At 46.7% G+C, this 72,089-nt stretch overlaps 2 protein-coding genes and 1 long non-coding RNA gene across 4 annotated transcripts; 1 reads left to right on the forward strand and 2 right to left on the reverse strand.

The window, feature by feature from the left end:
- The first annotated feature begins 8,211 nt into the window (after nt 1-8,211).
- LOC123424613 lies at nt 8,212-9,947 on the forward strand. Its single transcript, XR_006621712.1, has 2 exons — nt 8,212-9,613; nt 9,726-9,947. It is a non-coding gene; the product is annotated as an uncharacterized LOC123424613 (long non-coding RNA).
- A 12,672-nt stretch (nt 9,948-22,619) lies between these two features.
- On the reverse strand, nt 22,620-23,840 carry LOC123424614 (abscisic acid receptor PYL4-like). The gene has a single exon (XM_045108254.1). The coding sequence runs from the start codon at nt 23,635-23,637 to the stop codon at nt 22,969-22,971; it is 669 nt and encodes a 222-aa protein (XP_044964189.1). The 5' UTR covers nt 23,638-23,840; the 3' UTR covers nt 22,620-22,968.
- A 14,322-nt stretch (nt 23,841-38,162) lies between these two features.
- On the reverse strand, nt 38,163-44,732 carry LOC123424616 (SNF2 domain-containing protein CLASSY 2-like). Of its 2 annotated transcripts, XM_045108256.1 has the most exons (6): nt 44,330-44,732; nt 43,289-43,387; nt 42,926-43,176; nt 41,158-42,546; nt 40,329-40,487; nt 38,163-40,235 (listed from the first exon to the last, which is right to left on the reverse strand). In XM_045108256.1, the coding sequence occupies exons 2-6, from the start codon at nt 43,377-43,379 to the stop codon at nt 38,331-38,333; spliced, it is 3,795 nt and encodes a 1,264-aa protein (XP_044964191.1). In that variant the 5' UTR covers nt 43,380-43,387; nt 44,330-44,732; the 3' UTR covers nt 38,163-38,330. The 2 variants fall into 2 exon arrangements, with proteins under 2 accessions (XP_044964191.1, XP_044964190.1); XM_045108255.1 differs by having other exon boundaries at nt 43,289-44,732.
- Between the last annotated feature and the right edge of the window lie 27,357 nt (nt 44,733-72,089).

The following is a 72,089-nucleotide window of genomic DNA, read 5'->3' on the forward strand; positions in this document are numbered from 1 at the left end:
ATCGCTAAGCGGAAGCGTATATAATGCGGTTGATGTAGTCGAACGTCTTCCCAATCCAAATCGCAATCCGTCCAGCGATCCCATCATCATCCGTCCCGATCTAGTGCTGAACGGACGACACCTCCTCGTTCAGCACACGTACAGCTCGAAGACGTTCTCCGCCTCCTTGATCCAACAAGCGAGAACGGAGAGGTTGATGAGTTCTCCGACGGCGCGACGGCGTGACGATGGTGGTGGTGTTGCTTTCCCGGCACGGCTACGCCTAGCGCTGTCGAAACCGCGAACGGAGGAGAAAACGATCTAGGAAGAGAGAAGAGCGCCAAGGGCTTCGTGTGTCCTCTTGGGGCGCCCCTCCCCTCTATATATAGGTGTAGGGGTGTGGGGAACAGCCCCTCCAAGCCCTAGGGCGCAGCCAAGGGGGGGGAGGTGGAATCCTACTCCCCTTCCTTCCCTTCCATACAAAGGTGGACTTTCAACCTTTTCCAATTGCATGGGCCTTGAAAAACTTGTGTGCTTGGCCCAACAGGGCCACAATGTCCTCCCTCATACCATGCAAGGTACAACACTTGGTGGACTTCCAGACTTCTCCAAAAGTTTCTGGAACCTTCTAGAAGCTTCCTGGTACAATACCGGGAAACCCGAAACTTTTCTCGTAGCCAAAATATGACTTCCCATATATAAATCTTTACCTTCGGACCATTCCGGAGCTCCTCGTGATGTCTGGGATCTCATCCGGGACTCCCAACAACCTTCGTTCACCAACATACATAACTCAACTATGCCGAAATGTCACCGAAACTTATGTGTGCAGACCCTGCGGGTTCGAGAACTATGCAGACATGGCGTGATACACTCTCCGGCCAATAACCAATAGCGGGACTTTGATGCCCATATTGGATCCTACATATTCTACGAAGATCTTTATCCGTCGAACCATGGTGTCAAGGATTCAATCAATCCCGTGTATTGTTCCCTTTGTCAATCGGTATGTTACTTGCCCGAGATTCGATCGTTGGTATCTCCAAACCTAGTTCAATCTCCTTACCGACAAGTCTCTTTACTCATTCTGTAATACAAGATCCGGTGACCAACTCTTTAGTCACATTGCTTGCAAGCTCATTGTGATGTCGTATTACCGAGTGGGTCGTAGAGATACCTCTCCGTCTTACAGAGTGACAAATCCCATTCTCGATTCACGCCAACCCAACACACATCCTCGGAGATACCTGTAGAGCAACTTTATAGCCATCCAGCTACATTGTGACGTTTGATACACACAAGGCATTCCTCCGGTGCCCGGGAGTTGCATGATCTCATGGTCATAGAAACAAATACTTGACATGCAAAAAATAGTAGCAATAAAGTGACACGATCACATCTTACGTTCATGGTTGGGGTCTTGTCCATCACATCATACTCCTAATGATGTGATCCCGTTATCAAATGACAACTCATGTCTATGATCAGGAAACCTTGACTATTTTTTATCAGTGATCTAGTCCTTAGAGGCTCACTAGGGACAGTGTGTTGTCTATGTACCCACACATGTATTTGTGTTTCCAATCAATACAATTATAATATGGATAATAGACGATTATCATGAATAAGGAAATATAAAAATAACTTATTTATTATTCTCTCTAGGGTTTCCAACAGCTCCACCACACCGCCTCGCCGCCTCACCTAATCCACCGAGCCGCACCTCCCCCTCGTGCCCGTCGGACCGGATCGACCCCCGCCGAGCCGCCACCGGCTCCGGCCTACCTCCGCCTTGGATTTGCAAGTTTTCGTCCACCCCGGGGTCGCCGCCGTTGAGTCCTTTCGTGTCCTTGTATAGTTTGAAGTAGCGGTACACTTGACGAATAAAAATCCGTTCATGCGAGCTCGAGTGCGCCATTTTTGTAGATGAATTTGAGCCTGTGCGAAGACTTTTTTTCTCGAGGATTCGTCCTCGTCGAACGAATCGAACATAGAGTCGATGGTCGACAGACATCGGTAGCAAATGGTGATGGTCATGCTCGCTGTGAAGGTGTACGTGGATAGGAACCTGAAGAGATGGCTAGGATCTACCTCGGCCGCCTGTGCATCCCTCGCAACCGCCAATTTGGGAATGGGATGCTCATGCAAGACTATTTCACGTACAATCCAACATATCCTCCACACCTCTTCCGAAGAAGGTATCGAACGTGTCGATCCCTCTTCATAAAATTAGTGCTTGCGGGGCAAATTCTCATTTTTTTAGTCAAAGGAGAAACGCCGCTGGCTTGAAGGATTTAGCGCATATCAAAAAATCTCGGCAGCTATGCGAGTGATTGCATATTGGCGTTCCGGCTGACTATGCCGATGAATATCTTCGCATTGGTGAAGATACTACAATTGAGTCACTGTGTGGGTTTACCAAAGTGATCATCCATATCTTTGACCCTGACTATCTTCTTGCACCCAACGAGGAAGACACAAAAAGGTTGATGGCAGCAAGTGAGAGGAAAGGTTGGCCTGGTATACTAGGAAGCTTTGATTGCTGGACTTGGAAAAACTGCCCGAAGGATTGGCACGGGCAGTATTGTGGAAAGTCTCGTGATGTAACGGTTGTGCTAGAAATCGTAGCATCCGAGGATTTATGGATGTAACATTGCTTTTGGTATGCTGGAAACTCTTAATGATATCAATGTGTTGCGACGGTCTCATTTGTTTGTCAGGCTTGCTAGTAGTGATGCTCCTGCTCGCAACTACATGGTCAATGGACAAGAATACACCAAGGTATACTATCTTGCAGATGGTATTTATCCTTCTTGATGTGCATTTCTCAAGAGCATAAAAAACCCAGCACTAGAAAGCATGTTGAATTTGCAAAGGCACAAGAGGTTGCACAAAAAGATATTGAAAGAGACTTTGGAGTTTTGCAATCAAGGTTTGCCATTGTCTGTGGTCCTGCTCTTTTTTGGAACAAACGAACCCTGAAGAACATCATGAATTGTTGTGTGTTTCTTCATAACATGATCTTCGAAGATGAGAGGGGCATGAACTTAGAAATCTTCTACGACAATGTGAGAGCCGTGTGAAGCCATCTAGAGACCCTAAGTGCATACACACATTTCTTTAGACATACCAGCAGATTGAGGATGCAAACCCACTATAAGCTCCACGATGATCTCATTGAGCACCATTGACGGAGACATGGGCAGTAATTTCTGCCATTTTTTCATTCATTTTATTTACTTCATGTGTGATTTTCATTATTGTTGTATTCAGAATAATTTTTGTATTGAATTATTGCTTTCATTCGAAGATTTGAATAATTATTGTAATCTAAATGGTTGTTGTATTATGTTTTGGATATTTGATTTTATGTTTTATAGTCAATTTCAGCAAATATCATCTTTTTTAGGGTTGATGAGGACAGCGGCAGAACACAAACCGTATCGCGGAACTGTAAAACAAAATATTCACAAATTATTCTGTTTTACAGTTTCACGATGCGGGTTCTGTCCTGCCGCGACCCTTGCGAGCCCGTAAAAAGTGTTTTACGCGAACCGTAAAGGCGCGATACAAGTTTGCGATATACTCGGACTGCTAGAGTTGCTCTTAGAGCAACTCGAGTCGCACACCCACGCTGCCTCCCAGGACACCTTTTTAGCTTCAGTATTAGGCCGAGGGCCCTTTTTGGCCGGAAAACAGACCAGCCACGCCCCGGCGCCCCTAAGACATCAAAATAGCGCCGTCAGACCTAGGCGAAACCCGACGCGCTGGGAGTCTCTTGGGGGCGCCGGCGGAAGTTTCGGCGATTCACGTCTTTCCACGTGTCCTTTTTGACCCACTTTATCATTTCCTTCACAAACTTTTGATTGAAATGGAGGTATGACTGCCTTTTTTATCGTCGGTTAAAGCTTTTGACCTCCCAAGATACCAACTTTTTAGGTTCGGTGATGCTTTTGGGGGGCTCCAACGGCTGAAGATGCTTTTAGTACAGTACTAGTTAAATGCCCGTGCGTTGCCACGGCATACGAAATATGATGTGAAAAGATTACTTGATAAAATGATAGCACGGAATTTGAATATCTTAGACGCTCGTTCTTTTATAGAATATATTTCAAGAACAGAACAATGTTAAAGGTAATTGAAAATTTATGAGCATGAACAAACTTGTTTTGAAATATAGATAATAACTAAAACATTCATAAAATTAGCACATCCGTTGAAACGCCGTAGAGACAAACAAACATGACAAAATAGTCATCTGCATAGTGGATACAAACCAAGTTCGTCATAACTAAACTTACAAATTAAAACACATAATCATGTATGATAGACATAACCAAACTCTACTATTTGTACTACATGTGGCTAGCTTTTTTGTATACATCCTCGTTCTTAATGGCGCGTCACCATACGGGTTTAGATATAACAGAGATTAATTATTTTCTTCACCGAAACATATTGCATCATAAAATTCATATTATAAATATATAGCCATAACATATGGCAAAATACAATAAACAAATCCATGAAGATGAACAGAAAAAATTGATAAAAAATAGTTTGAATACAGGTGTGTAGAGATAAGTCCACTTTAATTATCTAGATAACTAACTCCCTACTTCGGGCACTTGATAATCTGTCGTATATTATACGGGATGTTGTTTTCAGCTTCATTCGCATGATAGTCGAGCAAACATATCAAAAAATTCTTTCTCAGCTCATAACCATCCTGCATGAGCAATGTATCTCATTAGCATGCAATGCTGCTTCGTTTTTTATTAATATGTGCTATCAAACACTCACTGTGCAAAGTGGACGAACAAATTTGTTACCATACCATGAGAGCATAAAATGGAAAACAAAATAACCAGATTCATGCCTGTAGATGAATACACTATCATTATTTTGGGAATTAGTGACAATGAATATAAAAAGTGCATAGTGATTTTCATAGTAACTGACCGGTCTAGGCTCGTTGGAACATCAGTTGCTAATTTACGTGGCCAGAAGAAAATATCGGACTTCCAACCTGGTTGCGCTAATTCCAGTGCATCATTCAGGTAGAATGAAATCCTTTGAAATTTTAGTGCATATCTCTCCGAGGATAAGGACGGAAAAAGAGGATCCATAATAAATACTTGACGGCCATGTTTGTTGATCGCGAACAAGATGTAGTGGCCAAGGAATCTATGAGGAAGCAAAATCTACAAGCAACACTCATTAAGAATAAACATTTATCACGACAATCATATAAAATAGACCAAACTTACCAAATTGCATGATGAGATGTTGCGCTCTATCTCAGTCCAGCTACGAAGCAATGCTGCTAGCGCCTGAATATATGGTTGTACCCGTGAATCCAGATCTCGTGCGGAAGCAAGAGCGGCCTCGGTCACAGCCGTCTGGATGAAAAATGGTTAAGAAACATGATGATGACAATGATAATATAATCTATGATTGTGTCAACTCACTGAAAATTGTAGATCCATGTAGCGCACGGGAGGATCTACCGCCAATAAGGCCTTGTCACATGCAAGTATACGTATAGCCATGTTGAAACAATCAACGTCCAGCGGCTGGTCCCTGTGTAGTATACCTTGAATTCTTCTAAGACTTAAACATATCGGATGGGGTTTAGAGCTTCGCATCCACTCCTTCCTGTAGGTAACAATTAATAATTGTAACATTCTAATAGCTAACATTGAAACTTTATATTTCTTAGACATGGTGCTTACTCCAACAAATCAGCATCATTAATTGACATGATGTCATTGCATATTTTGTCAACTAAATCATGCGGGTCTACGCCCATGATGGGGCCTCGAAGGGGGCTTTTGCCTTCGGCTCCATCAGGTGTATCTTGCCACTTACGCTTTCGATCATCCAAGAGCTCAACATCAGAATCAGATTCTTTTTCTTCATTGTCAGGCTCATAGTATATTGGACTTCCTTTTAACTTATTAAGTACTGTCTCCAATAGTATGACAGCTAATTTTCATCGAAATTCTTTCATGTCCTCTTGCATATAGGAATTAAAAATAATTCAGCAATTAAAAATAATTCGTTAAAAAAGTACGTGCATTTGAGATGAAATCTGATATTAAGAAAAAGAGATACCTGAGTGAATTGATCTGACAAAAGTTCTCCTGTCCAATACTCCATAAAATTTAACATAAACAATCCACACGACGTGCTGCAACATTGAAATATTCCTTTAGGCTTTCGTCAAATGTTCATTGTGCATGTCTCCATGCATCGTCAAATGTATCTATTGCCTCAATGTTTTGGCTATAAAATAAGACCATATTTACCACCAAAAATTTATTATTCACATGACTTACTATTCTATCTATCATAAATTTCTCTATAATTCAGTTTAAATATGAGATGTGTTCATCATACCCATCTGTTTGGAGTGGCTTTTGGAATTGTTCTACGACTGTCCAATTCATAATATTGAGGTCCTGCCACGTATCACCTCTCTTAAACTCCGGCATATCACATGCGATTTTTATATGCTTGTCAAGTCCTTGTATCTATTAAATGGAAAAAAGTCACCACGTATTAGGTAAATGAAATGTAATGTCTAGGGAAAGAAATACATGAAGTAGACATTTACCGTCATAGTGAGGTCACTTCGGTTTATGCCAATTCCAAGTGAGTCCAACACATGTATCTCTCGTTTCTTCGCATTGAGAACCGATAGATACCAGTGGTACTTTGTAATGTTAATTGGAAGGAACATCTAAAGCAATACATATTATATAATATAACACGTGACTACTCTCACGTAAAAAAATGTTACATCATTATATGTAAGTGTAGTGAGTTAAGACTGACCATGTCATGCTCCAGAAAAGTGTTTACTCGTTTTACAATGTGACGATGTGTTGCCGGGTCTATCTCATCTTTTTTTAGAAGGGAAGACACAAACGTGCTTGCAATGTGTACCTTTCCACTCACTCTATCTTGTAGATGCTCTTGGGCACTAATGCAATATATGTATGCATTTATTACCTATAGTTTCAAAGATAGAATACATCTAAATGTTAATACACTTACCATGCGAAAATGCAATATATTTTTGTTAGTTTAACAGAGTTTGTGTGGTTTGACTTACATCATCGTGCAAAAACACATCATCGTGCGTAAGGCATCTCATCTCATCATTTGATAATAATACATCATTGATGTGCACCAACTTAGTATTTGAATGTAAGGGCATGATTGATTTAATAATTGAAATATCGCGCGCGGTGCAAATATAATCTGTCATGGGACGACATGAAGCCAAATTAGTAGATCATAAAAAAGACCAATAGAATGAAAAAGTTGATAATCACTGTAAAAGTAAGTACCTTGTGGTGTAATATTAGTATTTGCTCTTTTCGGTTTGGTATGACCTGAATTGGATGTATCTATATCTTGTATAGGGATTGCTGAGTTTTTGCTCTCTTTCAATGACATATCCGTCGGGCTCTTATCGGTAGCTTCTTTTTGATGGTCCACAATATTCATATCTATCACCTTTGGGCTCTTGTTGGTAGGTTCATTTTGATGGTCATCAATATCCATATCTATCACTCACACATCCTGTAAAATTGAAATATATATAAAATATAATTTAAATAGAGTATCAATTGTTTTCAGGTTACAATATCATAATTCATATGCAACTTACAAAATATAAGAATAAGAACAAAATTGATAGAAATTGCAGTCAACACTGGGCACCTAAAAACTCTTTCCTCCATCTTTCCCTATCATACCAGTGCACCAACACACGCTTGTGTACATGAGGTTGCAGTAGAAGACATCGGCCACATCTGTGTTAATTATGATATTTTTTAGGCAAAAAGCCACACTGGCCAAGTCTAAATCACCACCGCACTCTCTCTTCACTGCAGCAGCCAACACTCATCCCGTACCCCCCACCCACCACCGTCCCCCCCTCCCGTGCTATCCACTAAGCAGCACATCTGTGCTGCGGCCGGCGCGCCGCGCGCCGGAGTTGTGGAACCTTGCGACGGCGCGATTGACCTGCCGGAGCAACTCTACTTCCCCCGCCTCTCCTTACAGCATGGCCACGCCGTCGTCAGCCTCCCACCCAACCCCACCACCATGTGCTGTCGGCAAGATCCGGGGGGCAGCGCTCTTGCCGACGAGCGCGCAGTCCTCTGCCCCGCGCGCAGTCCTAACCACGCGCGGCGCCCTCTGCCCCGCGTCCCCCGCTCCGCGCCCCCCGCTGCGCGGCGCCCCACCACTATGTGACGTACTGCGAGATCCGGGGGGCAGCGATCTCGCCAAGAGCGCGCAGTCGAAGCCACGTCCACAGCAGCGCAGCGCCAGGTCGGTCGGCCTCAACGCCCGGCGACTGACTCGCGGTCGGCGAGCAATGCGCGGTCGGCATCTTCTGCTGGCCACGCCCGACGACGCATGGTGTTCCGTGCAGGCGCCGCGAGGGAGGAAACCGTGCAGCAAGCCGCCCTGCTCGCCCGGATGGATGGGCGGAGATCGAGCAGGAACGCGCGGGATTTGATCTTACCTTCTCACGGTCGGCTACCCTCTCTCCCTCCGTGTCCTCCATCGGTGAAGTTAGATCTTGGAGGTAAGCAAAAACCCTGGATGCTAGATTGAGTCTATCTTATACATACGGGCTTTGAAGGGTAGCTAGATAAGTAGTATACGGTTAGGATTAGGTTGTTAGGATAAGGTGTTTTTGAGGGGATTGTGTTTTCGTTGGATAAGCTGTTTTAACTGTTTTAACTGGTGACTGTGCTTTGCAGGTGAAATTTTGATACTTGTTTGGTAAACTGTTTTGAATGAATTTTTATAATTATAGTCGACTGCCCGTGCGTTGCTACGGGATGATAAAATTAGACACATAGATATTTTAACTTTAAAACATCGTTAATTCAATGTGTCGCAAGCAACATGAATAGAATATAAATGTTAGTTTGATTTTCAATGTAAATTTCATGAAAATAAAATATGCCAATGCAAAGACTGAACCACGTATGAGAGTTACCACTCCAACTTTTAATATTGTGCCATTGTGCCGGATTCAAATACCAATCCGTAGCCCCACACAAAAAAAAACAGTCCGTAGTAATAAAATGCAAGGCAAATTTAGGCTGATTTCTATGCTCTCGCGCTCTCTTAAAAACATAGCAAAATTACCCTGTGCTCTCACGTTCGTCCTGCCCCAGCTGCATCTCTCCCGATGAGGTGCCTTCCCATGTGCACATATTTTCCCCAAAATTTGAGCTCATAAAGCATCAAGTTGGAACAGCAAAACACAAGGCAATAGGGCATCAGATTACAATAAAAGCATTGGGTTGGAACAGCGTAAAACATAAGATAATAAGGCATTAGGTTCTGCATGTTGAGTTGAGACTTGAGAATCAGGTTCACCAAAAAATTCTCACAAATTATTTTCGTGTTCATAGATAGAAGTTCAAGATGATAATAAAAGGTCCGTACTTTTCCTCTTCACCAGAGTTTTCATGTTCCCTTGTGTGGCCTTCTCTGCAACCTTTTGTACAAGGCTATTCATAGGAGTTCCCAAGAGCATGGCTTGGGATAGGTTGACCTGCAGCTACGCCATTGCCAGCTCTCCAAGGATCGTAATAGTGTAAGTAGTCTGTATTTGTGTGGAATATTATTAAATTAAGCAGCATCACAGAAGATTATATGACCATATATAGTGCGGTGAAACTGATCCAATGGGTATTTGCTTTCTCCAGAAACATGTCCTCCACTGGTCTTAATGGTGATATATCGTCTTCTTTCGCAACTCTCAAGGTTGTCCAATGTATGTTAAGAGTTGTAGATATATCTTATCCTTTGTTTGCTCTTTGCATTTTAGTAAAGAAAAGAAAAGAGGAAAATACATGCCCCACGGAAACTGAAATTGAGGATATAGTGATTGACCTCTTCTAGTTATTAAATTCTTAATCATGCGGATCTGTACTATTGCGTTCTGATGGACAGTCCATCTCCATCACCATGTGAGTATAGTACCGTACCTTCAAGCAAAAAAACCATAATAAGTAACTACTATAGTTAAATACAGATGAGTCAATTTTATCCTGACATAGCTACTCTGCTATTACAGGCTAGAATCAGAACGGTCTTGTAGAGTGTGTGCAATAGTAAGTCAAAAGCAGGAAAAGTTATGTTCTGTTTCCTACCAACATCTCATTTCAGAAGGTGTGCATTTGATAATAATGCGGCTGATGAATACAAAATGTACAAAAGGTAAGTAACTATAGAGAAGCATCCACCCATATATTAGGACCATTAGTTTACTTCAGTTGCATGGCTCTGGTTTGAGTTATACTGTTCTACGAGATTCTTGAAAGTTTGTGAGGTCTATGTAAATATTATAATATAAATACAATATACTCCATATGATTTACATGTGTGAATGCGCTAGATCACAAGGAGAGTACTAAGAAAACCATCACATTGTTATTCAGATATACATCTCATATTTTAGATCAAGACCCTTCAAGTTGTTTATATCAAAATTGAGAAGGTGAGTTTAAGAAGAAATTCAGAAAATGGTGAAAGCTTTTGACCTCCCAAGATACCAACTTTTTAGGTTCGGTGATGCTTTTGGGGGGCTCCAACGGCTGAAGATGCTTTTAGTACAGTAGTGTTGCTCATCGCATTGTTTGTCTTAACTGATTTGTTTCAGCTCATCGGTAGGCCGTGTGTTTTTCTTTCAGACTGCATAAGTGTCCACTTCATTCATTCAGTCATATTATTGGCCTTGCCGATCTCTCCATCCCTGGCTCATCGGATTGTCACGTCTCTTTTTCCAATCCGTTATTAGATATGCCTGCAGCTGATGTCGCATGCATCCATGGGCTAGCTGCTTGTTCAGAATGGCCGCGCTGCAGCTAATCAAAACGCAGCGGCTGCGCGAAAAAAATAAAGTATGATATGGAGTATTTGTTTATATCTATCTGACCATACATCATTAAATTTGTCCCTAAAATTGTAAAATATAACCCATCAATACCGTTTATAAGTGATAAAAAAAATGTCTCACATAGGATAATCACTGTCTGGATTGGCCCACACAGTAGTGACCTCCTATACCGTGCTTTGCGCGTTCGGAAAACACGCGGCACGTCAGTATGGGCCAGCCCATATCCGGATGGCCTGTTTTTATTTTTTATTTTTCCTATTTGTTTTTTTTCTTCTTTTTTTCATTTTACATAATTTAGGACTTCAGAAAAGTTTCAAAAATGAAAAAAAATGAAAATTTTGACATAAAATGTTTAATAAAAGATAAAATACTTGTGCATTCAAAAAAGTTTGCAATTTTTCAAAAACAATGCTTATTTAAAAATGTGTGCAACATTTAAAACAAATGTTCGGAAAATATTAAAATTTTCATGATTTTTGAAAAGTTTGTGTATTACAAATGTTTATGAAATCAAACAAAATTTCGTCAATTCAAAAAATGTCCATCAATGGAAAAATATCATAAAGTTTCAAAAAACTGTGTGATTTATAAAATACTTTATTCATTCAAAAAATCATCACGCATTTAAAAAATAGTTTTATAAATTTTAAAATGTTTATTAAATCAAAAATATGTTCATCAATTAAAAAAATATTCCATCAGTTTTCAAAAAATGTTCGCCGATTCAAGAAAATTGCCTATTTTTCATAATTTAAAATAAATATTTGTGAATAGTATGGATGTTCATGAATTCAGAAAAATCTTGATTCTAGAAAATGTTCATAAATTTGTAAGTGTTCATGAATTTTAAAAATGTTCACACCTTCAAATATGTGCACGAGTTTAGAAAAATTGTTCATGATTTCATAAAATTAAAGGTGATAGTGTATCTCGATGATGCAGTCAAATGTGTTCATGTCAATTAAAGATTATAATTTTTTTTCTCTCCCGTTATAATGCACGAGCCCTTTTGGTAGTAAGTCCGTGGACGCTATCAGGCACTACGAAAATACAGTCCCTAAAACAAAGCCACTACAAAAATACAAAGGTCGTGCGTGTTGTGGTGATATTTTAGTTTGTAGTATGAACAAGACCAGAGCATATGTGGATAGACACCATATCGAAGGCAACGCACACACAAGCAGTGAAGCAGATAACAAGAATCAAATCGGTTCCCCATGACAGAGTGCAAGTCCCATGACAAATTTCCACATGCATGCATCCGTCATGGGCCATGTAAGCAGTTTCCTTTGCTTTGCTCAAGTTGCTCTTGGGAACATACGGAGAGTGGTGTTCGCCCCCCGTCCACCCAAACCCTCGCTCGGACGTATGGAGTACTACAACTCCATGAACCCCGCATGCAAGTTGCCGTCGCGACGCGACGCACAGGTTGCTTGGCAGTTGTTTATCTGTTCCTCTTCTTGTTCGAGTGGGTCGCGGCACACGCAACGCGCGGAGCAACTTGGGGATGGAGTGATAGAGTGTAGAAGCAGGCGTGAGTTGCCGAGAGAAGGAAGAAACAGTGCGTCAATCGCCTCGTTTCATTCATGCATGCACACGCGCCACACAGTGGACATACAGTACATGCCAAACTCGCAAACATAGATCTGGACGCATCGATGGATCGGCCATGCCACCACAAATTTAATCGGTTGAGTGTTCAAAAAGTGCAAGCACCATGCATCAACATAGAGTAACTTCCATGCATCCGTCAGCTCAGCGTCCATGGACCTGGTGCGTGCAGCCAGTGGTGAATCTAGTAGGGGACTTTAAAAGGGTTAAGCCCCCCTTCAACACTGTCAAATTAATTTTTACTACTAATATTAAGGCCCAATCTAGCCATTTACTAGCACAGCCCAACACATGTTAGCACTATACAGCCAGATTTGTCACTGCATGCAGCCGTGCATTGACAACAGAAGATCGATCGGCCCATACACACGCGACACACTACGTATACATATACAACTAACCAAGGCGTTCCCTTTGAATTTGCTCAAGTAGCTTTTATAGCAATATACATAGAGATAGAACGTGCATGGTTTTCGCTTTCTGTCCATCCAATCCTAGTTCGGCCGCACATACTAGGATATTACATCCATGATACAACAACTTTCTTAAAATTAACAGATTCATACACAAACTTAAAAACCCCACGAAACGGAAACACAAACTTGTTTGCTATAACAGTTGATTACAAAACAGTCTGAATCGACGGACGTGGCATGCCATGTCGGAATATGGCACGCGCCATGTTCTGTCCATTTTACAAATAAAAACCTAAAAGATGGAATATTAGCCCGTAGTGGTCCTCTGTCAAATGCGCGGACGGACATGTTTCAAGAGGACCCCCATATTATCACAGATTCGTCAAACAACCTCGCTAACCCTTCCGTAACCCCTTGCCTTTTCGTCTCCCTCGGTCTCTCCTCGAGCTCTCCGGAGCAATCGACGGTGCGCCGGTTTGAACCCGGCGGAAGCGAGGGAAGCGGTATGTGGCCGGTCATACGGGCTGTGGCCGAGTTCCCGCCGGGTATGGTATGTGCCGATTCCCCCCTTTCCCTACCTCCCTTGTTGCGGCATTTCTTTTCCTTGTTTTTGCTAGGTTTAGTTGGCAGCGACGATCATCTGTTTTGGCTCATGGATTCAATGATTGGGAACGTTTTTGAGGGAGGGATTGAGGGGTTGGTGATCATATGGGTTGACCAACACGTGGACACATCCGTTGGGGCTTGTGGAGATTTGAGTGGGGAATTTACGACAGTGTGAAAGAACGCCTGATTGTAGGGCGAAGTAACTTGTAGATAGGGAAGTTTGTGTAAAAATCAAAAGCGGCTCTTTGCGACGTGGCAGTCGATGTATCATACGTGGGACTGTTTTGTAGTCAACAGTTACAACAAACAAGTTCGTGTATGAGTTTTGTGGGGTTTTTAAATTTGTGTATGAATCTGTTAATTTCAAACAAGTTATTGTATCGTGGGTGTAATTCACTACTATACTCCGCAAGTTGCACAAATTTCTTTCTAGTTTGTTTGTTTCTTCCTTTCTTCGAATGAATTGTCATGCAGTGTGCTCAACAAATTCAAGGTGGAGCACTTTTTACGTCATCTCATTAAAATTATTTAGTTTTCATACGTGATACATATTAGATATGATATGATAGTCTTAGTTGAGAGTGATACGAACGTCCCCTAGTCAAAGTTGTTGCCTTAATTCGACAGAGCATGCCCGTTGATCAGCACGCTGCGCCCTCGTTTCAGGCCGTCTGGCCCGGCATGTACACGACGCAAGAGGTTTGCATTTATATACGATGCTGTCGTATGCATGCATGCATACAAATACGGTATGATATATTCTCTTTGTATCTAAATACTTATGGTTGAGAAAAACTAATTTAATTTTTTTAATTATAAATATTTATATACAGAGGAAGTACGACTTTGACCTGCATCATCAAGCATGTTAGGCGCAGCACATCAGGTGCTTCGGCACGTCCGCACTTGGGTTATACTCTGCGTTTACAACGACCCGAGTTTAATTCATAAAATTGACACGTGATGCATAGTGAGTTGCATACGGAGTTTTCTTCCATTTATTGAAGATTAAGTTTGACGTGTGATGAAACCACTCATCAAAAAAATTCTGAGAACCATTTTAGTTGGTGCAGAGGCCGGGAAGTAAAATTCTCCCCATATTTTAAAGGATTTGGCACCGCGACACAAAGTATAGAACGCAAGACATTCTCGTCCGCCAGCCGCCGCCACCCCATCTCGCCAGTTCCACGCCACTGCCCGGCCCGCGCTCCTCCAGTCCGGCGCCTCGCGAGAACGTCGCCGGCGCGCATCCTCTCCGCGTAGAGACACGCACCGCGCCGCCACCGGACCCCCTCTCCGCCCCCTCCCGCTTCACCTCTGCCGGAGGGGACGCCGACGAACCCGCGCGCGCCCCGGGGATGGCGGCGGCGGGGCCCCTCGCGTCGGCCTTCGGGCTCTGATGGCGGCGCCCCGCGTCGGCGGTTGCGGGATCCGGTGTGATCTCGCCAATCGGCGACGGTGGAGGCCGGATCCGGGGCTCCATGGCTGTATCTAGCGGGGCGCTCGACCCTGGTGGTAGAGAGCGGCAGCCGGGCGCGGCTGCGCTGGTCGGCTGGGCACGAGCAGTGTCCAGGGCGCGCGGTGCAGTGGCCTTGGCTTGGGGTCGTGATGGTGCGTGGCGGCCATGCTCAGCGGTCGGCGGCGGTGGATATCCAGCGCAGCTCCGGGAGAAATCCTTGCTCTGGTTTCATCGAAGCCGCGAAGGCGACGCCCGCGGGTGCCGCTATCTTCTTGGAAGCGTCATTGTGGAGGTGTGTTGTTCCCCTTCGTCGGCCGCTGCCCGCACCGCCACCTGCGCCCCCCAGGTCCTGATCTGTGGGCCTCTCTCCTACGGATTCTTGGCGGTGCCGGCGTGGTTGCCGGGGCCCTTCCTGTGGGTGAAGCCGGTGGAGGAGATTCGGATTGGGGGAAACCCCTTGGTTGGCCGAGGCCGGCCGCGCCGACGACTATGCTCAAGGGCGTCGTTGTTCTTTTTGGAGACGTCGATATACATCTGCTCCTCTGCTCCCCTTCCTTGCCTCTCGGGTGAAAACCCTAACTCCGGTGGGCGGCAGCGGCGTCCTTGACATCGTGACCTTCCTGAAGGCATCGCCTTGAGGGCTGAGTGGTGGTGGGCACTGTGTGGGTCCTGAACGGTTGCTGGTGGTGGGCACTGCTTCGGGGGAAACCCTAGGATCTGGTCTTCCAGATCGGACGATGGCGGTACTGCGGTGTCGTTTCTCTCTTCGGAGTATCGTTTGTGGAGCAGCGTGGCAGACTGAGGCAGGAGGTGAAGCGGCTTCGTCTTGCACGAAATTTCGGTGGAGCTGTCAAGTCATGCCTGGCCGACAGGTGCTACACTGAGTCATGCCTGGTTGGCAGGTGCTACGCACGACAGATCTTCCGGAGTCTTCGCATATGGATGGATGAGCGCAGGGCGGTGGCGCCGTTGGGCGTCGTGGTGGCGTCGACGGATGATTGGACTGGCAAGGATGATGCGGATCTCTTTCCTGAAGATGGGTCAGTGGTTCGAGGAAGATGGCGGCTGGTAAAACGTGTGCGTGAGGTGTGCGTTTTAGGTGTGCTGCACCGGGTGTTGTTCCCGATACGTTATGTGGATGGATTGGAAACAACACCGGTCTTAGATATGTGGAGTGAGAGCACTCCACATTATCGAGTTTGTAGGTGTGAGTGGTGACTTTGGGTGAATTGATGTATACTGTTGTTAGACCTTTGTGAAATAAGTAATAAAATGGCTGCATGCATTGATGCAGAGGCCGAAGGTTTAACCTCATTCTCTTAAAAAAATCAGGAGGCTGCGTCTTTTTAATTTTTATTCACACCGTACACTTTCGGCTTGGACACACGTGTACAGTACTGCTTCAGCATGTTACCAAGCTCACAAGCGGCTGCATGCAGTGCAGGTACTGACCAATCACAACACAATGGATGCCGGAGAGGAGGTACTTAATAAAATTAAATGTCTTTTTATCATATTTCTATACCTAATAATAAAGCGGCTATTGCTTCCGTCGGAAAACCCACCGTGATATTTTTATAAAAAACCATGTAATTTTTGTTATTCAACCTGTGCTTCATCATTTATCTGCAACGCAAAAGGAAAAACGATTCACTGCAAAATTATACCCGTGCGCATCGCCTCCTCCCGTCGACCCTCGGCCACCCTGGCCTGTGCCCAGGCCGCCGCGGCCGACCTCAACCGCCACCGCTGCCGATCTCAACCCACCCGCCTCCGCGGCCGTACCTCTCCCCGCTCACTGCCCCAGTTGCGGCGCTCGAGCGCATCGCGTCGACCGTGGTCCACCCTGGCGTGTGGCCATGCCGCTGCCACACCACTCGCCGCCGCGGCCGACCTCAACCACCACTACTGTCGATCTCAACCCACCCGCCTCCGCGACCGTACCTCTGCCCGCTTGCTGCCCCACGGCTATTGCTTCTGTCGGAAAACCCACCGCGCATTTTTATAAAAAAAAACTGTAATTTTTGTTATTTAACCGGCGCTCCATCATTTATCTGCAACGCAAAAGGGAAAAACGATTCGCTGCAAAAATTATACCCATACGCGTCGCCTCCTCCTGTCGACCCTCGGCCACCCTAGCCTGTGCCCAGGCCGCCGCGGCCGACCTCAACCGCCACTGCTGCCGATCTCATCCCACCCGCCGCCGCGGCCGTACCTCTCCCCACTCACTGCCCCCGTTGCGGCGCTCGAGCGCATTGCGTCGACCCTGGTCCATCGTGGCCTGTGCCCAGGCCGCTGCCACACCACCCGCCGTCGCGGCCTACCTCAACCACCACTGTTGTCGATCTTAACCCACCCGCCTCCGCGGCCGTACCTCTGCCCGCTTGCTGTTTCGGCGCTCGAGCACAGCTTCTGGATCAAATCAACGCGACAACTACAGTGACTGGGGATGATGCGTCTGCTCGATGCAGAACAGCGACGGCGCGCGGATAAGGCGCGGCGGAGCGAAGTACTTACAGGTGGAGGCGGGCCTCCATGGCTCACACGGGGAACTCCGAGGTTATGGCGCGGCAACGGTGACTCCTTATGGACAGATAGAGGCGCCTAACCCTTGCTCCCCTCATCGTATCCCCTCCTCCGGCAGGAACTCATCATTTGATGAGATCCCCTCCCCATGCCTCCAACTGTGTGCCAAGCACCAGCAAGAAATTTTGTTTTGTGGGGATTTGTTTGGTGATGAATGAATGTATTGAATGTAAGATTGCATTGTTGTAGAGACATAGAATGGAACACCACCTTCAGTTTGTCATTTGATCCCACATTCTCTACCCCATGAGTGAAATAAGATAACAGTCCATTGATCAATTCACGTAGCCTCTTTGTTTTGCTTTGCTTGTTCCGCTCAATTTCTCATCATGGTGGAATTAACAATGGACGAGTTGATTTCTCAACAAAATATGATAGGACTGACTACATTAGTTAGTTAGCTTATTATTTTAATAAATCAAAATGATTATAAAAAGATTAAAAGCGTATGGTATTTTTTTCTCCCGTTGCAACGCACGGGCCCTTTTGCTAGTTAATAATAAAGAGGCTATCGCTTCCGTCGGAAAACCCACCGAGCTGGTCTTATAAAAAAGCCCTTGCTGTTTATGACATTCAACCCGCAGTCCCTTCATACGTGGATCTGAGAAAATGCTTCATGTTTTCAAAAAGCCCCCTACACTTGTAAGAATTTGTAAGAGGAGCTCCCAAGCTTGACTGCACCCAAGCTTCCTCCGTCGTAGCCCGACCCCGTCGACCTCGTGCCGTCGACCAACTTCGGACAGAGCCTCGCCGGCGACCCAGGCCAGCAGCACCGCCCACCCCTTGTTCTTCCCTCTTCTCTTTCTTCCGCCTCACCATTTTCTCTCTACCAGGAACCGCCATGGACGCCCGAGCTCGCAGTCGCATCTCCAGCGCGCGGTCGCTCAGATCCGTACTCCCTCGCTCAGATACGGCCGCCACGGACCCATTCCAGTCGGATCCCACCCTAGGTGTCGTTGCTTCGCCTCTGTGCACGTTTTGCTTCAGATCGAGCGGCGGCTCCCGATCCGATCGGGATGCAGGACGACGGCGGCATCGCTCCGGGAGGCGGGGAAGTGGCGGACATCGGGGAGAGACGGATGGGGTGAGGATCCAGCACCTGATGTGGGACTAAACCCATTGCACTCTTTACATCAATCTATACCTACTAATAAAAGAAATAGGTATTCTTAGTCCGTCATGATATTTTATAGAAAACCCCCTGATGTTTTAACATTAAACTCGTAGTATATATTAAATGTTTTTTAAAATACTCATATCTTTTAAACCGTAACTCCAAATTAAACATATTATGTATGGAATTTGATTAGAAAAATATGTAGAATTTAAATATGATATTATTTTATCTGTTAAACGTTTAATAAAAATACTATCTAGGGTGCAATCTTAATAAATAAGTCATTATTCGTATTTCTTTCATACCGGTACTCATCCGGGTTGGGGATGAACACGTCAACAAAATCAGGATTGGAGATGAAACTGAAGGTCAGTTGACTGATTCTTTGTACGTATTAAATCTACATGCAAGACGTGTTAAAATAGAAGGCCTGTGAAATTTTGAACTGCACTTTTGTAGGATAAGACCATATTTGTTTGTGCTGTAACTACAAATTCTCAGATTATAGACTATTTTTTATAAACTAAGAGCTTGTGGTATTTCTTTCTCCTGTTGCAACGTACGGGCCCTTTTGCTAGTAAAGCTAGATCGACTGGAACAGCCCAGATGTGCATGTTACCGAGAAGCAAGGCAAGGCAAGCTGCATGTTACCGGAGAACCGAGTAAGATTGTACATATCGTGACCAACAACTACGTGGATCTGAAGCCTGATCTGGACATGATAAAGACAATCCACTTGGGTAACAAACAAACAAAGGTCCTGTTTGGATCCATAGGCTAGAGTTAGTTTAAGCTAGTTGGGGCTCAAATAGCACTAAAGTATCCAAACATGAGGGTTAGATTGGAGCTAGTTGCATCTAACCCACCCAAAAAAACTAGCCCACTCAAGAGGTGCTAATTGGAGCTAGTTTTTCATGGGGCCCATTAAAAAGTCACTTTTCTCTCTCTATCCACCAGGTAATAGTTGTTAATTGGAGCTAGTTCTCATGGGACCCACTAAAAAATCACTTTCCTCTCTCCATCAAGTACAACTATTGTCAATCTAACCCTATCATCCAAACATCTCTTTGGCTAGAGTTAGTCTAAGGTTAGTCATGAGCTAAAAACTAACTCTAACCTTTAGCTAAGTTAGAGGATCCAAACATGGCCAAACAAACAATCCAGTCCGTTTGGTTTTCGATTGACGTGCAAAAGTGCAGCTCACATGCATGAACATAATTCCCGTGCACCCGTCAGCAACAATGGGGGCGTAGTGCAGTGACAACAACAGAAGATCGGACCCATGCACGCACTGATTAACGAAGGGGTTCCCTTTGCTGATTTTATTTCTCAACTTGCTTTTGACGATATATATATATATATGTACACAACGTGGTGCCCGCTGTCCGTACATCCACCCGATCCCAGCTCGATCGACCGTACGTACTACTCATTGTGTATCACAATACTTGTCGCTGGGAGGACTTAAATAGATTTTTTTTAACGATAAATATTTAGGTATAGAGGTGGTGCTGGATACTTCCACGAGACCCCGCAGGTTGCGGTCGTGTCGCACAAATTTTCTTGCAAGGTTCTGTGCATGGTACTACAGATGATGAGGGCAACCCGCACACAAATACAAGATATGGCATGGCAACAATCAGATGAGCGTGAAGGAAGTGCAAGTCCCATGCATGCCTGCAAGGTTCCCGTGCATCCGTCCGTCAGCGCACGTCCATGGACGTACGTAGTGCAGCGATAGCCCGTACGCATATTATATATGCCTGTATATACTGTCTTCGTTTCTAAATATAAGTCTTTTAAGCGATTTTATTAGGGGACAAGATACGAAACAAAATAAATCATCCGTAATTAACCCTCTAGTGGAATCTCTGAAAAGACTTATATTATGAAACGGAGGAAGCACAATACACAGAAACCGATCAAGGAGCCATCTTTTGTTGTTGTTGTTTTTTTGCATTCTTTGCTCAAGGCAACAGAGCTGGGCGTGGTGTTCGCTTTGTGTCCACTCAAACCCTCTACCCCGGCCGTACCACCACCATGTGAACCCCGCTCAGACATCTTGACCGTTGATTATTTCTTCTCTTCTTCGTTCGATCAACTGGGTCGCCATGGCGCCCCATGCAACGCGCGCAGCAGCTTGCTTCGAGGCGGAGTATGCAACAGCACGTAGAAAGGAAAAAAACGAACATGCGTGATGGACTCGCCGATAGGTCTGGTCAAACCCAGCTAGCTATCTACTCAAACGTAGCTAAAACTCAGGGGCATCGTAGCCGTCCATCTCTTATATCCGAGTCTGAACCAGCTTGCCTTGTGCGAACCGATGCATATGAACGCCATAGTCCGTGGTCAAAGATGAGAGATGTCGCCTTAATTCGATCAGCAGGCTGCGCCCTCGTTTCAGACCGTCCGGCTTGGCATGCACCCCAAGCAACCGACTTATACTAAATAGTGTGTACGTACTACGACTAGTACATCCGGTAATGTCCCATGCATGCAAAGACTACGTATGTGGTACTATGTACTCCTTCCGTTAGTAAATATAAGTCTTTAAGATATTTCACTAGGAGTCTATATACGTAGCAAAATGAGTGAATCTACACTCTAAAGTATGCCTATATACATTCATATATGTAGTCTACGAATAAAACTTCTTTAAAGACTTATATTTAGGAACGGATGGAGTATATACTACAACTTACTATTTGTCTCAGTCAGCTGGCCGCAGCCAATCACAGCGCAAGGGCCTGCACAAGGATAACATTTTCTTTGGGAAGCCGGAGCAGCCCAGACGTGGATAGATATCGACCGGCGAGGTAGGTTAGGTAAACCCGTCCGCTAATCGCTCGATCGTCACAGATCACGACCGTCCATCGTCCATTCATCATCCATCCATGGCCGCTCGTCCTCCTCATCAGCCCTGACCCGACTTTGAGCGGCAATCATGGGAGGAACATGCATGGCGAACTGGCCACGGTATAATATATGCAGATTTTCGATGGGTGCGGGCAGGGGCAGGGGGAGGAGGAGGCTTTGCCAGGCAGTGAAGCATAGCATCGAGCGTGCACATGCGAATATGGAGCGCATGTGAGGCCTCGGTAGGCCGTACCGTGACTGGCACGGCCGGCCCGTCGCCGACCGCGGGCCCGCCCCGACCGACGCCGACGGGTCGACGGAGCGGCCCGGTGGCCTCCCGGCGTCGCATGCTGCTGCTGGTACTGGTAACGGATGAACGGAGGAGGAGAAGGACGAAAGCGCCGACCCAACAACCCGCTTTGACCGTCAGCAGCGTTCGTTCGCCTCTCTAGAAGAAAAGCAGCTCAATTAATCTAGAGAGAGAGAGGAGGTTAGAGAGAGGGGAAGATAAGAGAGAGAGAGAGAGATAGAGAGGGATGTGAGAGGGGGACGGGACGGGACGGGCGCAAGTGGGCGGGGATCCACTTGTGATGAGCGAGCGGGCGCTCACGTTATCCTGGTGGTGTCAGTTTTTGTAATGCCACTTGCGCCGCCCACTTGCATCCGCATCCGCCCAGCGAGAGAGAGAGAGAGAGAAGACAAGACCGGACGAGAGGGACTGGAGAGTAAAATATGGAAAGAGTCGGGCAGGCGGAAAAGCGCAAGTTGCCCGTCACGCTCGCTCCTCCTCAACGTACTACCAGCAGTACAACTCACGCCCCTGCAACCGCAACCGCAATGCAAGTGGCCGCGCCGTCCCCCACGCAAACGTCTCTCCTACTGCTCGCATTCGATTCGTGGATTCAGAGGCGTAGCAAGAAGATCGTGACGGTTCTGTTGTGATCAACATCTTTCGAATTTGACGAAATGCCATGAGCAAAATGCTGACGAGAACACAATGGAAGGAGAAACTGAAAGAATATATACAGGGATGTTGATGAGAGTCCTGCATCGGCCCAAGCTATTTTTTACTCCTCCAATTCCTTTCAATCTTATCTTAACTCTTACTACTAGTACCAAGAACAAACAAAGGGGAACCAACCCAAGACTACCAGACTAGAGCTAGGAGCGCCTCGCGATAAGGAGAAACAGCGAGGGGCCGGGCGAGAAACCGCGCCGACCGAACCGACCCCTCGCCTTCACGCCAGAAGGAAAGCAAGAAGAAGAAGAGAAAAATAATCCATCGCCTCCACCACCACGGATTTGATTAATGATCGGAATCGGAGCGCGGTTTTACCGAAACGCCCCTGCGGGCCGAGAGTTGACCGGAGGGGGGGCACGGGCTGCCGAATCCGATCGATCACGGCGGCGCGCCGTAGGCGGCTCCCCGGCCGGCGAGCTTCTCGGCGGTGCGGGCGAGGGACTGGAGGTTGCACTTGACGATGGTGTCCACGAACACGCGGGTGTCCTCGGGGGTGTTGCCGGGGGGCACGTCCACCACGTACGACTCCACCACCAGCGTCGACGGCGACGGCGACGCGCCCTCCCCCGGAGCCGGGTGCACGGTGGTCACGGACCGGTAGTTGCGGAGGCGGTGCTCGCCGCCGACCACGCTGAAGCTCAGCACGTGCCGCTCGTCGTCCAGGATCTCGAGCCGCTCGCGGCTCGACGCCGCGGGGAGGCCCGACACCACGCGCACCTCGCGGAGCGTGCCCACGCCGCCGTCCCCGTCCAGCAGCGCGCAGCTGCGCACGAAGCTCTTGTACGCCTGCGGCTGGTCGAAGCGCCGGACCACGGCCCACACGTCCGCCGCCGGCGCCGCCACGCGCTGCACCACCGCCGAGCAGCAGCACCGGCCCCCCGGCGCCGCGTGCTCGTGGTGCCGCGCCACCTCCGGCGGCACCGTCCCGTCGTGCTCGCCGCACCTGTGCGCCCCCGCCGCCGCCCCCGCCGCGGAACCTAGGCCGCCGGAGGAGGATACCAGCCGGTGGTGCTGCTGCAGCGCCGCCGCGCTGTACGGCGTCGGCATCGGCGCTCCGGCGCCCGCTTGCTGTCTGGCTGGCTGCTTGTTTGGTGAGATGGGTGCGGTGCGGCGCTGGTTCGTTTGGTCTCGTTTGGTTTGGGAGTAAATTAAAGGTGGGTGGAGCGAGACGCACTGTATATATATAGTGCGGAGCACCTGTGGCTCGCCGGGAAGCAACGCGCTTCCAGTTGCGGCTAGTCTCCAGGGGCAACGAGTCTCCTCTTTTCCTTACCCAAATCACATATTTCTATATAAAAAAAACTGTAAATCACATTTTTACAGTGCCCACTTATTTAGAAAACATTGGCTATCCGATATTGTGCACTACTCACATTACATTTATTTGCCACTTATCGGAAAAATATGGATAAAGATTCTATCCGACCGACCGGCTGGAAATTCGGTTGGTCGCGTGTGCGGTGCGCAACGCGGTTGATCACGTGTGCGTTGCGCAACGTGCCATGGACCGCACACGGCTAGAAACTGCGACCCCTTCCTTATCTTTCCTCCACCGCCTCGCAATCCATATCTATCTCTTGTTGCGGTCTCCTTGGCCCGCTGATATGTTTTTCCTCCTCGTGCGACAAAACATGGCAAAGAGTGCCCAAATAGATCACCGTGTGATGCCCCTCGGCGCTTCAAGCAACCATATGCGAGTGGAGGACATGGCCGGATTCGAGTCGTTCATGTCGACGATAACACGAACGCTAGGTGAGGGGACCATTTTGCATGTGAGGCCATTGCATTCACCTAAACCGAATTGAGTTTGAACAACCCCCAATTGTTAATGTACACCCCTGCAACTAAAATTGGGGTTTCAAAACAACACAGTGAGGCATAAGGGAATTCTAAATAACATTAGAACATACAAAAAATTATAGAGAACACACTCTCTCATGACAGTCTTTCAATGCGACGTTGCCTTGCTTTGTTCGATCGCTCATGGTCACTTGGGGCAGATGACATGGAATTGGCGGCAAGTGGTGGGTCGCACGCTAGTGGGTCATGTCATAGTCCAATTCATTCAAATACACCATAAGTAAACCCAATTTTACATTTTAAATTTCAAACAAAAGCTTTTTATTGAACATGTGCTGTAAGTTCATACAACCGCGCAAGGATTAACACCCCCCCCCCCCCCCTATGGACAATGCACACGCCAAAACACATAGAGTACACAACGACAAAAGAAAACAAAGTGGGATACAAGGAGCTTTCGAATTACTAGCTAAAAAACAATCACAAATAAAACATGAAAAACGTAGACAACACATACTCTGGTGATGGATCTTTCGAAGATGAGACGTTGCTCTGCTTTGTTCGATCGCCTCTCATGGCCACTTGCTCACGATTGCGATGGCGGCCATAGATGATGTGAAATGGGTCAGTTGGTGGGTCCCGTGCTAAGTGGTCACGTGTAGGCCCATTCTTGAAAACACACCATTTGTAATTCCATACATTGTTTCTTTAACTCACACACAAAAGTACTCACTTAATTTTAAAGTTTAAATTTGAAACGAAAGATTTTTTTCTTTTTAAACTTATCGTATCAAGTCGATACAACCGTGCTAGAATTTAAAACCCGGGCCCACCGCCGACCTCACACGCTAAAACACACACAAGAGTGCACAAGGACAAAAGGCGGACCTCATGTCATATGTCATTTAGTAGTGTTTAACCTGAAAATTATTGTGAGAGGCTTGTATCTCAAATCGGCCGACTTGCCTTTTGCATCGTTGGATTTTTGGATCTTTTTGCTAGTGTGTCCGTTAAATCGGCCGACTTGCCTTGACCCCCGGCCCTTCGATGATCCACCAAAATTACTTGCGAGGACGACGCGTACTGCACCCTCCCTGCCGTTGTTGTCCGCGGGCCTGTCGGCTTGGGTTGGTGCAGATCCTCTTTTCTAATTCGCACCGGCGCGTGATAATGCATCTAGGTAACGACAGCGGCCACAAGCATTTCTTAATTTTTTTTCTTTCACTGCGTTGATTGTCCGAAAACATTGATCGAATTCCGGGTTTGACAGAGATGTGTTAGTGTATTGTAATCGGGGATGTTTCTGGCGATTCGAGGAGTTGTGCGCTTCTAGCTGCTGCCCAACTCTATTTTATCCGGTATATGTTGAATTGTGAACATGATTAGCTAAAGCAAGTGAATGAGTGAAATGATACCTTCATAGCATCTATCATCCGATCTCTGAAATCCTCCTCAAACGGCTGGACAGACTGCCCGGTCACTGTCCCGATCACAAAAAATGATCCACACATACCTTTCAAACCAGATTCAAACGCCCGAGCTGGCCGACACCCTCATTTCCCGCTAAAATATGGGGCAGATATGGGGGAGTCCGAACACGTCCGCCACGTTAGACTGACGGCTTGACCCCACGCGGACTCGCCGGGAAACCCGACGGTCCGACGGGCGCCTCGACCGTCGACGCGGTGTGAACGCTGCATGGCGCCGCTCCGGCTCCTCAGCCGAGGTCGGGACCGGCTATTTAAGCCGACCGACGCCCCTAGCCCTAGCTCATCCACCTCCTCCTTCTCTCCATCGCCACCCGAACCCGTCTGCCTCCTCTCGCACTTCCCTTTCCGTCAAGATGCTCCGGCGCTCATCATCACGTACGCGCAGTTCATTCCGGAGCGCTCCTTCAAATCGAGGCGGAGGTCCAGGCTCGTCGCGTAGCCCGCATGGCTGCGGGTCTCCCTCCGAACTCGTCGAAGACGGGAGAGGAGAGGAGGAGGAGGAGGAGGAGCAGCATAAAGAGGAGCAGCCGGAGGCCATGGAGGAGGACAACCCGGAGGAGGAGGCTCCTGGCTTGAGCAAGGCGGAGGCGGAGTTCGCCGTCGCCCAATCGGAGGAGATGGTGGAGCAACATGCCATCGTGGATTTCATCCGAAATGAAGCCGAGGTGGAGGCCAACCGTCGGTTCATCCGGCAGAGGCCGACACCCTCTTCGATGTGATGGACGTGAAGATTGAGGCGGAGGAGGCCGCAACGGAGCAGCCGGAGGGGGCGGAGCTGCGACAGGCGGTCATTTATCCGTCGGAGGGTACGTAGATCGTCGACATCTCCGACGAGGAGTGGATAGGTTATACGTAGTATGTAGGTTTCATTTCTGGCATGCTTTTTGTATGGATTTGAAGATCCTAATATGAAATGTCCGAATATAGACAGTATTATTTGAGGCATGACCGGTCAGTGTCTACGGACACATTTTGAACGCATCCGCAGATGTTTGAGGAGCCGGATTTGAAGGATCCGACTATAGATGCTCTCACGCCCGTTTGGGACAAAGGAGTTTTGGAGGATCGAATTCCCATATTATAGAAATTACTACAGTTCTTATTCCCTTTTCCCAAACCGAGCCTCAAATTTATACATTTATATAGTTTATTCATGAATTTTGCTTGGTACACCCTTCCCTTGTAAGTTTGCACATATCTTAAAGTTATTTATTCCCTTAGAAGTTTGTACATCTTCTATTCTTAAATTACAATTCATTATTTAATTTTCTTTTCCATGCAACAATGTCATATCACCAAGTCATGTATTTAGTCATAAGTTATTTTTTCCATTAATCTTTTCATGCAAATCATACCCTCATGCATGCATTTTTTTCTAGGTAATTAAGCCATGTAAGATTTTTTTTTTTGCATCGATATTAGTTTTCTGCCATTTATCCATATACTTTTGAATAAGTCTTTCGCAACAACTCACGGAGCATCCTCCAGTATCTTAAAGTTGTTTAAAAATGTTATCGCCATATTAGCCTATAGATCAAACGCATTGAAATAGATCGATTTGGATCAAAAACTACGAGATAAATACACTGTGAGTGCCTTAACTTGTCCGACGCGATCACTTTGGTTTCTAAAGTTGCAAAATACGCAAAATCGGTGCCGTAACTTGTCCCTTCGTTCAAATATAGTGCCTCCTCGCGTATTCAGTCGTATGTAGCGCACAAGTGGCATGTCAGATTGTCGTGGCCCACATGTCAGTGGCTGGTGACGCGCCCTGGTGATGTAATGTTGATTCTTTTACGGGGAACTCCCTGCAGTTTAGTTTAAAGTTGCAAAAAGCCCTTGTTCTCCATGTATATGGTCAGTTCCCTCAATTCCCAAATCAAAAAAGGAAATCCCTAATTCCATACACGCGACCACGGCGGCGGCGCCATCTTCTTCGATTCGTCCTTGGCCGACGTAGATCTAGACGAGGAGGACAGAAGGCCGGCGTCATTTCTCCCCCCCCCTTCCTCCTTGCCGGTAGAGATGGTTGTATGCAACCACAGCAAGCCTGAGCTCTTTCATGTCACCAAAAATCATGCCAACTTTAAAAGCCGGTGCTTTCAGGTCAGTAGATGGATTGAATGTGCTAAATTTGTGCCTAAGCTTGTCTCCTTCTTCTTTCGACAGGTTCAAATGGCTGTCATCTAAGGCATCTTCAGGAAGTTCACCTTCAAAGTCCTGCACAATCTCCTTCTCTCTATGATCATCAACATCTTTGTCTACATTGTCATCAAACAGATCATCATCACCTTCTGCTACTTCATAATCACTCTCATAAAAGTCCTCATCTGTTTCAACTTCTTCATTGGCATCATCTCCATGTTCTTCACTACTGTCATTTGCATCTTCAGCATCACTATCATCAGTCTCACAATTGCCATCTTCTTCCTCAAATTCCTGATTTGTAACATGTGAGCTACTGCCTTCACCAAATGACATAAATCTTTGTTGCTTTCTTGTAGTTACATCTCATATGTCTTGGAATTTCTGGTTTGTCAGAGTTGGGTACATTTTCTTTACCCTTTGCCGACTTAACTGGAGTAATAACCCTTGGGAGCTCATGCATCCCCACTCCCAACACATCATCAGTGCTTACTGACTCTAGGGTGTCAGCATGATCTACCAGTAGGAGCAAGTTTTTGTGATCCACTGTTGCAGCAATCATAAGGACAATGTCTGCATCAGACGCAATCAAATGTAGGCCATCACACATAGAATTCCTAGGTTTGCTCGAGTACACATCAATCTTGGAGATTGCTCTATTATATCCCAATTGGAGAAGGAAATCCTCAATCCACAGAATTGACCAACTATCAGTGTCACAATCATCAAACCAATTGACTTCATGATCCATGTAGGTCATGTTTCTATCACTTCCACAGAAAAACCCTTTGTGATGGATCTCAACTCAGAATATTCCATCAAATTGTAGTGCACAAATAAGAGAACTATCACTGCCACATATCCAAGATCATCCCCTTTCAAATAAAAAGTCCCCTCCTTGATAACCCCCCAAAAAACCCTAGCCCTATTACGCTTGAAAAGGGAGGAACAACAGAGAAATGAAGGTACTAACAGTAGGAAGGAGGTCCCTCGCCTGGACGTCGACGACGTGGGCCATCCATCGCCGCAGCCGTCGCCGGTCGCCGTGTCGTGCTGCACCAGCTTCGCCCCCGCCTTGCAATGATCAGGAGAAGAGGAGAGGGCACGAAGCGGTGCGACTCAGACAGAAGAAACATGGGATTAAGGGACCGTAAAAGAAAATCATCACGACGCGCCACCAAACACTGACATGTGGGCCACGAAACTCTAACTTGCCACGTTTGCGCTACATACGACTTAATACGCGAGGATGCACTGTATTTGAACGGGGAGACAAGTTACAGCACCGATTTTGCGTATTTTGCAACTTTAGGAACCAAAGTGACCGCGTCGGACAAGTTAAGGCACTCACAATGTATTTATCTCAAAAACTATTATCCTTATCATTGTGTACTAAAGAGGTACCTTCTAATCGCCACCTTTAATCTGCATAGAAATCCGCAAACTATTCTAGGGTGTGTACATACTCTAGGTGAGAAAAAGTAATTAGGGCATCTTCGCAGCTGAATCAAAACTGTATGTATCCGTCCCGGGACGTAGCTGTCCGAACACCGTAAGCCATCCAACATGTGGGTAGTGTGTTCTTGAAGTTGGAGAAGAAGAATTTCAACGTCATGCATTGTTGATTAAAGTTAAATAATCAACCCAAATGGAATTTGTTCATTGCCAAGACCGTTGCCCATTTTCTTGAGGAAGAAACCGATGATCCAACCAACGTAACAAAAGAACCGTCCAATAAGGTTACAAGAGGGTTCCAGCAAAAGAAGTGAGAGGAGGAGAGGACAAAACGAGATTGGACGGCTACCAATATGATGGAGAGGTTTGAGGACATCTTGTCCAAGAAGGAGGAGGCATACGTCAAGCACTCCAACGTCAACGAGAAAAGAAATGTGGAAAGGTTTAACATGTTGATGGCGGCGGCTGAGAAGAAGCTCAAGCTCCAAGAAAAGAAGGTCATGTTCGAAGAATCGAAGAGAAGAAGGTTGAGATTGCAGCCGCTTCGAAGAACGCGAAGATGTTGACCTTGAATATGAAGGATTTAGATGAGCACACAAGGATGATCATGCAAGCCATCTGTTTTAAGATGTTGAAAGGGCAGAAAGACGAGCTGGAGACGAAGGCATAGGTGGAAAAGGTGATGACAGAGAAGGAGGTGACCGAGACGACGAAGAAGGAGGCAGAGGTGGCAACTGCAAATTGAGCATAGAGGCTCGAATTGTCGCTTGAGCAGGGCAGAAAATTCAAAATTTTGCACGGGCTGTCAGACTGATATTCTTTTAGGACCGGACATGTAGAAACTATGAATACTTGCCCCTTATGGTTGTGATAGGGGGATGATATGCCACTGGTGTGGTCTGACGCATGCTGTGTCATGAGACGGAATTGAATTTCAAATTAACCGTACTGGCGGACATTCAGAGGATAGCATTGGATGGTCGGCTTCCGCATCAGTGTCCGCGGACGGATGCAGTGTCCGATTTGAAGTTCGGCGTTGGAGATGCATTAGATTTGATATTGTAATAGCATCTACAACCGGGCGTCCCGAACCCGCCTCAAACGTCCGGACAGATGGCATGGTCAGTGACTGGTCAGAAAAACCCGACCCACAGAAGCCTCAACCGAGACTCAAATGCCCTGACTGACCAGCATCCCTCGTATCCATCCCAAATATGGGGCAGATATGGGGAGTCCCGGGCGCGACCGAATGCGCCTGCTATGTCGGACCGACGGCTGGGTCCCACACAGAATCGCCCAAAAGTCAATAGTCCGACGGGCATCTCCTTCATCGACGTGTGGTGCCACTCTAGCAGGCCGCGTAGTGCCCTAACTCGTCTATTTAAGCCGACCGCTATCACCAAAAACCTATCCATTTGCATTTCCCCCCTCCCGTCGGCCATCGCCACCACTTTCTACTCGCCGTCCACCACTTTCCACTAGCCTCCACACCGCCAAGCAACGTATCTAACACCGAAGCGCGGGTTGCAACTCCTTGAGCAGATCCCGACAACGTGCGAAGTCCGGATTGTTGCGGGGCTACCTCCAGATCCATCGCATCCGGAGGAGGACTTGAAGGAGAAGCTGAAGGAGAAGGACTTGGGGGGCGTTAAGGCTGCGAATTTGCAGGCAAAACAACATATGATCCTCGATTCCCTTCGCTCGGAATCGGCGACGAAGACCAAGCGCCGTCGTGTGCAGGAGGCGAAGGATGCCGCGGATGTTGACAAGATCCTCACGCATATGGAGGAGGAGCCGGAGCCCTTCGATGAGCCCAACTACTAGGTACCCGACACAGACATCGTGGACATCTTTGACGACGACGAAGTATATTTATATGAATCTAGGAAAAATATGAGACGTGTCCACGGATGCACGATCGCGTCCACGGGCGATTTGAGAGGCCGGATTTAGTGTTCCGGCTGGAGATGATCTAAAATTGTGAATTTGCTGAAAAGAAATCTTTCCACAGGTACAACACTCACGCCCAAGTAGTAGATATTTTCAGAGGAGCAGTGCCTCTCCAATCCGTGGCAACAATAGTGGGATGAGCAATGCCATGAATTTTAAACTCAAGGCAGGAATGGACAAGAAACAAAAGGTTATAAAGGCAGGTTGTCTCATGCAGTGTAGGTGATATCACCACCGTGAACAAAAAAAAAAAGGATGCAAGTTGCGTCAGTTGGCGCTCGAGACTATCCATCCATCTAACTGTGGCTGCTGCCGTTGGACTGTTGCTCCCCTCTGGTCATCGATCATCGTCTTCTTCCTCCCATTTTCACCTGCATGTTCTCTTCTGTTCCTGATGGGGGAAAAATAAAGCTTTTTCTTCTTTTCAAAAGACAGAGGAGAAAGGTTGTTGCTGCCGTGTGGGATGCCAGCGAGTGGAATGCATTTCTGGTGTGGTGCACTGATGGAAGACGAACACCACTGTCTCAAAAAGTCAGGTGATGACGAGCAGCAGCAGCAGCAGTAGTGTGTTTTAGCTGCGTGGATGCATCATCAAGTGTGTCGCCTTTCCCTGGCTCAGTTCGATTTGGCAATGTATATCCCAGCGTTTTCTACCCTGGCGAAGTTGCCAAATCCGTGGGCTGCGTGAGCCGGAGGTGGACAGGGACATGTGCGTCCCGGTTGGACGGATGGATAGATGGATGGACAGACAGGGTGGTGGTGGTGGTGTGGTAGTGGCTAGAAGTTTCTGGATGGAGAAACTTCTGGAAATTGGAAGACTTGGCGAGCTCATGAAGATGATTCGATCGGGGTAGCAGTAGCACTCTGCGTCACAGATTAGATAAAATACTCCGTGTTTGTGTTGAGCAGAATTATAAAATGCTGGTGCAGCTGGTGTAGTAGCAGTAGCAGCAGCAGCAACTAGAAGTTTCTGGATGGAGAAACTTCTGAAATCTGGAAGACTTGGCAGAGTTCATCATGGAGATGGTTTTGTTGTTCATGGGTTTCTGGATAGGGGAAGGGAGGGGAATATGCTGCCGTTGACAGACTGGCCAAATCTGTGGGTAGTAGCATTGTGCGTGCCTGATTACAAAAATATAAGGGACACTATCTAGGGTAGGCGTGACAGGGTTAGCATAAATTGGATTTGTGTTCAAGGAGAATTAACAATGCACCAATTACAGACAGCCACACATTCGGATGTGTACCATGTCCCAGGATAATATATTAAATGATTTTATGTGGTATATACGTAGTAAATGAATGTATAGTTTGGTTCATGAAATGGGAAAGATCTCCCTATCTTAAAAGAATATACGGATTATATGGTTTGTAGTAGAAGAACACAAATTTGAAGGAAAGAATGGTTGAGCAGCACTGGTAACCAAGCACATAAGAACATCTCCAACACACACAATAAATATGATGCCTAAGAAAAAACACGCTTTTTGCACGCGCGGGGGTGTTTGATGCGCTTCAGCAGGTGCGGAGAAAATACGGATGCTAAATAAAACGTCGCGCATGAGAAAAAGCGACAACGCGCGTACAACGCACCCTTTATAAACCACGCGTGGGCGCGTGCAAACCGCCACCTCCCTCGTCTTTTTTCTCGCCTACGCTGCGCCACCGCCGCCCCGCTCTTCTTCCTCGTCACCGGCGCCCTTCTCCCTTGCCACCGTCTCTCCCTTCCTCGCCGTCACGCCCTCGGAGCAGCTCCGGCTTCCGCGGCATCCCCCCCCCCCCCCCCCCCGACGTGTTCTACGCGAAGGTCTCCACTCCGGGGACATTCGCCCCGGGCTCGGCACTTTTGACATCGCCAAGGCGACCGCTCGCACGTACTCTTCAGGTCGCGCGCATATGAACTTTTCAGTTGTTCGAAGGCGCAGGCCCGCACGCCTCCCTGCTAGTAATCACCGCGGAGGACCGTCGCATCCAGGCAAGATGGGATCACCGCCTCCTCATCGCCGAGATGGACGAGCAGGCCATGGAGGCGTGGCGTGTGCACTTCCCGCAGGACGTCAGGCAGAAAGGCGTGAACGAAAGACTGCAGCGCTAGCGCAGTGCGACCTGGGAAGACGTCGACATGGAGCGACAACGATAATCGTTGGGACGATGCTTTCCTCACGTCGGACTACATCACTGAGAAGAACGATGAAGAGTAGTAGTCTATCTATCTACTTTATCTAGTTTATTATCTAGTTATCTATGTAGTTTATCGTTTCCATTTGTATAATTTGGACTTGAACTATGTTAACAATAATATAAACTTTTTATTGTTGGTTTATTATTGTGTTTTTATCTTTAAAAAGTGAAAGTTGTGTTTGTGCTCGATGCGAGTGTTTTAAATTTACAGCGCCTGATGAAACGGCAGCACCATGTCCCATTGTGTGGCGCGTGCTGCAGCGGGCGTGCTGCAGTCCATAAAGAAAAGGCATTTTGATGCCGCAAAAAGAATCTATCGTGCCGCGCGTAATGTGCCTGTTGAAGAAGCTCTAACAAGCAATGAAATGTAGTGTATTTTGAGATGCCATCATTCCTCTCTCAACAAGCAATGAAATGCTGTGTATTTTGAGATGCCATCATTCCTCTCTCACAATAAACGTAACTCAAAATTCCACAAACCGATCGCTCGTTATCGTAAACAAGAAAAGTTCAATATGACGTCCTTTAAATCAATATCGATCTTTAGTAAAAAAAAAAAGCTTTGGTCCCATTTTATATATAGAAAATCATCAAAAACCCGGTTTAGAGACACGACACCACAACACACATCTAAGACATAATGCATAGACGCCGAGCCCAACAACACCCACCCAAGCACTATAAAAGCAACCGAAGTCTTCAACCATGAACACACCACCACAAAGAGATGAAGCCGCATACGGCGAACCATGGGCTACGAGGCGGCACCTTCAGCAAGGACACGACACCAAAGCGACACCACCACCCGACCCGAGGGTTAGAGTTTCCTCTAGAGCAACATGACATGTTATGAAGGCCGCGACGACGCCTTTAAAAAAACGAGCTTCGCCGCCGCCGGTCCGTCCGAAGATAAAACAATTTTACACCCGACCAACACCCATCGCCACCAAACACCACGCCCGGCTACCATGGCACCCACACAGTAATGGTCACCGGGCAGCACCAAGCCACGGGCTCTACCCATGAACACCGCGCTACCACCACCAGGCCGCCGCCCCGACATTCATGACCTTGACATCAACTCACCCGAAACTCACTGCTGCAACAACCAAAGAGACGGATGGAAAAGGCCCCGCCTTTCGCACCCCTGGACGGCCCTGATACGTCTTCAACGTATCTATAATTTCTGATGGTTTCATGATATTATCCTGTCAAACTTTGTATGTTTTGTATGCCTTTTATATATTTTTGGGACTAACTTATTAACTCAGTGTCAAGTGCCAGTTTCTATTTTTTTCGTTTTTTTTGACCCCTTTCAGAGGAGGATTTTAAACGGAGTCCAAACGGAACGAAACTTCCAAAAAGATTTTTTCCGAAACAGAAGAAGTTTAGGAAGCTTGAGAACCAAGGCAGGGGGCCACCAGGGACCCCACAAGCCCCCTAGCCGCGGCCAGGGGGCCCGCGCATCCCAGGCTTGTGGGCTCCCTGGGCCACCTCTGCCCTAGGTCTTTCGCCTATATATTCTCATAAATTCCAGAAAAAATCAGGAGATCATCGAAAGTACTTTTCCGCCGCCACAAGCTTCTGTCTCCGCAAGATCCCATCTGGGACCCTGTCGGAGGGGGGATTCGGATACGGAGGGCATCTTCATCAACACTATGACCTCTCCAATGATGCGTGAGTAGTTCACCATAAACATACGGGTCCATAGCTAGTAGCTAGATGACTTCTTCTCTCTCTTGGATCTTCAATACAAAGTTCTCCATGATCTTCATGGAGATCTATCCGATGTAATCTTCTTTTGCGGTGTGTTTGTCGAGATCCGATGAATTGTGAATTTATGATCAAATTATCTATGAATCTTATTTGAGTTTTTTCTGATCTCTCTTATGCATGATTTTATATCCTTGTAATTCTCTTCAAGTTGTGGGTTTTGTCTGGCCAATTAGATCTATGATTCTTGCAATGGAAGAAGTGCTTGGTTTTGGGTTCATACCGTGCGGTGACCTCACCCAGTGACAGAAGGGGTAGCGAGGCACGCATCGTATTGTTGCCATCAAGGATAAAAGATGGGGTTTTCATCATTGGTTTGAGATTATCCCTCTACATCATGTCATCTTGCTTAAAGCGTTACTTTGTTCGTCATGAACTCAATACACTAGATGCATGCTGGATAGCGGTCGATGTGTGGAGTAATAGTAGTAGATGCAGAAAGTATCGGTCTACTTGTCTCGGACGTGATGCCTATATGTATGATCATTGCCTTAGATATCGTCATGACTTTACGCGGTTCTATCAATTGCTCGACAGTAATTTGTTCACCCATCGTAATATTTGCTATTTTGAGAGAATTCTCTAGTGAACACTATGTCCCCAGGTCTACTTCACACCATATTTTCAGCCTTACACTTTTACTTCGTTGCACTTTTCGCCTTCAGATCTCACTTTACAATCAATCTTGAAGGGATTGACAACCCCTTTATATCGTTGGGTGCAAGCTCTTTTGTGTTTGCGCAGGTACTCTGGACTTGACGAGATTCTCCTACTGGATTGATACCTTGGTTTTCAAACTAAGGGAAATACTTACTGCTCCTGTGCTGCATCACCCTTTCCTCTTAAAGGGAAAAACTAACGCAAGCAAGTCTCCGTCAACGTGTCAATTTCTGGCGTTGTTGTTTGAGAAGTAGCAGGCCCCATCACCGAGACCCAATAGGCTGTGACGCGCCGCCGAGGGGAAGCCCCGAGCCGCCCTACAGCGGCCGTCGAGGTTGCAGCCCGCCCCATGCTAGAACCTGATCCAGGAGCCGCCACCGCCACAAGCACCCCAGCACGCCGCCACCTCCCGCGCCACGCCCGAGCAACCAGGAGTCAGCTTCGACTGGATCTGACCAAGACGCCATGCTGTGACCCAACGAAGGAGCGACCACCACCACTCGTGCCTTCTGGATCCAGCGAACAGAGAAGCCACCGCCGCCAACACCAGCGCGCACCACCGCCCCTCGTGCAACCCTCCACACCACCATGAGATGCCCAACACCGCCGCTAGTCGCCCGTGGGAGCGACAGATGGAGGGTCGGGAGTAAACCGATCTTTACGACACCCATGTCGTAGATCTAGAAATAAACTAGCATTCACGAAATCGAAACACCACTTTTTTTTCTGCATATCTTTGAAGCAGGAAATATTATGGTGAATTACTAATCATCAAACTGGCATGTCCACTTGTATGCTACTCACTCTGTAAACAAATATAAGCCATTTTAGGTCAGTGTAGTATACTGACCTAAAATGTCTTTTACATTTGTTTACATATTTTGTATTGGTGTTAAAAAATGTGTTACAGTATAGGACGGAGGGAGTAGTTTATAAGTAGAAGAATAGAAATTTGAAGCGAAAAATGGTGGAGACGCACTGAGATCACGGCACATGACAAGTGTTCAAATCAATGGAAAGCAAATGTATGTTGGAGATGGTACCATTCCTCTCTCAGAATAATCGGAGCCCAAAATTCCACATGCCGATCGATCGATATGCTAAACAGGCAAATTCCTCGGAATCTTACGAAAAAAGGGGGTCCTTTCGGCTTTCCTTCTAAACTAAACCGATCTTTCCCACACCATTTCGCAGATCTGGAAATAAACTAGCATACACTGAACCGAAACGATTCTGAGCCCCTTTTTTCTCTGCATATTTCTGAAGCAGGAAAGATATGGTAAAGTATAATTATCAACCTGGCATATCCACTTGTGTTGGGCCTTGGCTATGGCAGGTGGACATGATAAGGAGATCTGATGAGCAAGTGGGGGAGGCAGGCTCCCATCTAAAGCAACTGCTACCAGCAGCCATGCCAGCCTGAACATCACACTGCATTGTTTCCTGCATCAAAGCCATCATCTGGTCCTTGTGATTCTTCAGAACTTGTTCTTTTACCTATCCCATATGTTTTTTTTCCTCTCACACTATCCAGGGCAAGTGTGAGTTAATTTTGTTCTGAGACGACTGAATAATAGTAGCTGACACAGAAATGGTGGTTGCGTCCTTTTCTTATTGATGGAAAGAGAGGGTGGCCGTATCACTATCGGAGTATCGGTTAATGAATCGAATGGTACTTCTAACTAAAAGGCACAGAAGATGGGACTTGAGGTTGGGACATGAGTTAATTTGGTTTAACTAAAAGGCACAGAAGATGGGACTTGAGGTTGGGACACGAGTTAGTTTGGTTTGACAGGGTGAAGGATAGTACTACCAAGGAGACGACGCCAGCAACTTGACAAGCAAAGGCCCATAAGCAATAATTCAGTTGGGTCCTATTGGGAAATATCTTGTCTTCGGAAGAATTTTGGATTGACCCAAATGGCGAGATTCTTGGAAGACAGAAACTGATACGGTTTTCCAGTTGCAACAAACAAAAGGGAGATAATCATACGTACCTGTCGTCGACGTGTATGAATGTCCAACAAATTGTCCAAAGAGTCTCAGTTTTGTCCCAGATTTCTGTAACTGGGTCATCTAGTGCAGAGAACCATCTGTGCTAGAATCAACAAAAGAGCATTACAAAATACCAGAGAAGTTCACATTAGATTAGAGCATGTCGACATATGCTATATATACAAGCGGTCTCACATAAACGATACGGCGCAGGTCTACACACCAGACGAACAAAATAGCCATGCAGGATAGGAGAGAGGGACACGAGAGATAGAGCATCCTTCTGGTCGGTCAGTCCTGCTTAACTATCATATGGAAGGTTTTGCTCTTATCTTCATCAGCAAGCTCCTTGAGAAGATCATCATCAATAGCAGTCACCGCGTTTTGTAGTGGATCATCGAAATAGCGCCCGTGGAAGACCATCTTCGCCATCCAAGCCTTCCTTCTGTTACTATTATACTTATCCTCCTCCCATGTACCATATGCAACCAGAAGGTAGACATACACGGTCCTCTCCTGTCCAGGCCTGAACGCCCGCGCGATCGCCTGCCTGGTCTTGGAGTGGTTCCACTCTGAATCCAGCATGACCAACCTCGACGCGCCTGTCAAGCTGATACCCTCGGCGCACGCCGTTGTCGAAGCAATAAGGACCTTCCTCTTCCCTTGACTGTCGGTGTTGAATTTGTCAATGACATCGGAGCGGACGGGCAGCTCTTGATCGCCTTGGAGCACCAGGACTTCCTCCCCGAGGCGCCATCCAAACACATTCTCGATCAACTCGACAAGAAAGCTTATGGGCGATACATTGTGGCAGAATATCAGCACCCTCTCCCCCCTGTACGACGACTTGTGCAGCAGATCGATGACAAACTTCGCCTTGCAACCGACAGCAAAGTCCCTCTTGTACCTGTCAACCTCATGCACTTCTTCTGGAGTGAAGTAAGTGCTAGAACATTTGGTTGTTTTTATAAGCCATGGATGGATAGAAGCAATGGTGATGAGCAGCTGAACCTCGAGAAGGTAACGGCCACCGCATGACGTTGCCATCGATATTTTTGAAAGTATATCACCCTGAATTTCAGTGGGTTTCATGAAAAGTGTATATACATGTATCCCTGGAAGGCTTCTTAGCTTTGACCCTTCGAATGAATCGATGAACCCACATGTAAGCTTGTTTAACAAACTGATACCACCTGCCCGGTCCCAGTTGTTGCTAGACTCGATCATTTGCCCAACTCTGTCCACGAAGATTCGCCTTGCCACTGCTTCTCTATGTTTAGCTCTCCTGCCGCTTGTTTCCTTCTTCCTTTCCGGGACAAGCGCGGTCATAACATCGTCGACAAACCGAGGTCTGGCCAGAGATAGGGTGTTGAAATACTCTTCAAAGTTATTCTGGAAGACTGTACCAGACATGAGGATTCTAAACTCTGTCTTCACCTTCATCAGCACCCTCCTCAACTTGGATTTGTTGCTCCTCGGGTTGTGTCCCTCGTCGAGGATCAACAACCCAGGGTTGTTGATCAGGACTTGCGCCATGAATGCTCGCTGAGGCATTCTTGAGTCTTCTTTCGCCAGTCGTAAGAAAGATGAGTATGTCATGAGGAGAACACTTGGACGCTCATGCCACTTGCATAACTTGTCCAGCCGATCCACAAGGCAAATGTTTTTCCAGCTCGGCCGGCGAAAATTGCTTAAAATTGCCTGCAGCCTAGGATCAATAGGCCACATTGGCTTGCCTCTTCTGTCAGCCTGATGAAGCAGATGCAGAGGAACTGAAATGCCCCATTTCTCAAATTCTCTCATCCATGTATGGATAGCAGATTTTGGAGTAAGCACCAATGGCCGGCTTCTTGGGTGAACTTTTAAGTAACTGACAAGAAATGAGATCAGCAGCAGAGTTTTCCCCGATCCAGGAGTATGTGCAACCACACAGCCACCAGTACTGGCTGTTGGATTATCCATTTCCTCGAGTTGCAGCGATCCCGCCAAGTTTTTCCAAATGAATTCGAATGCATTCCTTTGGTGAGGAAGTAATTTAGGCTCAAGATCGGGTATTAAACTCCACAGGTTCCCGGAGCCCCTCAGTTCTGAAAACTCTGGTCCCAAGATTGCAAGAAGAGAAGGATCAAGTACAAGATCATCATGATCAAAATTGCGGCATCCAGGTCTCTCCTTGTTATAGCCATTACCATTGGCCTGCATGGAACGAATATATTGTGCATCCTGTCAATTGACGAGTCAAAAGCGAAAGCAGTGAAAAGAAGTTGAAATTGCTTTAATTGGACCTACCATTTGCGGAAAGATATGCTTTATCTCCACACATACAACATTGCATAATCTGCACACCAGTCCAAGCTCCTCATCCAGTATGCAGTCATGATCACATGGATTTTCTTCACTTTTACCTAAATCAGCAGTGGCTTCATGAACTGCTTCTGAATGTGAGTCCTGAAAATTTGTATCTGTTCTTATTCCCGAAGTGCCGGAAAAAGCAGACTTTTTTTAAAGAAAGAACATCAAGTAATTCACAGCATTGTGATTGCAAGGGCATGCTAACAAATTTCATGTGATCCATATTTTGTATACATCCTTTTATATGCAAGTTACTAGCAGCAACTGTTAAGCTTCATGCACTAGCCAACGCAACCAAAAGTCCGAATTTATGAAAAGGTGAAACTCACATATGACTCAAGAGGCCTCTACATGGACACAAAGGGAGGCTACCAGCAGTTTTTAATAAATTGCGAAAGCCAGGACTTGAACAAGACCTTAGCTTCGATACCATGTTAAGCTTCATGCACTAGCCAACGCAACCAAAAGTCCGAACTTATGAAAAGGGATAGTGCAATCCACATATACTGTAACACAATGATCAGTGAAATGACAAAACTTACCAAAATGTTTTTATGTCACAATATGTTGAACATTGCACTTAGTAATTATGAGATATTTTTGGGATCATAGATAATTTTTTCAGAAGTACAAACAGACTCAGGCTTGAGTATATCAGGAATTCAGAATGAGCACTATTTCCAAATTCAGAACGAGCATTTTCTCAAGAAGTTCTAAATCATTTCACGAGAAACTTGAGCAATTATAAAAGGAATACAACGCGTACCTGATTTTTCTCAAGCGCTATTGTGGTCAATGAGTGGTCCATTTCTTTCCAAAATTCCTCAAGACCATCCTTCTCTTCTTGACTGTCACTGTCAGCAGAAGCTGGCCATGTAAAATTCACTTCTCCGTGAAAACCCTGATCGTAACTCATCATCGGAACACCTAGATAAAACTCAAAGTCCCTGTCCATTTCAGTCTGGATGTTTCCTATGCATTGGTTTACCATTTTCTTGTATTCTCTTTCGCACATGCGTTCCTTTCTTTTCCGACCAAATGCTGGCTCAGAATTGCCATTTAGGCTGCGTGATGAAGTAAATGACTTGCGCCGAAGAGATAAAGGGAGGTGAAGATTCTTCTCCCTGCTCTTTGCAGGTGTCCGTGGAACATGAGGATCCGAAGATCTTTCTTCAACTGTGCTCTCCTCCTTCACTTCCACAGAGCTGGGTTTTTCCTTAACAGGAGTTATCCTTGCTGTGCTCTTATGCTTCCCTTCTGCGGAGTTTGGGTTTTCCTTGACCACGAAAGCAGTTGCACTTGTTTGTTTCCGTGTGATATTCACTGGGACCTCTGCATAAGTTGATTCTACTTCAACTGGTGAATCTCGACGTGAAGCTCTTGCTGAATTGCAATGCTTGCTGGACGACGCATCACGTCTCTTCCACCTGTCACGTCCGAAATTAGGCATGTCATAGGTAGTAAAGCGCTCTGCTTGAGTTTTCTGACGCTTTGAACGCCTCAAATCCACTTCTTCATACGAGAAAACATCTAATAGACCATCCAACTCAGTCTTGACTGTAAATCTCCTGTCTTCCAATTGACCATCCAATTCGGTCTTCATAGTGAATCTCATGTCTTCTGTGAGATTGTGTTTGTTTGCATGAGTGACCGGGATATTCCTGATAATTGGGCATAAAGCCTCATTGCGCAGTTGGAATGAAACTATCTCCATGCTGTTGCCAAAGCCTGGAGGTGTGCTCGTGGAACCAAGATTGCAATGCGCTCGGCCTCCTGTGATGATTCTATAGATGATGTTTCGTTTTACCAACTTGATGCTGAACTCCATTCCATTCAGGATAGACAAAACTATGAGATGTGCAATTTCTTGGGAGAATCTAGCACTTAACAGCTTGCTTCTATTGTGAGAGAGACAATCCTCCGCGTAGCTCCATTGTACACTTCCCTCATGGATCTCCTTAGGTTGGAGCTTTTGCAAGAGCAAGATATTGTTTAGGGTCACCACATGTTCTCTTCTATCAGATATCACGTCTCCATTTTCTGTATTGTCAGGATACTGATTCTTGTAGAGCATAATAACAAACAAGCAGAGACACTGATCTTCAATATGATTTCTCTTGATTGTGATGAGCCTTGCATCATGACACAGTAACATCTGCATGTATATAAGAGAATAAAGTAATCAAGAGATGATGCAGTTTTCCCTTAACAGTTTTTTTTATTTGAGCATCCCCTTAACAGTTTATTGATAGTTTAGCCTCTTAGTTCCTTCTTTTGTAGTAGGTTTTTTTTTCATCTTAAAGTTTCTTCTAATACAAGAGGCACACATTTGGGTCTGTATTTGAGAAACAAGACTGCTATTAAATGACATGCGGAACAAACAATGGTATAACTTTCTCATCCAACTCTTCATATTCAGCGCATTATGTTTTTTCTTTTGTTCCTAAAAATCCATTACTATGTACCTTTTGAAGATAAAACAGAATGGGCATGTAAACCTTTTACAATAAATCATAAATAGTAGGTTGACATACCGAAGATTTCATTTCCCCAGTCGGACTTCCTTGCAGTAGATGAGACGATTGCACACAAATATCAACACCCGGCTTGAGAACATGCGAGCAGTCAAAGTACGTAGCTCTTCTGGAGCGTAGGCGCAGATGATCCCCATCCACATTATGCTCGACTGTGGAGCTAGAGTAGGTAAATTTAACGAACAGCCCGCCATCCCTGATCCTTATACAATTAACTCCATGCCATGAGCCATCATAGAATGCCTCAAATGCTGCAAGCAAAGGAGAAATTCAGTTATATATAGATGTTTTTTAATGTAAATTTAAATATAGATATTTGATCATAACAGTGTATAATGGATAATTTCCACGCTACTTGCTTACGAGTTTCACTGATGGGATGGCTACGGCGACCTTTAGGTCCTCCCTTGAGCGTATCTTCAGCCATGTAGCTTAGCATCTCATGATGTGACATTCAACTGCCTGCTAAGCAGAATTTTGTAACGGTTTGCTTCATATGGAACAAGAAATCTGAATTTCTGATCAACAATATTCTAAATGGATAGTACATGGCTGTCCCGGTGGCCGGTGAGCCATATACAACCCCAAAACCCAGCATCGGTTCATGCTTTGAGATTGGCATGCTCTCGCCATCTTTGTTGTAGCACATCTCATTTCACACCTTAATGAAGTCAATTCTACAGCATCAAAATGTCTAAAACAAAGAGCAACGAGATCTAGATTCGACTATTACTAAATTGTCAACTATTTTCCAACGCCGAATATACATATAAATGGATTTGCACAAACCAAATACTTCCTCCGTCTTAAAATAAGTGTCTTAAGCTTAGTACAATTTTATACTAAAGCTAGTACAAAGTTAAGACACTTATTTTAGAATGGAGGGAGTATGAATTAGTACAATGGTGCATAATATAGCGACATAAAACGTGCGAAACTCAAAGCATGATCTATGGTGAATAAATTCCACACTCTATCATAAATATCTCCATAGGCATACAGATTCATTCATTTACTCTTTTTTTCTCGAGAAAATGCAAGATTCATGTCCTAGCTAGTGCCAAACTGATACTAGTAGTAATAAATATGCGACAAAATACAACATTTAGTACCATTTTTTTGCTGAAACATAAATAGGGTGAGCGAATCTGCGACGGAACAAAACAAAGATCAACGAGGTCTAGATTCGAGCATCGCTTAACCATAAAAGTGTTTTCCAAGAAAAAATCGCTGGTGAAACGGAAAAGGGACGAGAGAATCTGCGACGGAACGGAACAAACTCGAGGCGCCGCTGGATCCACACTTGTTGAACCCTATTCCCTGCGCCGAGCCGATCGACCAGAGACGCCCCATTACACATGAGCAAGAATCGACGGAAACAGGGCATATCCTCCTCGGACATACCAATGGAATGGGAGGAGGCGCCGCTAGCTGGCCTCGACCAATCTCGCGACGGGGGCAATGGTCGCCGGCGGCGGAGCAAAAGAGAGGGACGTGGATTGCGATTGCACGGGCGTGTTCCGGCCGGGCGGAGGCGACCATGTAGAGGGAGAACAGGGCTGTTCTGGGAGAGATTACTGATTAGTGTGGAAGGGAAGCAAGGGGAGGGCGGAGGAGAAGGCTCTGGGTCCCTCTCCGCTGTGGTGCGGTCAGGTCAAGTACTCGAGTGCACGCGCTCGTCTGGGGAAGAGGCGAAGCAGCAACAAATGGCAGCGGCGACGGGACGTGACGGAGCAGCCACCAGCACAGCAGGGAGGAGGAAGAGAGAGAGGGAGAGGCTATCATAGGGATGCGGGCGAGCTCTGGTGGGTCCGGTGCCTTGACCAATGTTGGAGGAGAGGAGGAGTAAGAGCATTTATAAGCGGATCCTTTAAACTCTTTTCAAATCGTTTGGACAAATCGATCATTATACGTTCATAAAAAAATAGATACAGACGGTTTTTTTAAACTGGCCCCAAACGTCCGGGCTGATCGGCACCCATTTGCAACCCAAATATGAGGCGGATAAGGGGGAGCCCGCACGCCCGGGCACGCCCGTCATGTTGGATCCGACAGCCCGACCCTACCTCAAATTGCACCAAATTCCCTAAATCCTTCCTCCTCCTCCCGCTGCCTGCCAACATTTTCCGTGCCCGACCCCTCGCCGTTCGACACCCTTGCTCTCCATCCTCACCACCTGTCCCGACCCATCGCAGTGATGTCTTCCATCCTGTCCCCGACTTCCGCGACGGGGACACGGTTCGTCTCTTCCGTCGGCGGCCCTTCCTCCGTTTCGTCTTGCATGCTGGAGAACGTCGCCCATAAGTTGTGCCGTCGTCGACAGCGACAGAGGGAGTTGGCCGCACAAGTACATGCGGGCGGCCACTTTGTATCACGAGACCGAGAAGATGCCATTTGCTTTTAGCCATTGTTGGCTCTTATCGGATGGCAAGCCAAAGTGGCAACAAATTGTGGCTGACCTCAAGGCTGAAAAGAAGAGGAATGATGGCTCAAGCTTCCACCAATCCATTGGATTGGACAATGATGATGACGACGTTGTTGTCACCAAAGGAAACGCTATCGTGCCATAGGATAACCAGCTACTCATGGGAACTAAGTGGGAGAAGGTAAGGATCTTCCATGACGTCACTGCTACAAAAACGTCGTCCACATGGACGAACATTTTTCGACAAGGGAGAGCAAGAAAGAGGAGAGGTGCAAGCTTATGTTGGATGCGCAAAGGGAGAGGATGGAGTGGGATCGGACAAGGATAGAGAGACGTCTTGAAATTGAGAGGGAGAAGATCGAGTTGGAGAAGCAAGAGGCGGCGATCAAATGTGAACTCCAGAAGGCCAAGACACTAGGAGACACTGAGCTCGAGAAGGAGAGGTTGCAACTCTCACGCGACACGGAGGATGTAAAAAATCATGCTCGCGGATGAATCAACTTTGGATGAACATGTCAAAAATGGCTTATGGATAGGAAGAAGGAGATCAACGACCATAGAGCATTGGAGACGGCCAGGGAGGCCACGTTTGCGGCAGCGGAGCAGGCGGCTAGGATGCAGGCGGTGGAGGCAGCCCGGATGCAGACGGCGATCATTGCCAAGATGCAAGCGGAGGAGGCAGCCCGGATGCAGGCGGAGATGGATATCCAGGCGGAGCAGGACGCATGGACGAACTCGTTCGACCAGTGATCCGACAACACTTGTCGGTCGGACATCGATTTCATTTTGACATGTCCGTTCGGTTGAACTATGATATCATTTGCTTTTGTTTAAAATTATTGAATTCAGACAATTTGTATTGGATGATCGATGTGCATAGCCTTGTATGTATTTAAAACTCCGGATATGAGATACGTGGATGCACGAATCAAAATATGATGAGCCGTCCGAATGCGTCCATATGCATGTCCGGACGCGTCCACAGGAGTATAAAAAGCCGGATTTGTTCAATTCAACCGTACATGCTCTAAATACTGCGCGGTTTGTACTTCTTGGCTTTGCAGCCTCTCGAATCTCGATTGTTCAAAGATCTTCAAATGTGATGCTTATAGCATCTCCTATATTGATAAAAATTTGTAGATGTAAAAACACAGATATAAAATTTACTTTTTTAAAAGTGTTTTTTCACATCTTTATAAAGAGGCTAACTTCAACAAATGATGCAAAATGTAGATGTAAAAAATGCAACTTTAAAAGCTGATGCAAAATGAAGTAGTAAAACTGGCCGACCGCGCACTGCTGTAGATCCGCACATTTTTAAATATAAACATTCTGAATTGAAACTTTAATTTTTCACATGTACACAATATCAAATTATTATATAATTTTCCCAAACAGCTTGCATTCGAGGTGGAACGATTCGGCCGGTGATGGGATGGCCAGCCGCTCGATGGCAGCTTGTGAGAACAATGAATGCAACTCGATAAAGGATACTACTAAAAAATAGCTTATAGATAGAACATTATTAGTATCACCGTTTTAGTGCCTCACGCTACTGTTACTTAGCACCATCGTTGGCCATCAACACGTGCTACAGATAACTCATAGCAGCAACGGCATAATTCATGCGGTGTCATCTCAACGGATTTAGACGGTGCCCTATTTAAAATAAATGCGACAGTTTTCAATGCATATCCCAAAATAAGAGCGGTAGATCGATCAATCAATAATGAATGCTCGTTATGTTTCATTTAGAGCACTTCTGCATATGTATGTCTTCATATAAACTAAGGCTTGTCGTAGTGGGAGTATCATAAGAGCAAGTACAATAGGGTACAGTCAGCAGCTGTAAAGATTAAAATACTATATTTTTACTGAGTTGGATGAGAGAGAAGAGGAGAGAGATGGGAAGCGGGCTCTTCGTGAAGAGCCAGCTCTAGCACGTTCTCCTAGGTACTTTGTGAGAATGAAATATGGGACATATATGATAAAAGTAGTACTTTTTTATAACTAACTATTGTATAAGCTGGCTATAAGATGGGCTATAAGATGGCTTATAGCCAGCAGTTGGCTATACTATTAACCATGCTCTAAGTAGTATCATGCATGCCAACTAGGCATATTTGATGAGGTGACATGAAATTAAATGAGGAAAGAGAGGGTTGAGTATCATATTATGATACCGTATCATATTAAATGTTGTGCTACTATGTGTCATGCATGACAATAAATGAACTATTCTATGATACTAGCACATGATACTATGCATTACGGACGTAGTATCATACACTAGTATCATATGAATGATACTACTATATGATACTCTTCATTACAACAGCCTAAGGCTGCCCGTAATGGTAGTATCATGCATGCCAACTAAACACTTTCAATAAGGTGGCATAGAATTAAATGAAGAAAGAGATGGTTGAGTATCATATCATGATACTGTATCATATTAAATGGTGTGCTACTATGTGTCTTGCATGGCAATAAATGAACTACACTATGATACTAATATATGATACTATGCATTACGGATGTGATATCATACACTAGTATCATATGCATGATACTAGTATATGATACTACTCATTACAACCAGCCTAATGGTAATCCATAAAAGAATGATCTATGTCTCCATGCGGCCGGCACGGGTGGTCAGTGGCCTGTAGAACCTCGCGATGGTGGGGCATCCCTGCACCGTTGTGGCCCGATCTTGGTCCAGAGTTAATTGCAAAAGACTACCACAATTCGGATCGTATTCATAAGTTGGTGCCATCTTTCAATTTTTTTGCAAATACGTACCAAGATACAGGCAGCTTGTTGCAAAACTTGTATTTTTACGTATAGATGCTCTTTCTGACAGATATGACCCACCGGTTAGTCTCTTACAAGAATAACCGGCCCGGACCGCTTCGATCCGGGGAAAACCGACTCTTTCTCTCCATCCAGACCGGACAGGCAAAAAAAAAACCTTCGTCTCCTCCAGACCGAACCCACCATCTCCCCTCCTCCTCCACCCCTCCTACCCCTCACCGCCACCACCGGCACACCCCGCCGGCCACTCCCTCCAACGCCTAGAGATGCAGATGCTGGTGCGGCTGGCGGCGCCGGCCGTGCTGGTGTACATGATCAACTACCTCATGTCCATGTCCACGTAGATCTTCGCCGACCACCTTGGCACCCTCGAGCTCGCCGCCGCCTCCCTCGGCAACACCGGCATCCAGGTCTTCGCATACGGCCTCATGGTACGTACGCACGCACGCACGAGCCTCCCTCCATGGATTTGACCATCAGCAGCAGTAGGAGTACTTCTCATCGAATCCAGGGGATTCTCCATCGGGCTCAGATAGTCAGATTAATCATTAATCAAATCAAATCTACCAGCACCCGGATTCCAGCCAACTCGTCGTAGGCTACGCGTCGATCGGCGTAGCAGCTGAGCTGTCAACGTTTGGCCTCGTGTAGTTGACTGCTCCTATAATTAACGCCGGATACCGAGCACGAGCAGCAGCAGCAACAACAGCACTGAACTTTAGACTCGGTCGCAGGACGAGTGCAGCAGCGTTTGCTTTGATTTGGAGGAGCAGGGGAGATGGTGAGGAGGCGGGGGCGGGGACGGAGGAGGGAGGGGCGGTGCTGGTGAGGGTGGAGGGAGTAGCCGGAGGGGTGTGGCAGTGGTGGCGGTGAGGGGGAGGCGGGGTGGAGGAGCAGGGGAGATGGGGGAGATGCCTGTCCGGACTTGATGGAGAGAAAGAGTCGGGTTTCTCCGGATCGAAGCGGTCCGGGCCGGTTTTTCTTGTAAGAGACTGACCGGTGAGCCATATCTGTCAAAAAGAGCATCTATACGTAGAAATACAAGTTTTCCAACAAGCTGCCTGTATCTTGGTACGTATTTGCAAAAAAATTAAAAGATGGCACCAACTTGTGAATACGGCCCGAATTGTGGTAGTTTTTTGCAATTAACTCCTTGGTCCTGGTGGTTGCAGACAACGCGGGCTACGCTCGGTGTCACCCGGAGACCTGTATTGCATCCTTTGCAGTGGTGATTGAATGCGGTCGGTTTATCTGGTCGCTTCCTCCCAATGCTCGGCTTGCTTTCCTCCGTACAGACCTGGGTCGCCTTGTGTGTCTTGCCGGTCCTCGATGCGGATGGAGATGGAGGTGGGATTCAGACCAAGAGAAATCTTTTGTCGGCCCTGGTTGGTGACAACGACGTCGACCGAGGGGCGAGGGCGCCATTTCTTTGTTAGCCATAATCCTGACTTAGTATGTGTTGTCCAGGTCGTGTGCCATTGTGAAGATCCAGCACGACCAATGGACATGATGCATGCAACAGGTGGAGGAGGAGGCACGATGGCACCAGGTCTTGCGGAGGAGCGGGCTGCTCACGTTCGAGGGAAGATCGGATCACCAGGTGAGCTCGTGGCTGCGTATGGTTGTTGGCCGAATGATAGGCCTGGTCCTTGGACGTTGGAGCGAATCAAGGAGAGGTTAGTTGCTTAGTGGACGGGTCATGTGGTAGTGGCCGTACGTGGTGGTCATGCGTTGTGGCTAGCTACTTAGTCTCGTTAGTGGGGTGTGTGTGACCGTTGGCCTGTGTGTGCAGCCGGCTTTAAAAGCCCCGTGTGTACTGTTTGTAGAAGGTGCCGGTGTGTGTAGCCGTGCTCCGGTGTGTTGCCGAGCGACGGGGTGTGCCGAGCCAAGTGTGAGGGGCCTAGAAGATGTAGTCTTCGTCGGGACCGTGATGTGTGTCCGGTAAACGTGAGAGTTCTTCCGGGTTGTGCAGCGTGCGTGCGTGTGTACCTCATGTATGTGTTTGAGTCGTAGAGAGAAATAAAGCCAAGATACAGGCGTTGGTGCGCCGCGGCGTTCGTCGCCGGAAAGATCGTGGTATCTCCTTCGTCTACCTTCGTCCGGCGTTTAGGTCGCCGGTAGGTTTGTCCCAACAGTTGGTATCATGAGCTTGGTTGGTTTGAGTGTGGTTCGGAGTGCCGGAGGTGTACCAGCGATGACGGCATTCGTCGGCGACAACGCGAAGCTTCGGGCCGTGTGTCGGCCTATGAAGGTGCGCGGCGCTGCGGCTGTCGTGACGAACACGGAGGCAACGCATGGTGAGTCCGCAACGAGCGCTCCGAACATGGAGGCCGAGGCAGCGCGGTTGCAGCACATAGCGAGAGCATGGAGACGGCGACGTGCTGCGAGTCCACAACGATGGTAACCGGCGTATGTGCGCCAGGTCGAGTCTGGCATGGTGGTGATCGGCAAGAGCGCGTCCAGGACAGAGGCGTGCGAGCGGCGGCCGGCGACGAGTGCAAGATGGCGGTCCACAACAAGCTATGTCAAGATTAAAGGGGAAATTGTTAGCCATAATCCTGACTTAGTATGTGTTGTCCAGGTCGTGTGCCGTTGTGAAGATCCAGCACGACCAATGGACGTGATGCATGCAACAGGTGCAGGAGGAGGCACGATGGCACCAGGTCTTGCGGAGGAGCGGGCTGCTCACGTTCGAGGGAAGACCGGATCACCAGGTGAGCTCGTGGCTGCGTATGGTTGTTGGCCGAATGATAGGCCTGGTCCTTGGACGTTGGAGCGAATCAAGGAGAGGTTAGTTGCTTAGTGGCCGGGTCATGTGGTAGTGGCCGTATGTGGTGGTCATGCGTTGTGGCTAGCTACTTAGTCTCGTTAGTGGGGTGTGTGTGGCCGCTGGCCTGTTTGTGCAACCGGCTATAAAAGCCCCGCGTGTACTGTTTGTAGAAGGTGCCGGTGTGTGTAGCCGTGCTCCGGTGTGTTGCCGAGCGACGGGGTGTGCCGAGCCAAGTGTGAGGGGCCTAGAAGATGTAGTCTCCGTCGGGACCGTGATGTGTGTCCGGTCGACGTGAGAGTTTTTTCGGGTTGTGCAACGTGCGTGCGTGTGTACCTCATGTATGTGTTTGAGTCGTAGAGAGAAATAAAGCCAAGATACATGCGTTAGTCCGCTGCGGCATTCGTCCCTGGAAAGATCGTGGTATCTCCTTTATCTACCTTCGTCCGGCGTTTAGGTCGTCGGTAGGTTTGTCCTAACAGTTGGTATCATGAGCTTGGTTGGTTTGAGCGTGGTACGGAGTGCCGGAGGCGTACCAGCGATGGCGGCATTCGTTAGCAACAACGCGAAGCTTCGGGCCGTGTGTCGATCTATGGAAGTGCGCGGCGCTGCGGTTGTCGTGACGAACACGGAGGCGGCACGCGGTGAGTCCGCAATGAGCACTGCGAACATGTAGGCCGAGGCGGCGCGGTTGCAGCACATAGCGAGAGCACACGACGACGGGCTGCGAGTCCACAACGGTGGTAACCGGCGTATGTGCGCCAGGTCGAGTTCGGCATCATGTTGATCGGCAAGAGCGCGTCCAGGACAGAGGCGTGCGAGCAGCGGCCGGCGACGAGTGCAAGATGGCGATCGACAACAAGCTATGTCAAGATTAAAGGGGAAATTGTTAGCCATAATCCTGACTTAGTATGTGTTGTCAAGGTCGCTTGCCGTTGTGAAGATCCAGCACGACCAATGGACGTGATGCATGCAACAGGTGCAGGAGGAGGCACGATGGCACCAGGTCTTGCGGAGGAGTGGGCTCCTCACGTTCGAGGGAAGACCGGATCACCAGGTGAGCTCGTGCCTGCGTATGGTTGTTGGCCGAATGATAGGCCTAGTCCTTGGATGTTGGAGCGAATCAAGGAGAGGTTAGTTGCTTAGTGGCCGGGTCATGTGGTAGTGGCCGTACGTGATGGTCATGCATTGTGGCTAGCTACTTAGTCTCGTTAGTGGGGTGTGTGTGGCCGGTGGCCTGTGTGTGCAGCCGGCTATAAAAGCCCCGTGTGTACTGTTTGTAGAAGGTGCCGGTGTGTGTAGCCGTGCTCCGGTGTGTTGCCGAGCGACGGGGTGTGCCGAGCCAAGTGTGAGGGGCCTAGAAGATGTAGTCTCCATCGGGACCGTGATGTGTGTCCGGTCGATGTGAGAGTTCTTGCGGGTTATGCAGCGTGCGTGCGTGTGTACCTCATGTATGTGTTTGAGTCGTAGAGAGAAATAAAGCCAAGATACAAGCGTTGGTGCGCCGCGGCGTTCGTCACCGGAAAGATCGTGGTATCTCCTTCGTCTACCTTCGTCCGGCGTTTAGGTCACCGGTGGGTTTGTCCCAACAATTGGTATCATGAGCTTGGTTAGTTTGAGCGTGGTTCGGAGTGTCGGAGGCGTACCAGCAATGGCGGCATTCGTCGGCGACAACGTGAAGCTTCGGGCCGTGTGTCGGCCTATGGAGGTGCGCGGCGCTGCGGCTGTCATGACGAACATGGAGGCGGCACGCGGTGAGTCCACAACGGGCGCTGCGAACATGGAGGCCGAGGCGGCGCGGTGGCAGCACATAGCGAGAGCATGGAGACGGCGACGGGCTGCGAGTCCACAATGGTGGTAACCGACGTATGTGCGTCAGGTCGAGTCTGGCATGGTGGTGATCGGCAAGAGCGCGTCCAGGACAAAGGCGTGCGAGTGGCGGCCGGCGACGAGTGCAAGATGGCAGTCGACAACGAGCTATGTCAAGATTAAAGGGGAAATTGTTAGCCATAATCCTGATTTAGTATGTGTTGTCCAGGTCGTGTGCCGTTGTGAAGATCCAGCACGACCAATGGACGTGATGCATGCAGCAGGTGCAGGAGGAGGCACGATGGCACCATGTCTTGCGGAGGAGCGGGTTGCTCACGTTCAGGGAAGACCGGATCACCAGGTGAGCTTGTGGCTGCGTATGGTTCTTGGCCAAATGATAGGCCTCGTCCTTGGTACGTAGGAGCGAATCAAGGAGAGGTTAGTTGCTTAGTGGCCGGGTCATGTGGTAGTGGCCATACGTGATGGTCATGCATTGTGGCTAGCTACTTAGTCTCGTTAGTGGGGTGTGTGTGGCCGGTGGCCTGTGTGTGCAGCCGGCTATAAAAGCCCCGTGTGTACTGTTTGTAGAAGGTGTCGGTGTGTGTAGCCATGTTCCGGTGTGTTGCCCAGCGACGGGGTGTGCCGAGCCAAGTGTGAGGGGCCTAGAAGATGTAGTCTCCATCGGGACCGTGATGCGTGTCCGGTCGACGTGAGAGTTCTTCCGGGTTGTGCAGCGTGCATGCGTTTGTACCTCATGTATGTGTTTGAGTTCTAGAGAGAAATAAAGCCAAGATACAGGCGTTGGTGCGCCGCGGCGTTCGTCGCCGGAAAGATCGTGGTATCTCCTTAATCTACCTTCTTCCGGCGTTTAGGTCGCCGGTGGGTTTGTCCCAACAGTTGGTATCATGAGCTTGGTTGGTTTGAGCGTGGTTCGGAGTGCTGGAGGCGTATCAGCGATGGCGGCATTCGTCGGCGACAACGCGAAGCTTCAGGCTGTGTGTAGGCCTATGGAGGTGCGCGGCGCTGCGGCTGTCGTGACGAACACAGAGGCGGCGCGCGGTGAGTCCGCAACGAGCGCTGCAAACATGGAGGCCGAGGCGGCGCGATTGCAACACATAGCAAGATCATGGAGACGGAAACGGGCTGCGAGTCCACAACGGTGGTAACCGACGTATGTGTGCGAGGTCGAGTCCGGCATGGTGGTGATCGGCAAGAGCGCGTCCAGGACAACGGCGTGCGAGCGGCGGCTGACGACCAGTTTAAGATGGCGGTCAACAACAAGCTATGTCAAGATTAAAGGGGAAATTGTTAGCCATAATCCTGACTTAGTATGTGTTGTCGAGGTCGTGTGCCGTTGTGAAGATCCAGCACGACCAATGGACGTGATGCATGCAGCAGGTGCAGGAGGAGGCACAATGGCACCAGGTCTTGCGGAGGAGCGGGCTGCTCACGTTCGAGGGAAGACCGGATCACCAGGTGAGCTCGTGGTCGCGTATGATTGTTGGCTGAATGATAGGCCTGGTCCTTGGACGTTGGAGCGAATCAAGGAGAGGTTAGTTGCTTAGTGGCCGGGTCATGTGGTAGTGGCCGTACGCGGTGGTCATGCGTTGTGGCTAGCTACTTAGTCTCGTTAGTGGGGTGTGTGTGGCCGCTGGCTTGTGTGTGCAGCCGGCTATAAAATCCCCGTGTGTACTGTTTGTAGAAGGTGCCGGTGTGTGTAGCCGTGCTACGGTGTGTTGCCGAGCGACGGCGTGTGCCGAGCCAAGTGTGAGGGGCCTAGAAGATGTATCCGTCAGGACCGTGATGTGTGTCCGGTCGACGTGAGAGTTCTTCCAGGTTGTGCAGTGATACGTCTCCGTCGTATCTACTTTTCCGAACTCTTTTGCCCTTGTTTTGGACTCTAATTTGCATGATTTGAATGGAACTAAACCGGGCTAACGCTGTTTTCAGCAGAATTGCCATGGTGTTGTTTTTGCGCAGAAATAAAAGTTCTCGGAATGACCTGAAAATTTACGGAGATTTTTTCTGGAATTAATGAAAAATATTGGCGCAAGAATCAGCGGAGGAAGTGGAGCCGTGAGCTCACAACCCCACCAGGCGCGGCCCCCCTGGCCGCGCTTGACAGGCTTGTGGGGCCCACAAAGCTCCACCTGCTCTCAATCCAGCTCTATTTAGCCTCTTTCATACGAAAAAAAATCAAGGAGAAGAGTTCATCGCGTTTTACGATACGAAGGCGCCGTCACCTCCTATTCTTCATCTAGAGGGCAGATCTGGAGTCCGTTTTGGGCTCCGGAGAGGGGAGATCATCGCCATCGTCATCATCAACCTTCCTTCAACGCCAATTCCATGATGCTCTTCACCGTTCGTGAGTAATCTCATCGTAGGATTGCAGGATGGTGATTGGTTGGATGAGATCTATCATGTAATCGAGTTAGTTTTGATGGGGATTGATCCCTAGTATCCACTATGTTCTGAGATTGATGTTGCTACTACTTTGCCATGCTTATGCTTGTCACTAGGGCCCGAGTGCCATGATTTCAGATCTGAACCTATTATGTTGTCGCTAATATATGTGTGTTTTAGACCCTACCTTGCAAGTTGTAGTCACCTACTATGTGTTATGACCCGGCAACCCCGGAGTGACAGTAGCCGGAACCACTCCCGGAGATGAACATAGTACGAGGAGTTCATGTATTCATCAAGTGTTAATGCGTTGGTCCGGTTCTTTATTAAAAGGAGAACCTTAATATCCCTTAGTTTCCATTAGGGCTCCGCTGCCACGGGAGGGATGGACAATAGATGTCTTAAACGTCCTCATCCCTAAGCACGTATGACTATATACGGAATACATGCCTACGTTTGATTGACGAACGGGAGCTAGTTACATATCTGTCCGTGTTATAACTGTTACATGATGAATAGCATCCGGCATAATCATCCATCACCGATCCAATGCCTACGAGTTTTTCCTACTGGTCCTTGCTACGTTACTTTACCGCTATTGTTGTCACTGTTTCTGCTGTTACTCTGTTGCTACTGTTGTTACTTTGCTGCTACTGGTTACTGTTGCTACTGCTGCTATCATACTACCCTGCTACTGATACTTTGCTGCAGACACTAAATCTTTTAGGTGTGGTTGAATTGACAACTCAACTGCTAATACTTGAGAATATTATTTCGCTTCCCCTTGAGTCGAATCAATAAATTTGGGTTGAATACTCTATCCTCGAAAACTGTTGCGATCCCCTATACTTGTGGGTTATCAAGACTATTTTCTGGCGCCGTTGCCGGGGAAGCACAACTATATTCTCTGAGTCACTTGGGATCTACGTCTGCTGGTCACTATGAGGAATCCGATAGATCCAAGAACTAAAGTCTTGCCCTCAATTACGAGGACAGGTAAGGAACTGCCATCTAGCTCTGCACTTGATTCACCTTCAGTTATGAGTAAGTTTGCGACACCGTATCCTGCTAGAAATCTTGATATGTCGCGTGTGCTTGATGATGCTACTTCTACTATCCATGATGCTTATGATGATGATATGCTTGATACTGCTTTTCCACTAGGTGCATTCCTTGATGCACAAATTGCTAGAGTTGCTGCTAGATGTGATGATACTTCTGAAACTGCTGATACTATTGAAGTAGAACCTGCTATTTTTCCTGCTAGAACTAGCTCTCCTAGAAATGAATTGCCTGATATGCCTGAGCGCTATGTTATGGAGGGAGAGATAACTAAGGACTTTCTTGCTTGTGAGGATAGCTATGATGTTGAGAAATTATTGTTCAAGTGGAAAGAAAAATCTATGAACGCTAGGATGAAATACGACCAGAAGTTTGCTACTTCGCCTATTTTTGTGACCGATAAGGATTATGAATTCTTTGTCTACCCTGAGTTAATCACTTTGGTCAAATCTGATCCTTTTTACGGTTATGAGTCTGAAACGGTTGTAGCCCATCTTACCAAACTGCACGATATAGCCACCCTATTCACTAGTGAGGAAAAGGTCCGCCACTACTATATCCTCAAGCTGTTTCCTTTCTCGCTAAAGGATGATGCTAAGACTTGGTTCACTTCTCTTGCTCCTGGTTGTGTGCGTAGCCCCGAGGATATGGTCTACTACTTCTCTAAAAAATATTTCCCTGCCCATAAGAAGCAAGCTGCCTTGCAGGAAATATACAACTTTGCTCAAGCTGGAGAAGAAAGTCTCCCACAAGCTTGGGGGAGGCACTACTGGAAAAACATAATTTGCCGACAGCTTTCAGCTTTGCCGTCAGCAATTTCACGGGGCTGACGGCAAAGAGACTTTGCCCTCAGCCAAAATAAATGCTGACGACATAGAAAATCTATGCCATCCGCTTTATCTAAGCCGTTAGCCAGCTGACGACAAAGGACAAAAAACACTGTCGGCATAGGGAGGCTGACGGCATAGGGGGCTAACCCGGTCGCACGTTCGACCAGTGCTTAACGGGGGCCGTCTTTGCCGACAGCCAGCTGAGGGCAAAGACTAACGGCTGTCTTTGCCGACAGCTGGCTGAGGGCAAAGACTAATGCCTGTCTTCGCCGACACCTGGCTGAGGGCAAAGCCACGTGCCTTATCCCCCCGTGCCACGACCTAACCCCTCTTCTCTCTCACGTACTTCTCCCACCCTGCTCTCCCGACCCACCACCGTCGTCGACCCTACTCGCCCTGCGCCGCCCCGCCCTGCGCCGCCCCGCGCCGCCCCTACTCGCCGGCGTCGCCCCGCGCCTGCCCCGCCCTGCGCCCCCCGCGTCCGCCCCGCCCCGCGCCGCCCCACCCCGCCCCGCCCTACGTCGCCCCGCGCCGCCCCTACTCGCCGGCGTCGCCCCGCGCCCGCCCGTACTCGCCGGCGCCGCCCCGCGCCGCACCTACTCGCATCTGCCCCCGCGCCCGCCCCTACTCGCCTCTGCCCCGCGCCAGCCCCGCCCCGCCGCCGCCCCGCGCCAGCCCCGCCCCGACTCGCCGGTGAGCTCCTCCTCCCCGTCTTTTTAGTTTATTTTTTCTATGTTAGGGCCTCTTAGATTTACAGGATCGCAAAAACATGGGAATAGGAAAAATGTAGGAAAACTATCGGAACTAGTGATTTGGCAGTCGTTGAATGCTTAGTAAAATACATGTTTTGTTGGTGTGGAAGTCGTTGCATGCTTAGGAAAATACTTTGTGGGTTGCAACTATTTAAGAATAGAAAAGGGTTGCATGCATAGAAAATATATTTAGTGGGATTGTAGATTAATTATGTGGCATACAAGCATGGTTTGTTGATGTGGAAGCATTGCATGCTTAGGAAAAATACTTTGTGGGTTGCAACTATTTAAGAATAGAAGATGCATGTGTAAGACTGAGGATTGAAAAACAGAGGAAAAGTACATGAATATGAAACAAATGAAACGTTTGAAATGGATGCCTTAGTTAGATCCTATGGAATTTGCATTCCTGCGTTTTCCTATGAAAAATCCTTCAAATCAAAGGAGGCCTGAGTTAGATCTGTTAGTAGTGGATTTTTAGTTAAATTTAGTTAGCAATTACTTAGTGGTAGATTTTTAGTTAGATTTAGTTAGCAATAGATGTTAGTACATGTAAGTATTAGTTAGCTAGCTGTTAGTATTAGTCAGCTAGCTGTTAGTTTTAGTTAGCTAGCTGTTAGCAACAGAAAGAAAATAATAAGAAGAAAAGAAATAGAAGAAGAGAAGAGTAACAAAACTTGAATAATAAATTATTAATAATAGATGTTAGTATTAGTTAGCTTAATTACCGTGAGTGTGTATTTGTGTTGATTGAGTGCATTTAAATGTGCAGTAGCTTCTCCGCGAGGGATTGGTTTTCTACGACCTCCCATGCATTCGAAAGTGAGCACATTTGTTAACTCCTCCTCCACCCCCTTTATTTTGCTCTGTTCCGGCCTTCGTGCTGATGACACTATCTAGCTAGGTATTTTTAGTATTAAAATGCAAAGGTGTTGCGTAACCAATATGCGTCTCCCGTTTGAAAGGGTTCCTGTCATAAATATGCATGCATTTGCATATTTATAACGGTGATTCTTTCGAATTGTCCAACGTTATCCATGGACAGCCCGGGTATGTGTAGATTGGGTCGTTTCCCACGCTTTGCTCCGGATCCCATGCAGAGTTTCGACAGCTCCTCCTTGTTGTTCTCCAGGTACACATCCTCTCGGTTAGTTGCCGAGACGTGTATCAGGAAAACAGCGGGGAGGTGCTGCCGAAATTTTGTGTTGGGTCGGGAGCAGAGCATGGGGAAATGACCCAATCTACACATACTCGGGTGGGATTAGGACCCATCTTTACCTAGTAGCTGGTAGGTGTGCATGTCGTGCATCCCAATGTATTAACCATGATTAAAAAATGGCCATAATTAATTTAACATACTTGATGAATTGATAATTTATATTGTTTTATATGTGGATACTGTGTAGCTAGCTTGCCAGAATGACTGATCGTGAATGGATGTACACCGGTCACCGTAGTCAGAGAGATATGACCGATGAATGGTTGAGAAAAACCTATGAATTCGTGGAAACGGCGTTTTCTAAAGGCCAGCCAAAAACATGGTGCCCCTGCACTAAGTGCAAGAATTATTCGCGACAGACAAAGGATGTAATGGGTAAACACCTGTAGATGCGTGGTTTTACTCCCGGCTATACCTTGTGGACATTTCATGGTGAGTCGGCCCAACGTAACAGAGACGAGGTGTTGCGTCGGCGCACCGATGATTATGGTACAGGGATTGAAGACATGGTGAATGACTTTGATGATGCTCGGAACAAGGACGAAGAGATGGAGGAATCCGCGAAAGCCTTCTATGCCATGTTGGAGTCTTCAAAACGTCCTCTTCACGAGCATACTAAGATTTCTCAGCTAGATGCCATCGCACAAGTAATGGCTCTGAAAGCCCAGTTCAACATTGGAAGAGACCTGTTTGACTCAGTGATGACCCTATTTGGGCGCTTTCTACCAGAAGGTCATATTATGCCTTCAAACCTATATGAGACAGACAAAATCCTTAGTGCACTCAAGATGCCGTATGAGCAGATACATGCTTGTGAGAAGGGATGTGCCTTATTTAGGAAAGAGTATGGGGACGAAACATATTGTCCATTTTGCAAGTCCTCCATATATGTTGAGGTAGAAAACGGTGAAGGTGAGAAGAAGCAGAGCAAAATCCCCGTGAGTGTCCTACGGTATCTGCCGATCCTACCAAGACTTCAAGGACTTTACATGCTCGAAGAAACAGCAAATCAGATGACATGGCACAAACATGGAATTAGGAAAGAATTAGATGAACACGGAGTTCCGATGTTGGTACACCCTTCAGATGGTGACGCATGGAAGGCATTCAATAGTATACATAAGGAAAAAAGCTAAAGAACCAAGGAATTGTCGAACCGCCATCAGCCTCGATGGGTTCAATCCTTTTGGTATGAGGGCTACCCAATATAGTTGCTGGCCTGTATTTGTCATTCCCCTCAATCTTCCACCACCATCCATTATGCAAAGAAAGCACATATTTCTGACGTTGATAGTTCCAGGGCCAAAATACCCGGGGAAGAATATGAGTGTGTACATGCAACCGCTGATGGATGACTTGAAAGAAGCTTGGGTGAATGGGGTCAACACATACGACGCAGCTAAGAAAGAGAGCTTTCAAATGTATGTTTGGTACCAATACTCGTTGCATGATCTGCCAGCATTTGCGCTTTTCGTTGCCTGATGTGTGCATGGAAGGTTCCCATGCCCACAATGCAAGGCAGCTCTTAAGTTTCATTGGTTGCCGGCGGGTGGGAAGTATTCCTGCTTTGACTTGCATAGACAATTCTTGCCTATGGACCATCCATTCAGAAAAGACAAGAAGAATTTCATGAAAGGTAAAGTTGTCAAACACTCAGCACCACCTGCGTTGACGGGGGCACAAATTAATGAACAGTTAAAATCTATGGAGCCTGATCCAAACCGTCCAGGGTATTTCTTGGGTTATAATGAGGAACACGCCTGGACCCACAAGCCATGCATCTGGGATCTCCCCTACTTCGAAGACCTCTTACTTCCACACAACATTGACATGATGCACACTGAAAAGAATATCGCCGAGGCCCTTCTTGGCACATTTTTCGGCACTGATAAGGGCAAAGATAATACAAAGGCTAGAGTTGACCAGGAGACTCTGTGTGATAGGCCATCACTAAACATGCGAGAACCGAAAGGAAGAAAAAATTGGTCCAAACCACCTGCCTAGTACAATCTTGAGAAGGGAGCAATAAGGGAAATCCTCTTGTGGGTGCAAAAAAAGTTGTCGTTCCCCGATGGGTATGCTGCGAATCTAGCGAGGGGAGGAACAAGACTCACGTGATGATGAGGAAGAAGTGGAAGTAGAAGAAGTTACCAATGCCGATGAGCTATCAATGCTTGATCGGTTACAAAAAGGCCTTCCACATGATGTCCCTGAACCCGATGACGATATCAGTCATGACGACACGTGTGATACTGATGATGATTTTGCTTCAATTGACCATGGAGAAGAGACAGATGATCCAGACTATTAGTACTTTGTATGCATCCAAACATTGTTGTTTAATTATTCAATTATTAGTTGAATTATTCATGTATTTATTATTGTTCATTTAATTACTGTCCTTGAATTTGTACTAATTATTTAACTATTTATCGTTACAGGTGGTGAGACATGGCAGGCGGGGATAAGTTGAGGATAGCACCTGGGCAGCTACGGAGAACTTTGTTGCAGAGCTTTGCCGAGGAGCCCAGTGGGAGTGGCATAGGAAAGAAGAGAGGCAGATGACGTGGTCGTGGGAGAGGGAGGCTGCATGATAGGAGCCAGTCTCCACCACCCTCGGCTACTTCTGTCTCAACCACTTCACCCTTGCAGACGAGGGTGTCACCGGTGCGAGATCCTCCCGTCCAGGAGCAGACACCGATGCAGGGGGCTGAGGCGCAGGCTGAGGTGGAGGGGGCTGAGGCGGAGGCTGAGGCGGAGGGTGCGGAGGCAGAGGGGGCTGAGGCAGAGGCTGAGGGGGCTGCTAGCAAGTCGGTCTACCAACGTGGTATGACACGAGTTCCAGACCGATTGGAGTTGCAGCACAGGCCGTTCATTAAGCCAGATGGCGGGAAGTAAGTTGATATATATTGTGTACCTTATATCATTATATTTCACCAAGTAGCTAATGTCTTTGCCTTATCATTATGTAGGGGGTAGGATTACCCGCAGAATACCCGGAATCCAAACTGCCTCCTTGGTGCTTTACTTAGGGAGCACTTCCCCGGAATAGTGCAGTTGCCCGGTGAGGGTATGGTTCCCGAGCCACGACTCAAGTGGGAGCACTACCAAGCCGCTCTGCTCCCGGAAAACACACATGTCAATGGTGTTGTTTGCGTGAGCGTGGCCAACAAGGTGTTGGCTGATTTTTGGGTAACTATTATTTTACCCAATAAAAAGTATACAATGTTATATGTTGTTATTTCCTTCCAAATCATTTCACTATTCATCTGTGCATCTATTTGGCATAATTGCAGAGTTACTTTAGGGTCGAGGAGGGAACGGAGGAGGCGGCCAAGAAGAACCTCGTGAAAGAGTGCAAGAGTTTATTGAATAACACGAGGCACGAGTTGCGTGTTCAGGCTGTTCGAGATTGGTACGCCAAGCAAGGGGAGCCGAAGAGAAAGACTGAATGTCGAAAGATTTTCCTTGATAAGACCGAGTACATGGAGGTATGTACATTCCAAAGATCAATTCTTAGGGCTAGTTAGGTCTATTTAATTATAATACTTAGTTTCATTCTTCATTAACTTACATTCATAGGTGCCCCCGAGATGGTTGGCCGATAAGATGGATTGTTGGGAGATGATAGCGGACAGGTGGTGCACAGAGGCTTGGTTGAGCACCCACACTATGGCCAAGGACCGTCGTGCCCAATTGGTTGGTGTGCCACACCACCAAGGCAATGCCAACATCAAGAAATACGCCAAAAAATGGGTATGTGTGCCTTGTTTTGTTTCATCAATAATTCGTTCGTTCATGATTTTTGTTGTACTAATTCTTTGTCTTTTCATGTAGGCCAAACACAATAACCAACCCGAGCCTGAGGGATACGCCGCGTTTAGCATGGCCCATAAGGGCTCGTACAAGACGGCGAAGGCATATTCTGAGGGGGACATGCCGTCGGCGTACACAAGCCTGTCTACCTACAACAAGATGACGTCTTATTCTGAGGTGGTCAAACAGCTACGCGGGCCTGACTTTGACCCGAGCCAGAATCCTATCGATCCAGAGGCGTTAATGATCTCTGGTGGCGGTAAGAGTCATGGCACACTGGCCATGTGTGATGGCTTCGTCCCTATCACCGAGACTCTATCTCAGATCAAGTCGAGGCAAACGAGCTCCGCTCCTGTAATACGGCAACGCGCGAGGCCAGTTGATCTTGCCATTGAGGTTAGTTTTCTTCATTATTTCTTCCGTTCTTTTGTCCCTGGATGGATGATGAAAATTCCTTTTGAGGAGTGGTTGCAGGCTGCACTTATGAAGGAGAGGGAGGCCACCAGGCTCTTGTTGGAGGAGAGGGACCGGAATATGCAGAGGTTGCTTGACGAGGAGAGGGCACGCAATAATGCCCATGCGAAGGCCATGCACGACTTCGTTGCGGTAAGTCAGTTGTGTGAGAAGCAAGGCTATGTGTGAGACGCAACAAGGCTATTTCTTTGACTCCTCAAAAACTAATTTGCAGGCTATGTGTGAGAAGCAAGGTTTGCCGCCCCCTCCGCCGATGCCTTCTCCGGTGGGAACGGTGAGTTCGCTTTCAATGACCAACCTTGCACGGTCTTATACCATTGTCTGTCGCCGTGCTAACCACATATTTTAACTCTTGCCTTGTTGCAGCATCATTCCAGAGTTGAATCCCACGATCCCTTTACTTCTCCTGGTGAGAGCCCTAGCAACCCAGCGACCAACGGAGATGCAGCTTCTCCTCTGTTTCTTAGCATTCGGTAAGTTAACTCCTCTCCTTCTTATTCTTCTTATTGTTTAGATCAACTTAGATTATGCCAGGCTTTAGTTAGCTTAGTAAATTCTAGTTGATATTAGCCATGGTTTAGTTAGCTTAGTAAATTCTAGTTGATATTAGAGCTCAAAAATGACATAATTAGTTTAGAAAGTTCTAAAAGAAACCAGAAGAGAAGAACAAACAAGAGATGAAGAAATAAGAGAAGAAGAAAGAGGAGAAAAAGATAACTTCTCTTCTTTCTTTTTCTCTATCTTCTTCTTCTTCTTCTTCCACTTCTTCCACTTCTTCTTCTTGTTCTTCTTCTTCTTCTTCTTCTTCTTCTTCTTCCACTCTTCTTCTAATTGCTTAGCTTAATTTAGATAACTTCTTTCTTATTGTATTCTTCTTCTAACTTCTTTCTCATTATGCAGATTTTGATAAAGCAACATGCATATGGATGGATGCTCGAGGGACTTTGTAATGCACTTGTGTAGTCTTAGATGAACTTTTAATGCAATTGTATTTGTGGATGCACTGGTGATGCTTTGTAATACTTTATGATCTTGTTTGCACTTTAATTACATATATTCGTGCTGTTTGCACTTGTGTTGTGCTGTTTGCACTTTGTGATGCACTTGTGGTGTTGTTTAGGGGCTGGGGAAATATATATATGTTGTTGTTTGTATCTATGTTTTGCGAATGCAGGGAATTAACAGAAAACAAATATGAAAAAAAGCAGAGAGGGTCTTTGCCTACAGCTCACTGACGGCAAAGGCTTTGCCGTCGGTCGACTGACGGCAAAGAAGACACATGGCGGCAGCCTGTGTATCCTGGCAACTCTGGGAATACCAAATTTTCGGCTTTGCCGTCAGCTGGGCTCCAGCTGTCGGCAAAGAGGCGGCCAAGAGGACCCAGGGGTTTCGGCTTTGCCGTCAGCTTTGCTACGGCTGTGGGCAAAGAGGGGACCTAGGGGTTTTGGCTTTGCCGTCAGCTTTGCTACGGCTGTGGGCAAAGCCTGCCGTTAACCTTCTAACGGAGCTCGGCCTGCGCCATTGCCGCCACTGCTCTTTGCCGTCAGCCCGTGCCACAAAGCTGATGGCAAAGTCTTTGCCGTCGGTCGAGCTCTGGCTGTCGGCAAAGAAGGTGATTGCCGATAAAATCTTGGCCGGTACCTTTGCCGACAGCACACTGACGACAAAGCCTTTACCATCAGTTAAATTGTCCTTTGCCGTCAGCTCTGGCTGTCGGCAAACCAGCAGATTCCAGTAGTGAGGCTCGTCCAGCTACTGAATGCTTTGCCTGATCACCCTCTTGAGAAGAATGAAATACTTGATATCTTCTATAATGGACTTACCGATGCTTCTAAAGACCACCTAGATAGTTGTGTTGGTTGTGTGTTTAGGGAACGAACTGTAGAACAAGCTGAGATACTATTGAATAACATCTTGTGCAACGAGAATGCTTGGACTATTCCCGAACCACCTCCTAAGCCAACTCTTAAGAAGAGAGTTATTCTATTCCTCAGTCCCGAAGATATGCAGGAAGTTAAGAAATCTATGCGAGAGAAAGGCATTAAATCTGAAGATGTCAAAAATCTACCACCTATCAAAGAGATCCATGGTCTTGATAAGGCGATACAGGTAGTAGAAGTAAATTCTCTGCGTAGGTTTGATGAGAGTGATATTCCTTTTGGTAAACCTGCTAGCTTATGCCTGGATGAATTTGATAACTTTGTTGCCAAACAACAGAGTTTCAATGATTATGTTAGCAGACAATTGGAATAAAATGCTCGTATGCTTAGTCATTTAAGTGCTTGTGTGGACAGAAATGTCAATGATCTTAAGCTCTTGAGTAAACATGCCTCTATGGTTAGTACTCAGGTAGAACAAGTACTTAAAGCTCAGAATGACTTGCTCAATGAGTTGGATGACAATTCTGTTAGAGTCGTCAATAGAGGCGGTAGAATGACCCAGGAACCTCTGTATCCTGAGGGTTATCCTAAGAGAATTAAACAAGATTCTCAAGGAGTTAGCACTGATGCACCTAGTCATCCTAGGAAGAAGAAGAAAGATGATAGGAACTTGCACGCTAGCAACCCTGATGCTGATACACTTGGGAGTCCAAACGATGTATCTGCCTCTGATGCTGAGACACAATCTGGTGATGAACATGAGCCTAATGATAATATCAATAGTGATGTTCATGAAGATGCTCAACCTAGCAATGAAAAGGATGTAGAGATTGAACCTGTTGATCTTGATAACCCACAACCTAAGAATAGAAGATAAGATAAGAATGACTTCGCTGCTAGGAAGCATGGTAAAGAAAGGGAACCATGGGTTCAGAAACCCATGCCCTTTCCTCCCAAACCATCCAAGAAAAAGGATGACGAGGATTTTGAGCGATTCGTTGAAATGATTAGACCTGTCTTTTTGCAAATGCGTTTGAAAGATATGCTCAAAATGTCTCCGTATGCTAAGTACATGAAGGATATTGTGACTAATAAGAGGAGGATACCTGAGGTTGAGATTTCCACCATGCTTGCTAATTATACCTTCAAGGGTGGAACTCCTAAGAAACTAGGTGATCCCGGTGTGCCCACTATACCTTGCTGCATTAAAGGTAACTACGTTAGAACTGCTTTATGCGACCTTGGAGCCGGTGTTAGTGTTATGCCTCTCTCTCTTTATCGTAGGCTTGAACTGGATAAGTTGATACCCACTGAAATCTTTTTGCAAATAGCCAAGAAATCAACTGCTTTCCCTATCGGCATTTGTGAGGATGTTCCTGTTGTGGTTGCTAATGTCACTATCTTAACAGACTTTGTTATCTTGGATATTCCCGAGGACGATGCCATGGCGGTCATCCTCGGAAGACCCTTTTTAAACACTGCAGGGGCTGTTATAGATTGCAACAAAGGCAATGTCACTTTCCATGTCAACGGTAATGAGCATACAATGCACTTTCCGAAGAAACAATATCGAGTACATTGCATCAATGCTATCGAAAAGACTTCATCGATTCTTATTGGGAGCTTTGAATGCCCTATACCTCCTGTTAAGATGAAGTATGATTTGATTGTTGGGGAAATACACATCCCCATTGAGGTGACCTAGTGACTATTCGAAAATTCTCCGTTCTCTTTTGTGATTCGAAAAGGTTTGTCGAGGAGACTTGATCAACCTCATTGATGGATTTCTTTCGATGACCATGAGATGGATGAATCGAGGAGTCACAAACCTCTGTTCCAAGCTTTCACCTTCGGTTGCTTAGAAGAAAAATGATAGATTTAGTTTAATTTTCCCTGTTTTCTGTTTTAGCGTCCCGGAGAAAAGTACCCCGAAAATAAAAGTTCTCCGAACGTCCTAAAAATCAAGAATGATTTTTTCTGGAATTTTTGAAAAATACTGAGACGAAGAGCTAGTCTGGGGGCTGCACCAGTGGGCCACAAGCCCTGGAGGCGCGGGCACCCCCCGGCCGCGCCTACTAGGCTTGTGGGGCCCACATGCACCCCCTCCACTCATTCTTGCTCTTATATGCTTCTCCTACCTCCAGAAAAAATCGTTTCGCAGCTCAAACCCGTGTTCTTGCTCCTCTTGCTGGGATTTTCGATCTCTTTGCTCAAAGCACCATTCTCCGAACTGTTTTGGGGAAATTACTCCTTAGTAAGTGACTCCTCCATTGGTCCAATTAGTTTTTGCTCTAGTGCCTTATACTTCGCGTATTTTTTCTGCCTTGGTGACCATGTTCTTGAGCTTTGCATGCTAATTCTAGCTGGTCCCAAGTGGTTTTGACGCGTAATATGGCCTCTAGGCACTTGTTGGAGTAGTTGCTACGAGTTTTGTTGAGCCTTGTTCACTTTTCCTTAGAATCACTAAAAATTTCAGAAATTTTCAGAGATAGAAAAGGGAAAAGATGAGGAGGTTCTTAAGAGGCTCTTCAAGCCGTGAACCCAAGGATGATGGAAATGAGAAGAAGCCCAAGTATCCGGTCCCTCGAGTCGCAGAAGTTCGAGCATGCGAGTGGCCAAGCGACGTGTTCTTACGCGCCGCCGGACTTTATGAGGACTTTTACTGCTTGGTGGAGAACGCAGACCTTACCACCTTCGTTGAAGATAAGTGTCCGCAATACCTCCTCCTTACTAATATCTTCGTACAAAGCTTTAAGTTCTATCCGAGGAAGAATCCTCCTATGGTCGAGTTCAAACTTTATGATATCCCCCAACGCATGTTACTCCAGGATTTTTGCAATGTTTGCAAATTACCTTTCGTTGGGGATATTCATGAACCTCGTCCACGGGATTTGGAATCTTTCATTGATACAATTGCTGTAGGAGAGGAGAGAGGAGTGTCTTGTGCTAGAGCTGCTAGCATTCATTTTCCCGTGCTTCGGTACTTCTCATTATTTGTGGGAAAATGTTTGATTGGCCGTGGGAAAGCTGGGTCACTTAGTTCCCCAGATCTTCCGGTCTTGCACGAAGCCCTTTATAGTGATAAAACTTATAGCTTGGGCGCTATAGTAGTTCAACGGTTGAACACGAACCGTTCTAAAGGCATTGTCTATGGAGGTATCTATGCTACTCGTCTTGCTAGACACTTTGAGATACCTATTAGACCGGAGGAGGAAGAAGAGATTCTTCTTCCCGAGAGATATCTAGATTACGATAGCATGGTTCGCCATGACTTTCTTGATAGAGATATAAATAAAAGGATGATTTATAACCTGGTCTTTAGTCAGGGTACTCGCGAGACTATTACTTTGCCTGCTCCTTCTTTGTTCAATCTTCATGCAGGAAGGTACATTATTATGCCCTTGGACATCTACGCATATTGGGGCATAGCCCAACCACAGGTGCCCATGCCCGAGCCACCAGTCGAGTACTAGACGCCAGTTTATCAGTGGGAGCCAGAGGAGCTCACACGGCAGTGGCATCCTCAGTCCTCTCCGGAGTACCCCGGAGCTGGTTATTTCCCTCCTTGGGAGTAGACCAACTTAGGCCAAAATCCTAAGCTTGGGGAAGTACGTGTTTCTCACCGACTTTACATTCTTGCTTATGCTTTCACTTTGTTCGTCGGTGTTCACACTTTGCCACTGTATCATCCATGCTAGTTTATTTTCTTTTTCTCGTTTTCTTTTCGTGTGTCTGTCTAGTTTGAGAAAACCCAAAAAGATTTTCTTGTTCTTCTTTTGCTTGTTGGGAGCTTTCCCATGTAATTAGTTTTCTTTTCTTTGGGTCAAGGTAGAAGACCATGGTTACAATGTTTAGTGGCTCTCGCATGCATATCTGTTTATCTGTCAAAGAGCCATATTACTCTGTCTTCTCCTTTGTGTTTGCCTGCAGATTCCAGCTTTAGTCCAATGCACGAGCACTCTTATTATTGTTCACATCATCCAGTCATGCAAGTGAAAGGCAATAATGACGATATATGATGAAATGACTGAGCCTGGAAAAGATGGTATGAACTCGATCTGTTTTGTTTTTGTAAATATGACTAGCTCATCGTTCCTGATTCAGCTTTGTTGTGAGAGAAACATGTTTGCAATGACAACTTAGAGATCATAGTTTCTGATGCCATGCTTACTTAGCTAGGAGCTTATATGGTTTGTCTTGGATGCCCACATGAATGTTGAGATGGCTATGATGTAGTATGATAGGATGGTATCCTCCTTTGAATGATTCAAGTGGCTTGACTTGGTGCATGTTTACACATGTAGTTGAAACAAAATCAACATAGCCTCTATGATATTCATGTTCATGGTGATTTATGTCCTACTCATGCTTGCACTCAATGTTAGTTAATCTCAATGCATTTTGATGACTGTTGTCGCTCTCTAGTTGGTCGCTTTCCAGTATTTGGCTAGCCTTCACTTGTACTAAGCGGGAATACTGCTTGTGCATCCACTTCCATAAACCCAAAGTTGTTCCATATGAGTCCACCATACCTACCTATATGGGGTATCTACCTGCCGTTCCAAGTAAATTTGCATGTGCCACTCTCTAAACCTTCAAGAAATAATCTGTTTTGCATGCCCGAACCGCTCATGTGGTGACAGGGGCTATCAGTATCTTCCATGCTAGGCGTATTATCCTCGATACGTGTTTATTCACTATCATTCACGAGAAAGGGGTCGGTAATTGGAATGGCCAGTTCCATGCTCAAATCGAAAAGATAGTTGCAAACAAAACTCCCCCTGGATTGATGTTGGTATGGACGTCACCCGAGTATTCGGCTAGTCGTGGAGTGTGATTGATTGGTGGTGGGGGAGTCAAAACTTTACTTTTCTGTTTGGGAACCGCCTATAGCATGTGTAGCGTGGAAGATGGTGAGAACTCTTAGTCATTGCGTTGACAATGAAAGCATGCCACCCAAAATTATTATCTCTGTTTTCAAAAGCTTGAGCTCCGGCACCTCTGCAAATCAATGCTTCCCTCTGCGAAGGGCCTGCCTATTTATGTTCGTGTTGAGTCATCCTCCTCTTATAAAAGCACCACTTAGAGAGCACCTCTGTCATTTTTATGTTTTGCTTTTAACCGTGTCGAGTATGACTGTGACTGGATCTTCATTGCCATGATTTACAATTTTTAGTCAGCCCTTGGTCTTTGAAGGTGCTCTGCATTCATGTTTTGCGGTCTCAGAAAGAGCTAGCGAGATACCATCTGTTCGTACTGCTTCATGATTGCTTTGATTGAAGTGTTGATGTTTGAAACTTATTATTATCTGCTCGCTACTTGATTATGCCATTGATATGAGTTTACCATGAGACCAAGATGTCATTTGCTTATGTGGTTTGCTTGTGATCTTGCTGAAATTCTGGTTATGAGTTAGACATAGTTGCAACAACAAGATCAAACAGAGTTTGTCAAAGTTTTTCTTTTGTCTCTTTTAGTTTGTCAACTCAATTGCTTGAGGACAAGCAAGGCTTTAAGCTTGGGGGAGTTGATACGTCTCCGTCGTATCTACTTTTCCGAACTCTTTTGCCCTTGTTTTGGACTCTAATTTGCATCATTTGAATGGAACTAACCCGGACAAACGTTGTTTTCAGCAGAATTGCCATGGTGTTGTTTTTGCGCGGAAATAAAAGTTCTCGGAATGACCTGAAAATTTACGGAGAATTTTTATGAAATTAATGAAAAATACTGGCGCAAGAATCAGCGAAGGAAGTGGAGCCATGAGCCCACAAGCCCACCAGGCGCGGGCCCCCTTGGTCGCGCCTGGCAGGCTTGTGGGGCCCACAAAGCTCCACCGCCTCTATTTATCCTCTTTCATCCGAAAAAAAAATCAAGGAGAAGAGTTCATCGCGTTTTACGATACGGAGGCGCCGCCACCTCCTGTTCTTCATCCGGAGGGCAGATCTGGAGTCTGTTTTGGGCTCCGGAGAGGGGAGGTCATCGCCATCGTCATCATCAACCTTCCTTCATCGCTAACTCCATGATGCTCTTCACCGTTCGTGAGTAATCTCATCGTAGGCTTGTTGGACGGTGATGGGTTGGATGAGATCTATCATGTAATCGAGTTAGTTTTGACGGGGATTGATCCCTAGTATCCACTATGTTCTGAGATTGATGTTGCTACTACTTTGCCATGCTTAATGCTTGCCACTAGGGCCCGAGTGCCATGATTTCAGATCTGAACCTATTATGTTGTCGCCAATATATGTGTGTTTTAGATCCTATCTTGCAAGTTGTAGTCACCTACTATGTGTTATGACCCGGCAACCCCGGAGTGACAATAGCCGGAACCACTCCCGGAGATGACCATAGTATGAGGAGTTCATGTATTCACCAAGTGTTAATGCGTTGGTCCGGTTCTTTATTAAAAGGAGAACCTTAATATCCCGTAGTTTCCATTAGGACCCCGCTGCCACGGGAGGGATGAACAATAGATGTCATGCACGTTCTTTTCCCTAAGCACGTATGACTACATACTGAATACATGCCTACATTAGATTGACGAACGGGAGCTAGTTACATATCTCTCTGTGTTATAACTGTTACATGATGAATAGCATCCGGCATAATCATCCATCACCGATCCAATGCCTACGAGGTTTTCCTACTGGTCCTTGCTACATTACTTTGCCGCTACTGCTGTCACTGCTGTTGCTGTTACTCTTTTGCTACTGCTGTTACTTTGCTGCTACTGGTTACTGTTGCTACTGCTGCTATCATACTACCTTGCTACTGATACTTTGCTGCAGACACTAAATCTTTCAGGTGTGGTTGAATTGACAACTCAACTGCTAATACTTGAGAATATTTTTTCGCTTCCCCTTGAGTCGAATCAATAAATTTGGGTTGAATACTCTACCCTCGAAAACTG

The sequence above is a fragment of the Hordeum vulgare genome, chromosome 2H (genome assembly GCF_904849725.1).
Source record: "Hordeum vulgare subsp. vulgare chromosome 2H, MorexV3_pseudomolecules_assembly, whole genome shotgun sequence".
NCBI classification, from domain to species: domain Eukaryota; kingdom Viridiplantae; phylum Streptophyta; class Magnoliopsida; order Poales; family Poaceae; genus Hordeum; species Hordeum vulgare.

Bases quoted from the DNA above. Each gene is read 5' to 3' on its own strand.
- LOC123424616 (XM_045108256.1), bottom strand. From the start codon at position 43,379: ATGTCACATCATGAGATGCTAAGCTACATGGCTGAAGATACGCTCAAG. The intron at 40,488-41,157 runs GTACGCGTTGTA...ACAAATTTTCAG, and splicing joins TAGCGCTTGAGAAAAATCAG to GACTCACATTCAGAAGCAGT. The intron at 40,236-40,328 runs GTAGGTCCAATT...CGTTCCATGCAG, and splicing joins AGCATATCTTTCCGCAAATG to GCCAATGGTAATGGCTATAA.
- LOC123424614 (XM_045108254.1), bottom strand. From the start codon at position 23,637: ATGCCGACGCCGTACAGCGCGGCGGCGCTGCAGCAGCACCACCGGCTG.